Source organism: Ambystoma mexicanum, chromosome 9, assembly GCF_040938575.1.
Source record: "Ambystoma mexicanum isolate Mex_15411 chromosome 9, UKY_AmexF1_1, whole genome shotgun sequence".
Classification (NCBI taxonomy): domain Eukaryota; kingdom Metazoa; phylum Chordata; class Amphibia; order Caudata; family Ambystomatidae; genus Ambystoma; species Ambystoma mexicanum.
In genome coordinates, this window is record NC_090931.1 from 510,188,825 (window position 1) to 510,260,913 (window position 72,089).

Below are 72,089 nucleotides of genomic sequence, written 5' to 3' on the forward strand. Positions count from 1 at the left end.
AAGGGTCTCAGTATTGGAATGGGAAGGAGTTGGATATCACATCTCATGCTAAAGGAAGGGTCTCAGGTTTGATAGAAGCAAAGGTTTGGAATGGGAAGGAGTTTGATATCACACCTCATGTTATAGGAAGGATCTCAGGTTTGGTATTAGAAGCATTGAGATATCACATCTCATGCTATATGAAGGGTCTCAGGATTGGAATGGGAAGGAGTTTGATATCACATCTCATGCTATAGGAAGGGTCTCAGGTTTGGTATAAGCATTGAGATATCCCATCTCATGCTATAGGAAGGGTCTCAGGATTGGAATCGGAAGGAGTTGGATATCACATCTCATGCTATAGGAAGGGTCTCAGGTTTGGTATAAGCATTGAGATATCCCATCCCATGCCATAGGAAGGGTCACAGGTTTGGTATAAGCATTGAGATATCACATCTCTGCTATAGGAAGGGGAAGGATTTGGATATCACATCTCATGTTATAGGACCGGTCTCAGGTTTGGTATTAGAAGCATTGAAATATCAAGTCTCATGGTATAGGACGGGTCTCAGAATTGGAATGGGAAGGAGTTGGATATCACATCTCAAGCTATAGAAAGGGTCTCAGGATTGGAATGGGAAGGAGTTTGATATCACATCTCATGCCATGGTATGGGTCTCAGGTTTTGTAGAGACATTGGGATATCACATCTCATGCTATCGGAAGGGTATCAGGATTGGATTTGGAAGGAGTTGGATATCCCATCTCATGCTATAGGAAGGGTCTAAGGTTGGAATGAGAAGGAGTTGGATATCACATCTCATGTTATAGGAAGGATCTCAGGTTTGGTATTAGAAGCATTGAGATATCACATCTCATGCTATCGGAAGGGTCTCAGGTTTGGTATAAGCATTGAGATATCACATCTCTGCTATCGGAAGGGTCTCAGGATTGGAATGGGAAGGACTTGGATATTACAATTCATGTTATAGGAAAGGTCTCAGGTTTGGTATTAGAAGCATTGAGATATCACATCTCATGCTATAGGAAGGGTTTCAGGATTGGAATGGGAAGGACTTGGATATCACATCTCATGTTATTGGAAGGGTCTCAGGTTTGGTATTAGAAGCATTGAGATATCACATCTCATGCTATAGGAAGGGTCTCAGGAATGGCATGGGAAGGACTTGGATATCACATCTCATGATAAAGGAAGGGTCTAAGGTTTGGAAGGGGAAGGAATTGGATATCACATCTCATGTTATTGGACCGGTCTCAGGTTTGGTATTAGAAGCATTGAGATATCAAGTCTCATGGTATAGGACGGGAGTTTGATATCACATCTCATGCCATGGTATGGGTCTCAGGTTTTGTAGAAGCATTGGGATATCACATCTCATGGAAGGGTATCAGGATTGGATTTGGAAGGAGTTGGATATCCCATCTCATGCTATAGGAAGGGTCTCAGGTTGGAATGGGAAGGAGTTGGATATCACATCTCATGTTATAGGAAGGATCTCAGGATTGGAATAGGAAGGACTTGGATATCACATCTCATGCTGTAGGAAGGCTCTCAGGTTTGGTATTAGAAGCATTGAGATGTGACATCTCATGCTATAGGAAGGGTCTCAGGATTGGAATGGGAAGGAGTTGGATATCACCTCTGATGCTAAAGGAAGGGTCTCAGTTTTGGTAGAAGCATTGATATATCACATCTCATGCTATAGGAAGGGTCTCAGGATTGGAATGGGAAGGACTTGGATATCACATCTCATGCTGTAGGAAGGCTCTCAGGTTTGGTATTAGAAGCATTGAGATGTGCCATCTCATGCTATAGGAAGGATCTCAGGATTGGAATAGGAAGGACTTGGATATCACATCTCATGCTGTAGGAAGGCTCTCAGGTTTGGTATTAGAAGCATTGAGATGTGACATCTCATGCTATAGGAAGGGTCTCAGGATTGGAATGGGAAGGAGTTGGATATCACCTCTGATGCTAAAGGAAGGGTCTCAGTTTTAGTAGAAGCATTGATATATCACATCTCATGCTATAGGAAGGGTCTCAGGATTGGAATGGGAAGGAGTTGGATATCACATCTCATGTTATAGGAAGGATCTCAGGTTTGGTTTTAGAAGCATTGAGATATCACATCTCATGCTATAGGAAGGGTCTCAGGATTGGAATGGGAAGGAGTTGGACATCGCATCTCATGTTATAGGAAGGATCTCAGGTTTGGTATTAGAAGCATTGAGATATCACATGTCATGCTAAAGGAAGGGTCTCAGGATTGGAATGGGAAGGAGTTGGATATCACATCTGATGCTAAAGGAAGGGTCTCAGTTTTGGTAGAAGCATTGAGATATCACATCTCATGCTATAGGAAGGGTCTCAGGATTGGAATGGGAAGGAGTTGGATATCACATCTCATGCTATAGGAAGGGTCTCAGGTTTGGTATAATCATTGAGATATCACATCTCTGCTATCGGAAGGGTCTCAGGATTGGAAAGGGAAGGACTTAGATATCACATCTCATGCTATAGGGAGGGTCTCAGTTTTGATATTAGAAGCATTGAGATATCACATCTCATGCTATCGGAGGGGTCTCAGGATTGGAATGGGAGGAGCTGGATATCACATCTCATGCTAAAGGAAGGGTCTCAGGTTTGGAAGGGGAAGGATTTGGATAGCACATCTCATGTTATAGGACTGGTCTCAGGTTTGGTATTAGAAGCATTGAGATATCACATCTCATGCTATAGGAAGTGTCTCAGGATTGGAATGGGAAGGAGTTGGATATCACATCTCATGCTACAGGAAGGGTTTCAGGTTTGGTAGAAGCATTGAGATATCACATCTCATGCTATAGGAAGAGTCTCAGGATTGGAATGGGAAGGAGTTGGATATCACATCTCATGCTAAAGGGAGGGTCTCAGGTTTGATAGAAGCAAAGGTTTGGAATGGGAAGGAGTTGGATATCACGTCTCATGTTATAGGAAGGGTCTCAGTATTGGAATGGGAAGGAGTTGGATATCACATCTCATGCTAAAGGAAGGGTCTCAGGTTTGATAGAAGCAAAGGTTTGGAATGGGAAGGAGTTGGATATCACACCTCATGTTATAGGAAGGATCTCAGGTTTGGTATTAGAAGCATTGAGATATCACATCTCATGCTATATGAAGGGTCTCAGGATTGGAATGGGAAGGAGTTGGATATCACATCTCATGCTATAGGAAGGGTCTCAGGTTTGGTATAAGCATTGAAATATCCCATCTCATGCTATAGGAAGGGTCTCAGGATTGGAATCGGAAGGAGTTGTATATGACATCTCATGCCATAGGAAGGGTCACAGGTTTGGTATAAGCATTGAGATATCACATCTCTGCTATAGGAAGGGTCTCAGGTTTGGAAGGGGAAGGATTTGGATATCACATCTCATGTTATAGGACCGGTCTCAGGTTTGGTATTAGAAGCATTGAAATATCAAGTCTCATGGTATAGGACGGGTCTCAGAATTGGAATGGGAAGGAGTTTGATATCACATCTCATGCCATGGTATGGGTCTCAGGTTTGTAGAGGCATTGGGATATCACATCTCAAGCTATAGGAAGGGTCTCAGGATTGGAATGGGAAGGAGTTTGATATCACATCTCATGCCATGGTATGGGTCTCAGGTTTTGTAGAGGCATTGGGATATCACATCTCATGCTATCGGAAGGGTATCAGGATTGGATTTGGAAGGAGTTGGATATCCCATCTCATGCTATAGGAAGGGTCTAAGGTTGGAATGGGAAGGAGTTGGATATCACATCTCATGTTATAGGAAGGGTCTCAGGATTGGAATGGGAAGGACTTGGATATAACATCTCATTCTATAGGAAGGCTCTCAGGGTTGGAAGGGGAAGGAGTTGGATATCACATTTCATGTTAGAGGTAGGATCTCAGGTTTGGTATTAGAGGCATTGAGATGTCACATCTCATGCTATCAGAAGGGTCTCAGGATTGGAATGGGAAGGAGTTGGATATCACATCTCATGCTAAAGGGAGGGTCTAAGGTTTGGAAGGGGAAGGATTTGGATATCACATCTCATGTTATAGGAAGGATCTCAGGTTTGGTATTAGAAGCATTGAGATATCACATCTCATGCTATCGGAAGGGTCTCAGGTTTGGTATAAGCATTGAGATATCACATCTCTGCTATCGGAGGGGTCTCAGGATTGGAATGGGAAGGACTTGGATATTACAATTCATGTTATAGGAAAGGTCTCAGGTTTGGTATTAGAAGCATTGAGATATCACATCTCATGCTATAGGAAGGGTTTCAGGATTGGAATTGGAAGGACTTGGATATCACATCTCATGTTATTGGAAGGGTCTCAGGTTTGGTATTAGAAGCATTGAGATATCACATCTCATGCTATAGGAAGGGTCTCAGGAATGGCATGGGAAGGACTTGGATATCACATCTCATGATAAAGGAAGAGTCTAAGGTTTGGAAGGGGAAGGATTTGGATATCACATCTCATGTTATTGGACCGGTCTCAGGTTTGGTATTAGAAGCATTGAGATATCAAGTCTCATGGTATAGGACGGGAGTTTGATATCACATCTCATGCCATGGTATGGGTCTCAGGTTTTGTAGAATCATTGGGATATCACATCTCATGGAAGGGTATCAGGATTGGATTTGGAAGGAGTTGGATATCCCATCTCATGCTATAGGAAGGGTCTCAGGATTGGAATGGGAAGGAGTTGGATATCACATCTGATGCTAAAGGAAGGGTCTCAGTTTTGGTAGAAGCATTGATATATCACATCTCATGCTATAGGAAGGGTCTCAGGATTGGAATGGGAAGGAGTTGGATATCACATCTCATGCTAAAGGGAGGGTCTCAGGTTTGGAAGGGGAAGGATTTGGATATCACATCTCATGTTATAGGAAGGATCTCAGGTTTGGTTTTAGAAGCATTGAGATATCACATCTCATGGTATAGGAAGGGTCTCAGGATTGGAATGGGAAGGAGTTGGACATCGCATCTCATGTTATAGGAAGGATCTCAGGTTTGGTATTAGAAGCATTGAGATATCACATCTCATGCTATAGGAAGGGTCTCAGGATTGGAATGGGAAGGAGTTGGATATCACATCTGATGCTAAAGGAAGGGTCTCAGTTTTGGTAGAAGCATTGAGATATCACATCTCATGCTATAGGAAGGGTCTCAGGATTGGAATGGGAAGGAGTTGGATATCACATCTCATGCTATAGGAAGGGTCTCAGGTTTGGTATAAGCATTGAGATATCACATCTCTGCTATCGGAAGGGTCTCAGGATTGGAAAGGGAAGGACTTAGATATCACATCTCATGCTATAGGGAGGGTCTCAGTTTTGATATTAGAAGCATTGAGATATCACATCTCATGCTATCGGAAGGGTCTCAGGATTGGAATGGGAGGAGCTGGATATCACATCTCATGCTAAAGGAAGGGTCTCAGGTTTGGAAGGGGAAGGATTTGGATAGCACATCTCTTGCTAAAGGAAGGGTCTCAGGTTTGATATTAGAAGCATTGAGATATCACATCTCATGCTATCGGAAGGGTCTCAGGATTGGAATGGGAAGGAGTTGGATATCACATCTCATGCTAAAGGAAGGGTCTCAGGTTTGATAGAAGCAAAGGTTTGGAATGGGAAGGAGTTGGATATCACACCTCATGTTATAGGAAGGATCTCAGGTTTGGTATTAGAAGCATTGAGATATCACATCTCATGCTATATGAAGGGTCTCAGGATTGGAATGGGAAGGAGTTGGATATCACATCTCATGCTATAGGAAGGGTCTCAGGTTTGGTATAAGCATTGAAATATCCCATCTCATGCTATAGGAAGGGTCTCAGGATTGGAATCGGAAGGAGTTGTATATGACATCTCATGCCATAGGAAGGGTCACAGGTTTGGTATAAGCATTGAGATATCACATCTCTGCTATAGGAAGGGTCTCAGGTTTGGAAGGGGAAGGATTTGGATATCACATCTCATGTTATAGGACCGGTCTCAGGTTTGGTATTAGAAGCATTGAAATATCAAGTCTCATGGTATAGGACGGGTCTCAAAATTGGAATGGGAAGGAGTTGGATATCACATCTCAAGCTATAGGAAGGGTCTCAGGATTGGAATGGGAAGGAGTTTGATATCACATCTCATGCCATGGTATGGGTCTCAGGTTTTGTAGAGGCATTGGGATATCACATCTCATGCTATCGGAAGGGTATCAGGATTGGATTTGGAAGGAGTTGGATATCCCATCTCATGCTATAGGAAGGGTCTAAGGTTGGAATGGGAAGGAGTTGGATATCACATCTTATGTTAAAGGAAGGGTCTCAGGATTGGAATGGGAAGGACTTGGATATAACATCTCATTCTATAGGAAGGCTCTCAGGGTTGGAAGGGGAAGGAGTTGGATATCACATTTCATGTTAGAGGTAGGATCTCAGGTTTGGTATTAGAGGCATTGAGATGTCACATCTCATGCTATCAGAAGGGTCTCAGGATTGGAATGGGAAGGAGTTGGATATCACATCTCATGCTAAAGGGAGGGTCTAAGGTTTGGAAGAGGAAGGATTTGGATATCACATCTCATGTTACAGGAAGGATCTCAGGTTTGGTATTAGAAGCATTGAGATATCACATCTCATGCTATCGGAAGGGTCTCAGGTTTGGTATAAGCATTGAGATATCACATCTCTGCTATCGGAGGGGTCTCAGGATTGGAATGGGAAGGACTTGGATATTACAATTCATGTTATAGGAAAGGTCTCAGGTTTGGTATTAGAAGCATTGAGATATCACATCTCATGCTATAGGAAGGGTTTCAGGATTGGAATGGGAAGGAGTTTGATATCACATCTCATGGCATGGTATGGGTCTCAGGTTTTGTAGAGGCATTGGGATATCACATCTCATGCTATCGGAAGGGTATCAGGATTGGATTTGGAAGGAGTTGGATATCCCATCTCATGCTATAGGAAGGGTCTAAGGTTGGAATGGGAAGGAGTTGGATATCACATCTTATGTTATAGGAAGGGTCTCAGGATTGGAATGGGAAGGACTTGGATATAACATCTCATTCTATAGGAAGGCTCTCAGGGTTGGAAGGGGAAGGAGTTGGATATCACATTTCATGTTAGAGGTAGGATCTCAGGTTTGGTATTAGAGGCATTGAGATGTCACATCTCATGCTATCAGAAGGGTCTCAGGATTGGAATGGGAAGGAGTTGGATATCACATCTCATGCTAAAGGGAGGGTCTAAGGTTTGGAAGAGGAAGGATTTGGATATCACATCTCATGTTACAGGAAGGATCTCAGGTTTGGTATTAGAAGCATTGAGATATCACATCTCATGCTATCGGAAGGGTCTCAGGTTTGGTATAAGCATTGAGATATCACATCTCTGCTATCGGAGGGGTCTCAGGATTGGAATGGGAAGGACTTGGATATTACAATTCATGTTATAGGAAAGGTCTCAGGTTTGGTATTAGAAGCATTGAGATATCACATCTCATGCTATAGGAAGGGTTTCAGGATTGGAATTGGAAGGACTTGGATATCACATCTCATGTTATTGGAAGGGTCTCAGGTTTGGTATTAGAAGCATTGAGATATCACATCTCATGCTATAGGAAGGGTCTCAAGAATGGCATGGGAAGGACTTGGATATCACAACTCATGATAAAGGAAGGGTCTAAGGTTTGGAAGGGGAAGGATTTGGATATCACATCTCATGTTATTGGACCGGTCTCAGGTTTGGTATTAGAAGCATTGAGATATCAAGTCTCATGGTATAGGACGGGAGTTTGATATCACATCTCATGCCATGGTATGGGTCTCAGGTTTTGTAGAAGCATTGGGATATCACATCTCATGGAAGGGTATCAGGATTGGATTTGGAAGGAGTTGGATATCCCATCTCATGCTATAGGAAGGGTCTCAGGTTGGAATGGGAAGGAGTTGGATATCACATCTCATGTTATAGGAAGGATCTCAGGGTTGGAATAGGAAGGACTTGGATATCACATCTCATGCTGTAGGAAGGCTCTCAGGTTTGGTATTAGAAGCATTGAGATGTGACATCTCATGCTATAGGAAGGGTCTCAGGATTGGAATGGGAAGGAGTTGGATATCACCTCTGATGCTAAAGGAAGGGTCTCAGTTTTGGTAGAAGCATTGATATATCACATCTCATGCTATAGGAAGGGTCTCAGGATTGGAATGGGAAGGACTTGGATATCACATCTCATGCTGTAGGAAGGCTCTCAGGTTTGGTATTAGAAGCATTGAGATGTGCCATCTCATGCTATAGGAAGGATCTCAGGATTGGAATAGGAAGGACTTGGATATCACATCTCATGCTGTAGGAAGGCTCTCAGGTTTGGTATTAGAAGCATTGAGATGTGACATCTCATGCTATAGGAAGGGTCTCAGGATTGGAATGGGAAGGAGTTGGATATCACCTCTGATGCTAAAGGAAGGGTCTCAGTTTTAGTAGAAGCATTGATATATCACATCTCATGCTATAGGAAGGGTCTCAGGATTGGAATGGGAAGGAGTTGGATATCACATCTCATGTTATAGGAAGGATCTCAGGTTTGGTTTTAGAAGCATTGAGATATCACATCTCATGCTATAGGAAGGGTCTCAGGATTGGAATGGGAAGGAGTTGGACATCGCATCTCATGTTATAGGAAGGATCTCAGGTTTGGTATTAGAAGCATTGAGATATCACATGTCATGCTAAAGGAAGGGTCTCAGGATTGGAATGGGAAGGAGTTGGATATCACATCTGATGCTAAAGGAAGGGTCTCAGTTTTGGTAGAAGCATTGAGATATCACATCTCATGCTATAGGAAGGGTCTCAGGATTGGAATGGGAAGGAGTTGGATATCACATCTCATGCTATAGGAAGGGTCTCAGGTTTGGTATAATCATTGAGATATCACATCTCTGCTATCGGAAGGGTCTCAGGATTGGAAAGGGAAGGACTTAGATATCACATCTCATGCTATAGGGAGGGTCTCAGTTTTGATATTAGAAGCATTGAGATATCACATCTCATGCTATCGGAGGGGTCTCAGGATTGGAATGGGAGGAGCTGGATATCACATCTCATGCTAAAGGAAGGGTCTCAGGTTTGGAAGGGGAAGGATTTGGATAGCACATCTCATGTTATAGGACTGGTCTCAGGTTTGGTATTAGAAGCATTGAGATATCACATCTCATGCTATAGGAAGTGTCTCAGGATTGGAATGGGAAGGAGTTGGATATCACATCTCATGCTACAGGAAGGGTTTCAGGTTTGGTAGAAGCATTGAGATATCACATCTCATGCTATAGGAAGAGTCTCAGGATTGGAATGGGAAGGAGTTGGATATCACATCTCATGCTAAAGGGAGGGTCTCAGGTTTGATAGAAGCAAAGGTTTGGAATGGGAAGGAGTTGGATATCACGTCTCATGTTATAGGAAGGGTCTCAGTATTGGAATGGGAAGGAGTTGGATATCACATCTCATGCTAAAGGAAGGGTCTCAGGTTTGATAGAAGCAAAGGTTTGGAATGGGAAGGAGTTGGATATCACACCTCATGTTATAGGAAGGATCTCAGGTTTGGTATTAGAAGCATTGAGATATCACATCTCATGCTATATGAAGGGTCTCAGGATTGGAATGGGAAGGAGTTGGATATCACATCTCATGCTATAGGAAGGGTCTCAGGTTTGGTATAAGCATTGAAATATCCCATCTCATGCTATAGGAAGGGTCTCAGGATTGGAATCGGAAGGAGTTGTATATGACATCTCATGCCATAGGAAGGGTCACAGGTTTGGTATAAGCATTGAGATATCACATCTCTGCTATAGGAAGGGTCTCAGGTTTGGAAGGGGAAGGATTTGGATATCACATCTCATGTTATAGGACCGGTCTCAGGTTTGGTATTAGAAGCATTGAAATATCAAGTCTCATGGTATAGGACGGGTCTCAGAATTGGAATGGGAAGGAGTTTGATATCACATCTCATGCCATGGTATGGGTCTCAGGTTTGTAGAGGCATTGGGATATCACATCTCAAGCTATAGGAAGGGTCTCAGGATTGGAATGGGAAGGAGTTTGATATCACATCTCATGCCATGGTATGGGTCTCAGGTTTTGTAGAGGCATTGGGATATCACATCTCATGCTATCGGAAGGGTATCAGGATTGGATTTGGAAGGAGTTGGATATCCCATCTCATGCTATAGGAAGGGTCTAAGGTTGGAATGGGAAGGAGTTGGATATCACATCTCATGTTATAGGAAGGGTCTCAGGATTGGAATGGGAAGGACTTGGATATAACATCTCATTCTATAGGAAGGCTCTCAGGGTTGGAAGGGGAAGGAGTTGGATATCACATTTCATGTTAGAGGTAGGATCTCAGGTTTGGTATTAGAGGCATTGAGATGTCACATCTCATGCTATCAGAAGGGTCTCAGGATTGGAATGGGAAGGAGTTGGATATCACATCTCATGCTAAAGGGAGGGTCTAAGGTTTGGAAGGGGAAGGATTTGGATATCACATCTCATGTTATAGGAAGGATCTCAGGTTTGGTATTAGAAGCATTGAGATATCACATCTCATGCTATCGGAAGGGTCTCAGGTTTGGTATAAGCATTGAGATATCACATCTCTGCTATCGGAGGGGTCTCAGGATTGGAATGGGAAGGACTTGGATATTACAATTCATGTTATAGGAAAGGTCTCAGGTTTGGTATTAGAAGCATTGAGATATCACATCTCATGCTATAGGAAGGGTTTCAGGATTGGAATTGGAAGGACTTGGATATCACATCTCATGTTATTGGAAGGGTCTCAGGTTTGGTATTAGAAGCATTGAGATATCACATCTCATGCTATAGGAAGGGTCTCAGGAATGGCATGGGAAGGACTTGGATATCACATCTCATGATAAAGGAAGAGTCTAAGGTTTGGAAGGGGAAGGATTTGGATATCACATCTCATGTTATTGGACCGGTCTCAGGTTTGGTATTAGAAGCATTGAGATATCAAGTCTCATGGTATAGGACGGGAGTTTGATATCACATCTCATGCCATGGTATGGGTCTCAGGTTTTGTAGAATCATTGGGATATCACATCTCATGGAAGGGTATCAGGATTGGATTTGGAAGGAGTTGGATATCCCATCTCATGCTATAGGAAGGGTCTCAGGATTGGAATGGGAAGGAGTTGGATATCACATCTGATGCTAAAGGAAGGGTCTCAGTTTTGGTAGAAGCATTGATATATCACATCTCATGCTATAGGAAGGGTCTCAGGATTGGAATGGGAAGGAGTTGGATATCACATCTCATGCTAAAGGGAGGGTCTCAGGTTTGGAAGGGGAAGGATTTGGATATCACATCTCATGTTATAGGAAGGATCTCAGGTTTGGTTTTAGAAGCATTGAGATATCACATCTCATGGTATAGGAAGGTTCTCAGGATTGGAATGGGAAGGAGTTGGACATCGCATCTCATGTTATAGGAAGGATCTCAGGTTTGGTATTAGAAGCATTGAGATATCACATCTCATGCTATAGGAAGGGTCTCAGGATTGGAATGGGAAGGAGTTGGATATCACATCTGATGCTAAAGGAAGGGTCTCAGTTTTGGTAGAAGCATTGAGATATCACATCTCATGCTATAGGAAGGGTCTCAGGATTGGAATGGGAAGGAGTTGGATATCACATCTCATGCTATAGGAAGGGTCTCAGGTTTGGTATAAGCATTGAGATATCACATCTCTGCTATCGGAAGGGTCTCAGGATTGGAAAGGGAAGGACTTAGATATCACATCTCATGCTATAGGGAGGGTCTCAGTTTTGATATTAGAAGCATTGAGATATCACATCTCATGCTATCGGAAGGGTCTCAGGATTGGAATGGGAGGAGCTGGATATCACATCTCATGCTAAAGGAAGGGTCTCAGGTTTGGAAGGGGAAGGATTTGGATAGCACATCTCTTGCTAAAGGAAGGGTCTCAGGTTTGATATTAGAAGCATTGAGATATCACATCTCATGCTATCGGAAGGGTCTCAGGATTGGAATGGGAAGGAGTTGGATATCACATCTCATGCTAAAGGAAGGGTCTCAGGTTTGATAGAAGCAAAGGTTTGGAATGGGAAGGAGTTGGATATCACACCTCATGTTATAGGAAGGATCTCAGGTTTGGTATTAGAAGCATTGAGATATCACATCTCATGCTATATGAAGGGTCTCAGGATTGGAATGGGAAGGAGTTGGATATCACATCTCATGCTATAGGAAGGGTCTCAGGTTTGGTATAAGCATTGAAATATCCCATCTCATGCTATAGGAAGGGTCTCAGGATTGGAATCGGAAGGAGTTGTATATGACATCTCATGCCATAGGAAGGGTCACAGGTTTGGTATAAGCATTGAGATATCACATCTCTGCTATAGGAAGGGTCTCAGGTTTGGAAGGGGAAGGATTTGGATATCACATCTCATGTTATAGGACCGGTCTCAGGTTTGGTATTAGAAGCATTGAAATATCAAGTCTCATGGTATAGGACGGGTCTCAAAATTGGAATGGGAAGGAGTTGGATATCACATCTCAAGCTATAGGAAGGGTCTCAGGATTGGAATGGGAAGGAGTTTGATATCACATCTCATGCCATGGTATGGGTCTCAGGTTTTGTAGAGGCATTGGGATATCACATCTCATGCTATCGGAAGGGTATCAGGATTGGATTTGGAAGGAGTTGGATATCCCATCTCATGCTATAGGAAGGGTCTAAGGTTGGAATGGGAAGGAGTTGGATATCACATCTTATGTTATAGGAAGGGTCTCAGGATTGGAATGGGAAGGACTTGGATATAACATCTCATTCTATAGGAAGGCTCTCAGGGTTGGAAGGGGAAGGAGTTGGATATCACATTTCATGTTAGAGGTAGGATCTCAGGTTTGGTATTAGAGGCATTGAGATGTCACATCTCATGCTATCAGAAGGGTCTCAGGATTGGAATGGGAAGGAGTTGGATATCACATCTCATGCTAAAGGGAGGGTCTAAGGTTTGGAAGAGGAAGGATTTGGATATCACATCTCATGTTACAGGAAGGATCTCAGGTTTGGTATTAGAAGCATTGAGATATCACATCTCATGCTATCGGAAGGGTCTCAGGTTTGGTATAAGCATTGAGATATCACATCTCTGCTATCGGAGGGGTCTCAGGATTGGAATGGGAAGGACTTGGATATTACAATTCATGTTATAGGAAAGGTCTCAGGTTTGGTATTAGAAGCATTGAGATATCACATCTCATGCTATAGGAAGGGTTTCAGGATTGGAATGGGAAGGAGTTTGATATCACATCTCATGGCATGGTATGGGTCTCAGGTTTTGTAGAGGCATTGGGATATCACATCTCATGCTATCGGAAGGGTATCAGGATTGGATTTGGAAGGAGTTGGATATCCCATCTCATGCTATAGGAAGGGTCTAAGGTTGGAATGGGAAGGAGTTGGATATCACATCTTATGTTATAGGAAGGGTCTCAGGATTGGAATGGGAAGGACTTGGATATAACATCTCATTCTATAGGAAGGCTCTCAGGGTTGGAAGGGGAAGGAGTTGGATATCACATTTCATGTTAGAGGTAGGATCTCAGGTTTGGTATTAGAGGCATTGAGATGTCACATCTCATGCTATCAGAAGGGTCTCAGGATTGGAATGGGAAGGAGTTGGATATCACATCTCATGCTAAAGGGAGGGTCTAAGGTTTGGAAGAGGAAGGATTTGGATATCACATCTCATGTTACAGGAAGGATCTCAGGTTTGGTATTAGAAGCATTGAGATATCACATCTCATGCTATCGGAAGGGTCTCAGGTTTGGTATAAGCATTGAGATATCACATCTCTGCTATCGGAGGGGTCTCAGGATTGGAATGGGAAGGACTTGGATATTACAATTCATGTTATAGGAAAGGTCTCAGGTTTGGTATTAGAAGCATTGAGATATCACATCTCATGCTATAGGAAGGGTTTCAGGATTGGAATTGGAAGGACTTGGATATCACATCTCATGTTATTGGAAGGGTCTCAGGTTTGGTATTAGAAGCATTGAGATATCACATCTCATGCTATAGGAAGGGTCTCAAGAATGGCATGGGAAGGACTTGGATATCACAACTCATGATAAAGGAAGGGTCTAAGGTTTGGAAGGGGAAGGATTTGGATATCACATCTCATGTTATTGGACCGGTCTCAGGTTTGGTATTAGAAGCATTGAGATATCAAGTCTCATGGTATAGGACGGGAGTTTGATATCACATCTCATGCCATGGTATGGGTCTCAGGTTTTGTAGAATCATTGGGATATCACATCTCATGGAAGGGTATCAGGATTGGATTTGGAAGGAGTTGGATACCCCATCTCATGCTATAGGAAGGGTCTCAGGATTGGAATGGGAAGGAGTTGGACATCACATCTGATGCTAAAGGAAGGGTCTCAGTTTTGGTAGAAGCATTGATATATCACATCTCATGCTATAGGAAGGGTCTCAGGATTGGAATGGGAAGGAGTTGGATATCACATCTCATGCTAAAGGGAGGGTCTCAGGTTTGGAAGGGGAAGGATTTGGATATCACATCTCATGTTATAGGAAGGATCTCAGGTTTGGTTTTAGATGCATTGAGATATCACATCTCATGCTATAGGAAGGGTCTCAGGATTGGAATGGGAAGGAGTTGGACATTGCATCTCATGTTATAGGAAGGATCTCAGGTTTGGTATTAGAAGCATTGAGATATCACATCTCATGCTATAGGAAGGGTCTCAGGATTGGAATGGGAAGGAGTTGGATATCACATCTGATGCTAAAGGAAGGGTCTCAGTTTTGGTAGAAGCATTGAGATATCACATCTCATGCTATAGGAAGGGTCTCAGGATTGGAATGGGAAGGAGTTGGATATCACATCTCATGCTATAGGAAGGGTCTCTGGTTTGGTATAAGCATTGAGATATCACATCTCTGCTATCGGAAGGGTCTCAGGTTCGGAAAGGGAAGGACTTAGATATCACATCTCATGCTATAGGGAGGGTCTCAGTTTCGATATTAGAAGCATTGAGATATCACATCTCATGCTATCGGAAGGGTCTCAGGATTGGAATGGGAGGAGCTGGATTTCACATCTCATGCTAAAGGAAGGGTCTCAGGTTTGGAAGGGGAAGGATTTGGATAGCACATCTCATGTTATAGGACTGGTCTCAGGTTTGGTATTAGAAGCATTGAGATATCACATCTCATGCTATAGGAAGTGTCTCAGGATTGGAATGGGAAGGAGTTGGATATCACATCTCATGCTACAGGAAGGGTTTCAGGTTTGGTAGAAGCATTGAGATATCACATCTCATGCTATAGGAAGAGTCTCAGGATTGGAATGGGAAGGAGTTGGATATCACATCTCATGCTAAAGGAAGGGTCTCAGGTTTGATAGAAGCAAAGGTTTGGAATGGGAAGGAGTTGGATATCACGTCTCATGTTATAGGAAAGATCTCAGTATTGGAATGGGAAGGAGTTGGATATCACATCTCATGCTAAAGGAAGGGTCTCAGGTTTGATAGAAGCAAAGGTTTGGAATGGGAAGGAGTTGGATATCACACCTCATGTTATAGGAAGGATCTCAGGTTTGGTATTAGAAGCATTGAGATATCACATCTCATGCTATATGAAGGGTCTCAGGATTAGAATGGGAAGGAGTTGGATATCACATCTTATGCTATAGGAAGGGTCTCAGGTTTGGTATAAGCATTGAAATATCCCATCTCATGCTATAGGAAGGGTCTCAGGATTGGAATCGGAAGGAGTTGTATATGATATCTCATGCCATAGGCAGGGTCACAGGTTTGGTATAAGCATTGAGATATCACATCTCTGCTATAGGAAGGGTCTCAGGTTTGGAAGGGGAAGGATCTGGATATCACATCTCATGTTATAGGACCGGTCTCAGGTTTGGTATTAGAAGCAATGAAATATCAAGTCTCATGGTATAGGACGGGTCTCAGAATTGGAATGGGAAGGAGTTGGATATCACATCTCAAGCTATAGGAAGGGTCTCAGGATTGGAATGGGAAGGAGTTTGATATCACATCTCATGCCATGGTATGGGTCTCAGGTTTTGTAGAGGCATTGGGATATCACATCTCATGCTATCGGAAGGGTATCAGGATTGGATTTGGAAGGAGTTGGATATCCCATCTCATGCTATATGAAGGGTCTAAGGTTGGAATGGGAAGGAGTTGGATATCACATCTCATGTTATAGGAAGGGTCTCAGGATTGGAATGGGAAGGACTTGGATATAACATCTCATTCTATAGGAAGGCTCTCAGGGTTGGAAGGGGAAGGAGTTGGATATCACATTTCATGTTAGAGGTAGGATCTCAGGTTTGGTATTAGAGGCATTGAGATGTCACATCTCATGCTATCAGAAGGGTCTCAGGATTGGAATGGGAAGGAGTTGGATATCACATCTCATGCTAAAGGGAGGGTCTAAGGTTTGGAAGGGGAAGGATTTGGATATCACATCTCATGTTATAGGAAGGATCTCAGGTTTGGTATTAGAAGCATTGAGATATCACATCTCATGCTATCGGAAGGGTCTCAGGTTTGGTATAAGCATTGAGATATCACATCTCTGCTATCGGAAGGGTCTCAGGATTGGAATGGGAAGGAATTGGATATTACAATTCATGTTATAGGAAAGGTCTCAGGTTTGGTATTAGAAGCATTGAGATATCACATCTCATGCTATAGGAAGGGTTTCAGGATTGGAATGGGAAGGACTTGGATATCACATCTCATGTTATTGGAAGGGTCTCAGGTTTTGTATTAGAAGCATTGAGATATCAAGTCTCATGGTATAGGACGGGAGTTTGATATCACATCTCATGCCATGGTATGGGTCTCAGGTTTTGTAGAATCATTGGGATATCACATCTCATGGAAGGGTATCAGGATTGGATTTGGAAGGAGTTGGATATCCCATCTCATGCTATAGGAAGGGTCTCAGGTTGGAATGGGAAGGAGTTGGATATCACATCTCATGTTATAGGAAGGATCTCAGGATTGGAATGGGAAAGACTTGGATATCACATCTCATGCTGTAGGAAGGCTCTCAGGTTTGGTATTAGAAGCATTGAGATGTCACATCTCATGCTATAGGAAGGGTCTCAGGATTGGAATGGGAAGGAGTTGGATATCACATCTGATGCTAAAGGAAGGGTCTCAGTTTTGGTAGAAGCATTGAGATATCACATCTCATGCTATAGGAAGGGTCTCAGGATTGGAATGGGAAGGAGTTGGATATCACATCTCATGCTATAGGAAGGGTCTCAGGTTTGGTATAAGGATTGAGATATCACATCTCTGCTATCGGAAGGGTCTCAGGATTGGAAAGGGAAGGACTTAGATATCACATCTCATGCTAGAGGGAGGGTCTCAGTTTTGATATTAGAAGCACTGAGATATCACATCTCATGCTATCGGAAGGGTCCCAGGATTGGAATGGGAGGAGCTGGATATCACATCTCATGCTAAAGGAAGGGTCTCAGGTTTGGAAGGGGAAGGATTTGGATAGCACATCTCATGTTATAGGACGGGTCTCAGGTTTGGTATTAGAAGCATTGAGATATCACATCTCATGCTATAGGAAGTGTCTCAGGATTGGAATGGGAAGGAGTTGGATATCACATCTCATGCTACAGGAAGGGTTTCATTTTTGGTAGAAGCATTGAGATATCACATCTCATGCTATAGGAAGAGTCTCAGGTTTGGGAAGGGAAGGATTTGGATTTCACATCTCATGTTATAGGATGGTTCTCATGTTTGGTTTTTGAAGCATTGAGATATCACATCTCATGCTATAGGAAGGGTCTCAGGATTTGAATGGGAAGGAGTTGGATATCACATCTGATGCTAAAGGAAGGGTCTCAGTTTTGGTAGAAGCATTGAGATATCACATATCATGCTATAGGAAGGGTCTCAGGATTTGAATAGGAAGGAGTTGGATATCACATCTCATGCTAAAGGGAGGGTCTCAGGTTTGGAAGGGGAAGGATTTGGATATCACATCTCATGTTATAGGAAGGATCTCAGGTTTGGTATTAGAAGCATTGAGATATCACATCTCATGCTATAGGAAGGGTCTCAGGATTGGAATGGGAAGGAGTTGGATATCGCATCTCATGTTATAGGAAGGATCTCAGGTTTGGTATTAGAAGCATTGAGATATCACATCACATGCTATAGGAAGGGTCTCAGGATTGGAATGGGAAGGAGTTGGATATCACATCTGATGCTAAAGGAAGGGTCTCAGTTTTGGTAGAAGCATTGAGATATCACATCTCATGCTATAGGAAGGGTCTCAGGATTGGAATGGGAAGGAGTTGGATATCACAACTCATGCTATAGGAAGGGTCTCAGGTTTGGTAGAAGCATTGAGATATCAAGTCTCATGGTATAGGACGGGTCTCAGAATTGGAATGGGAAGGAGTTGGATATCACATCTCAAGCTATAGGAAGGGTCTCAGGATTGGAATGGGAAGGAGTTTGATATCACATCTCATGCCATGGTATGGGTCTCAGGTTTTGTAGAGGCATTGGGATATCACATCTCATGCTATCGGAAGGGTATCAGGATTGGATTTGGAAGGAGTTGGATATCCCATCTCATGCTATAGGAAGGGTCTAAGGTTGTATTGGGAAGGAGTTGGATATCACATCTCATGTTATAGGAAGGGTCTCAGGATTGGAATGGGAAGGACTTGGATATAACATCTCATTCTATAGGAAGGCTCTCAGGGTTGGAAGGGGAAGGAGTTGGATATCACATTTCATGTTAGAGGTAGGATCTCAGGTTTGGTATTAGAGGCATTGAGATATCACATCTCATGCTATCAGAAGGGTCTCAGGATTGGAATGGGAAGGAGTTGGATATCACATCTCATGCTAAAGGTAGGGTCTAAGGTTTGGAAGGGGAAGGATTTGGATATCACATCTCATGTTATAGGAAGGATCTCAGGTTTGGTATTAGAAGCATTGAGATATCACATCTCATGCTATCGGAAGGGTCTCAGGTTTGGTATAAGCATTGAGATATCACATCTCTGCTATCGGAAGGGTCTCAGGATTGGAATGGGAAGGACTTGGATATTACAATTCATGTTATAGGAAAGGTCTCAGGTTTGGTATTAGAAGCATTGAGATATCACATCTCATGCTATAGGAAAGCTTTCAGGATTGGAATGGGAAGGACTTGGATATCACATTTCATGTTATAGGAAGGGTCTCAGGTTTGGTATTAGAAGCATTGAGATATCACATCTCATGCTATAGGAAGGGTCTCAGGAATGGCATGGGAAGGACTTGGATATCACATCTCATGATAAAGGAAGGGTCTAAGGTTTGGAAGGGGAAGGATTTGGATATCACATCTCATGTTATTGGAGCGGTCTCAGGTTCGGTATTAGAAGCATTGAGATATCAAGTCTCATGGTATAGGACGGGAGTTTGCTATCACATCTCATGCCATGGTATGGGTCTCAGGTTTTGTAGAAGCATTGGGATATCACATCTCATGGAAGGGTATCAGGATTGGATTTGGAAGGAGTTGGATATCCCATCTCATGCTATAGGAAGGGTCTCAGGTTGGAATGGGAAGGAGTTGGATATCACATCTCATGTTATAGGAAGGATCTCAGGATTGGAATGGGAAGGACTTGGATATCACATCTCATGCTGTAGGAAGGCTCTCAGGTTTGGTATTAGAAGCATTGAGATATCACATCTCATGCTATAGGAAGGGTCTCAGGATTGGAATGGGAAGGAGTTGGATATCGCATCTCATGTTATAGGAAGGATCTCAGGTTTGGTATTAGAAGCATTGAGATGTCACATCTCATGCTATAGGAAGGGTCTCAGGATTTGAATGGGAAGGAGTTGGATATCACATCTGATGCTAAAGGAAGGGTCTCAGTTTTGGTAGAAGCATTGAGATATCACATCTCATGCTATAGGAACGGTCTCAGGATTGGAATGGGAAGGAGTTGGATATCACATCTCATGCTAAAGGGAGGGTCTCAGGTTTGGAAGGGGAAGGATTTGGATATCACATCTCATGTTATAGAAAGGATCTCAGGTTTGGTATTAGAAGCATTGAGATATCACATCTCATGCTATAGGAAGGGTCTCAGGATTGGAATGGGAAAGAGTTGGATATCGCATCTCATGTTATAGGAAGGATCTCAGGTTTGGTATTAGAAGCATTGAGATATCACATCTCATGCTATAGGAAGGGTCTCAGGATTGGAATGGGAAGGAGTTGGATATCACATCTGATGCTAAAGGAAGGGTCTTAGTTTTGGTAGAAGCATGAGATATCACATCTCATGCTATAGGAAGGGTCTCAGGATTGGAATGGGAAGGAGTTGGATATCACATCTCATGCTATAGGAAGGGTCTCAGGTTTGGTAGAAGCATTGAGATATCACACCTCTGCTATCGGAAGGGTCTCAGGATTGGAATGGGAAGGACTTAGATATCACATCTCATGCTATAGGGAGGGTCTCAGTTTTGATATTAGAAGCATTGAGATATCACATCTCATGCTATCGAAAGGGTCTCAGGATTGAAATGGGAGGAGCTGGATATCACATCTCTTGCTATAGGAAGGGTCTCAGGTTTTTTATTAGAAGCATTGAGATATTACATCTCATGGTATAGGAAGGGTCTCAGGATTGGAATGGGAAGGAGTTGGATATCCCTTCTCATGCTATAGGAAGGGTCTCAGGTTGGAATGGGAAGGAGTTGGATATCACATCTCGTTATAGGAAGGGTCTCAGGATTGGAATGGGAAGGATTTGGATATCACATCTCTTGCTATAGGAAGGGTCTCAGGTTTTTTATTAGAAACATTGAGATATCACATCTCATGCTATAGGAAGGGTTTCAGGATTGGAATGGGAAGGATTTGGATATCACATCTCATGCTAAAGGAAGGGTCTCAGGTTTGGAAGGGGAAGGATTTGGATATAATATCTCATATTATAGGACTGGTCCCAGGTTTGGTATTAGAAGCATTGAGATATCACATCTCATGCTATAGGAAGAGTCTCAGGATTGGAATGGGAAGGAGTTGGATATCACGTTTCATGTTATAGGAAGGGTCTCAGGATTGGAATGGGAAGGAGTTGGATATCACATCTCATGCTAAAGGAAGGGTCTCAGGTTTGATAGAAACATTGAGATATCACACCTCATGCTATAAGAAGGGACTCAGGATTGGAATGGGAAGGAGTTGGATATCACATCTCATGCCATAGGAAGGGTCATCAGGTTTGGTATAAGCATTGAGATATCACATCTCTGCTATCGGAAGGGTCTCAGGATAGGAATGGGAAGGACTTAGATATCACATCTCATACTATAGGGAGGGTCTTAGTTTTGATATTAGAAGCATTGAGATATCACATCTCATGCTACCGGAAGGGTCTCAGGATTGGAATGGGATGGAGTTTGATATCACATTTCATGCCATGGTATGGGTCTCAGGTTTTGTAGAAGCATTGGGATATCACATCTCATGCTATCGGAAGGGTATCAGGATTGGATTTGGAAGGAGTTGGATATCCCATCTCATGCTATAGGAAGGGTCTCAGGTTGGAATGGGAAGGAGTTGGATATCACATCTCATGTTATAGGAAGGATCTCAGGATTGGAATCGGAAGGAATTGGATATCATATCTCATGCTGTAGGAAGGCTCTCAGGTTTGGAAAGGGAAGGAGTTGGATATCACATTTCATGTTAGAGGTAGGATATCAGGTTTGGTATTAGAGGCATTGAGATATCACATCTCATGCTGTCAGAAGGGTATCAGTATTGGAATGGGAAGGAGTTGGATATCACATCTCATGCTAAAGGGAGGGTCTCAGGTTTGGAAGGGGAAGGATTTGAATATCACATCTCATGTTATATGAAGGATCTCAGGTTTGGTATTAGAAGCATTGAGATATCACATCTCATGCTATCGGAAGGATCTCAGGTTTGGTATTAGAAGCATTGAGATATCACATCTCATGCTATTGGAAGGGTCTCAGGATTGGAATTGGAAGGAGTTGGATATCGCATCTCATGTTATAGGAAGGATCTCAGGTTTGGTATTAGAAGCATTGAGATATCACATCTCATGCTATAGGAAGGGTCTCAGGATTGGAATGGGAAGGAGTTGGATATCACATCTGATGCTAAAGGAAGGGTCTCAGTTTTGGTAGAAGCATTGAGATGTCACATCTCATGCTATAGGAAGGGTCTCAGGATTGGAATGGGAAGGAGTTGGATATCACATCTCATGCTATAGGAAGGGTCTCAGGTTTGGTAGAAGCATTGAGATATCACATCTCTGCTATCGGAAGGGTCTCAGGATTGGAATGGGAAGTACTTAGATATCACATCTCATGCTATAGGGAGGGTCTCAGTTTTGATATTAGAAGCATTGAGATATCACATCTCATGCTATCGAAAGGGTCTCAGGATTGGAATGGGAGGAGCTGGATATCACATCTCTTGCTATAGGAAGGGTCTCAGGTTTTTTATTAGAAGCATTGAGATATTACATCTCATGGTATAGGAAGGGTCTCAGGATTGGAATGGGAAGGAGTTGGATATCCCTTCTCATGCTATAGGAAGGGTCTCAGGTTGGAATGGGAAGGAGTTGGATATCACATCTCGTTATAGGAAGGGTCTCAGGATTGGAATGGGAAGGATTTGGATATCACATCTCTTGCTATAGGAAGGGTCTCAGGTTTTTTATTAGAAACATTGAGATATCACATCTCATGCTATAGGAAGGGTTTCAGGATTGGAATGGGAAGGATTTGGATATCACATCTCATGCTAAAGGAAGGGTCTCAGGTTTGGAAGGGGAAGGATTTGGATATAATATCTCATATTATAGGACTGGTCCCAGGTTTGGTATTAGAAGCATTGAGATATCACATCTCATGCTATAGGAAGAGTCTCAGGATTGGAATGGGAAGGAGTTGGATATCACGTTTCATGTTATAGGAAGGGTCTCAGGATTGGAATGGGAAGGAGTTGGATATCACATCTCATGCTAAAGGAAGGGTCTCAGGTTTGATAGAAGCATTGAGATATCACATCTCATGCTATAGGAAGGAACTCAGGATTGGAATGGGAAGGAGTTGGATATCACATCTCATGCCATAGGAAGGGTCATCAGGTTTGGTATAAGCATTGAGATATCACATCTCTGCTATCGGAAGGGTCTCAGGATAGGAATGGGAAGGACTTAGATATCACATCTCATACTATAGGGAGGGTCTCAGTTTTGATATTAGAAGCATTGAGATATCACATCTCATGCTACCGGAAGGGTCTCAGGATTGGAATGGGATGGAGTTTGATATCACAGCTCATGCCATGGTATGGGTCTCAGGTTTTGTAGAAGCATTGGGATATCACATCTCATGCTATCGGAAGGGTATCAGGATTGGATTTGGAAGGAGTTGGATATCCCATCTCATGCTATAGGAAGGGTCTCAGGTTGGAATGGGAAGGAGTTGGATATCACATCTCATGTTATAGGAAGGATCTCAGGATTGGAATGGGAAGGACTTGGATATCATATCTCATGCTGTAGAAAGGCTCTCAGGTTTGTAAAGGGAAGGATTGGATATCACATTTCATGTTAGAGGTAGGATCTCAGGTTTGGTATTAGAGGCATTGAGATATCACATCTCATGCTATCAGAAGGGTATCAGGATTGGAATGGGAAGGAGTTGGATAGCACATCTCATGCTAAAGGGAGGGTCTCAGGTTTGGAAGGGGAAGGATTTGAATATCACATCTCATGTTATAGGAAGGATCTCAGGTTTGGTATTAGAAGCATTGAGATATCACATCTCATGCTATCGGAAAGATCTCAGGTTTGGAATGGGAAGGAGTTGGATATCGCATCTCATGTTATAGGAAGGATCTCAGGTTTGGTATTAGAAGCATTGAGATATCACATCTCATGCTATAGGAAGGGTCTCAGGATTGGAATGGGAAGGAGTTGGATATCACATCTCATGCTATAGGAAGGGTCTCAGATTTGGTATACGCATTGAGATATCACATCTCATGCAATAGGAAGGGTCTCAGGATTGGAATGGGAAGGAGTTGGATATCACATCTCATGCTATAGGAAGGGTCTCAGGTTTGGTATAAGCATTGAGATATCACATCTCTGCTATCGGAAGGGTCACAGGTTTGGAAGGGGAAGGATTTGGATATCATATCTCATGTTATAGGACTGGTCCCAGGTTTGGTATTAGAAGCTGTTAAGACGGATTTCTGAACTCTGTCCTGGTGGCGCAGAAGTTCAGAAGGCCAACCTAATTACTTGGAACAGGGTAACCTCTGGACGTGCCAGACCAATCAAGGTAGCGATCGTGGCGGTCAAGACTAGGTCTCAAGAGGGGTGAGGGTGACTGAAAGCCCGCAATGAGCACACAAAGCGAGAACACTTACAAACTACTCTAAACAGTTGTTATATTAAAAATATATACACATTTATTTCAAGGCCTTTAAAACAATGACTGTAGTGAGAAAATCACAATATAACGATAGTAAACCAACACATACCATATCAACACAATATATATACAAATAGGACAGTCTCAAGCGTTAGATGCACAAAATGGGTAGTCCACCTAAAAGGGAAGGAAGACAGGCAGTGCGAAATAATGCTTAGACCCAGTTCGCCTTCAGAGGCACCTAACTAGATGGAAGTCCGAGCCCTGCGAAGAGTGGAGCCTTGTGCTCAAAAGTACCTGCACGTGCTGGTGCCAACGGGCAAAAGGAGAAGCTCTTCGAGGGAAATCAGGCAGTTCAGTTTAGTGCACAAAAGAAGAAGAACAAGTTCTGCGACTCAAGCGCAGCCTCTACAGTGGGCAGAAGCAGAGCGTGAGTACGGAAAAGGGTGCTGTTTGACACAGCGGGAAAAGCAATGGGCTCCTGCAGGAGGGCGACCAGATCCTAGCTATGCTACTCACCGGTCCCCGATGCAAGCAGACCCAGGCTTCTCCGCGTCAGTTTCAGCAGCTGGCAGGTTCAGAAGAGCAGGGAACGCCTCGTCGTCGTGTTGAGTAAAAAGACGTCCCAATCGAAGAAACCCACACAGTTTGTTACCACAGCCGGGCAACGGAGCGGCCGTGTGTATCTGAGCCAAATGTACACTACTCACTTCAGACTTGGGAACGCCAAGTGTACGAAGCGTGTGAGAGTGACAAGGACTCGAAATACTACACAACCTGGCGGCGGTTAAAGAGCAAGACTCCCGTGTAAGCTGATCAGTCAGCTGGATGGCCCAGAGACGCTTCCGAAGGCTTACTGGCAGGAGATGGTGAAGATGCCGAGAATAGCTGTTCCCGCTATTCCAAGGGTCGAAGTACCAGTACAGGCCTTCTGGTTCGATCAAAGGTGAAAAGGGTTTCACAAGACGACAGCAGTGCAGAGGAGAAGTCCTTCAGCGGGTCACCAGCGATTCCTCGGTCCAGCCTCTTGGTTGCAGGATACCTGGTTCCTGCATTCCTTCGTTCGTGAGAACTCAGGAGATCGACATGGTAGTGGTGTTTCCAGCCCCCTCTTATCCACGGTTCCCTTCGCGCCAAAACGGAGGGGACCCAATGGGAGATCCGCTCATCAACACTCACACTATTCGTGGACCAATCACGGACCACGGTGGTCCCAGGCATTCACACCACCCTAGACTCTCTGGCACCCAGGATGTGTATTGGGACCAGACATCCCAGCCCACATCCTGGAGGCACACACAAGACATGTAGAAGCTCGCGAAAGCATCCGTGTTTCGCGGGAAAGTACATGCCCAAATAAGGAAGGCCCCGGGTCAGCTCGACCTGGGGAAGGTGAAGGGGGCAAGACGGTCAGCGGACAGGACAAAGGAGCCTCGTGGTCTGGCCATTTTGGGAGCCAGGCCACCATTTTGGGTTAAGCGCGAGAAACGCGCTTAGAACGCCAAAAGGAGCTCAAAACACAAGAAACGATCGCTGCCACCATTCCCGTCCCTGAATCACTTGCACCGATCAGATACAATCCTAAACGAGTATCTAGGGCCTGTAGAAGGCTAGAGACCCAAGAGAGCTGTAACTTAGCTTACAGTGCCCTCTTGTGTCATGTTGCACGAAAGCCGCAACATGATAAAAGAAACTACGGGAAACAGCGTTCCCCGGTACTGACTGTCTTAAGGGCATGTCAGTTTCCCCGTAAGAAAGGAGCGAAAGCCCAGAGGAGTGCGGCAGAAGGCTGCACTTCTCTGGCAAAGTCAAGAACAAGGTGAAAAACAACAGCAAAAAGTTTAGGGGTTGCCACATGGAAGGAAAATTACCTACAATTACGAAATCTTTCCTAACACTCGCCCCTCCCAGACTATGGACAGTGGGAACTAATCCACCCCTGGATGAGTCTCTTGTTCAGGTCGGTTAAACATTCTGGACAACCCATCAGCATTGCTATGTTGGACACCTGGCCAATGCTCAATAGTGAAGTTGAAGCCTTGTAGACTTATGGACCACCTAAGCAACTTTGGATTCTCCCCCTTCATGTTCATTAGCCACTTTAAGGGCTTATGGTCAGTTTGCACAGTGAAGTGGGTCCCATAGAGGTAGGGCATCAGCTTCCTATCGCCCACACAACAGAGAAACATTCTTTCTCTACCGTGGACCATCTGAGCTCTCTGTCCTTAAGCTGGCGGCTAATAAAACCAATAGGGTGTTCCTTACCCTTCTCATCTACTTGTCATAGTACAGCTCCTATCCCAGTGTCATAGGCGTCCGTCTGCACGATAAAAGGTCTTTGATAATCAGGGGCCCTGTGGGCAGGGGCCTGGCACAAGGAGTCTTTTAAGCCATTGAAGGCCTTCTCACACTCGTCGGTCCAAGTTACCTTCTTGGGTTTCTTCGGAGTTGTGAGGGCAGTCAGAGGGGCAGCTATGGTGCCATAGTCTGCCACAAAATTGCGGTAATACCCCGTGAGTCCTAAGAAGGCTCTCACTTGGGTTTGCGTAGTGGGGGTAGGCCAGTCTTGTACTGCTTGTACTTTACTGGGAAGAGGCTGTATCCTCCCTCCACCTACTTCATGTCCAAGGTAAACCACTGAGCCTTGTCCAATCTGGCATTTACTAGCCTTTATGGTCAGGTTTGCTTTCTGAAGAGCCTGGAGCACAATCCCGAGGTGTTTCACATGGTCTTCCCAGGTGGCACTGAAAAGTGCTATATCGTCCAGATATGCAAGACAGAATTCGTCCAACCCATTCAACACATGATTCACAAGCCTCTGGAAAGTGGCAGGTGCATTCTTCAACCCGAACTGCATTACCCGGAATTGGTAAAGGCCGTCTGGAGTAGAACATGCTGTCTTCTCCTTGGCATGTTCTTCTAAAGCTATTTGCCAATAGCCAGCAGTGAGGTCAAACGTGCTGAGGTACTTGGAGGCACCCAAAGTATCCACCAGCTCATCTGTTCGAGGCAAGGGGTGTGCATCTGTCTTGGTGACAGCATTCAGAGCCCTGTAATCCACGCAGAACCTCAATTCAGAAGTGCCTGCCTTTGGAACCAAAAACACAGGGCTGGACCAAGGACTACTAGAGGGTTCAATCACCCCAAGGTCTAACATCTTGTTGACCTCGGTCTTAATATAAGACCATACTTTGTCTGACATCCTGTATCCCCTACTTTTGGTAGGTACACTGTCTCCTGTGTCAATGTTATGTTTGCACCAAGGTGTCAAACCAGGCGACTGTGAAAACAGGGGAGAAAACTGCCTAAGTAAACTTTTCACCTCAGCCTGCTGATCAGAAGTCAGGTGAGGGGCCACTCGGACACCCTCAAAGGAGCTATCTGAAGGACCGCTTTGGAACAGGTCGGGGAGAGGTTCCGACTCCTCTTCCTCAACATCTGAAGCCAGTAGCAGTGCTGCAATTTTGACTCTTGGGACGAAAGCCTTCAGCCTATTCACGTGAAACACTTTTGGAGCCTGTCCAGGCCTTCCAAGGTCCACTAAATAGTTAACCTCACCCAGGGGCTCCACCACTGTGTAAGGGCCTGACCATTTGTCCTGTAAAGCTCAAGGCCTTATGGGATTCATGATCAGGACTTGCTGACCAGGTGTAAAGTTGATGAGGGAAGCTTTCTGGTCGTACCAATGGTTCACCAGCGCTTGTCCTGCCTTCAATTTATCACTAGCCAAGCCCATCAGAGGTACCATCCGTTTTCTGAGCCCTAGCACATAATCAACTACGTTGGTAGTAACGGGGAGTGGGCATCTCCCATCCCTCTTTGACGATGGCTAGGGGTCCCCGTACGGGATGACCGAACAGAAGTTCGAAGGGGCTGAAGCCAACACCCTCCTGTGGTACCTCTCGGTAGGCAAACAGTAAGCATGGTAAAAGAAGATCCCATTTTCTTCTCTGAGGTTCCTCCAGAGCCCCAATCATGCTCTTTAACGTTCTGTTGAAACGTTCCACAAGACCATTGGTCTGGGGGTGGTATGCAGAAGAGAACTTGTAGGTGACCCCACATTCTTTCCACATAGCCTGCATATACTTCGACATAAAGTTGCTGCCACGATCCGACACAACTTCTTTAGGGAAGCCAACCCTAGTAAATATGCCAAGTAAAGCTTTTGCAACTGACTTGGCAGTTACAGTTTTCAATGGGATGGCCTCAGGATATCTGGTTGCATGGTCGACCAGCACCAGGATAAACCTATTGCCCGAGGATGTTTGCGGGTCAAGGGGACCAACGATGTCGATCCCTACCCTTTCAAACGGTACCCCCACAACTGGGAGCGGTACCAACGGAGCTTGGATTGTCGCGCCAACCTTACCAGACAACTGGCAGGAGGCACAACTCCTGCAGTGACTTTCTACTTGCACCCCCATCTAGGGCCAGTAGAAGTGCATGGATAACCTTTGCTTGGTCCTCTTCATACCAAGGTGACCAGCAAGGGGAACTTCATGCGCCAAATGCAGGAGGAAAGGCCTAACAGCAAGGGGAACCACCAACCTCCTATGGTCTCCTTCTGTAGACTCTGTGGGCTCACTATACAGGAGTCCACCTTCCCAATAAATCCTATGCGTCCCAGGAGGTTCACCCTCAAGCTGGGAGCAGGCCTGTCTCCTTAGGCCTTCCAGAGATGGGCACTCACGTTGGCCTTTACTGAATTCGTCCCTATCAGGACCTCCTTCAACTAACAAGTCTTTTAGTTCAGGATGATCGTTGGGGTCAAATACTTCAGGCATCGCCACCTCCTCGTCAGGCCCGGGCGATTGACCAACTTCCTCCACCGCAGTGGTAGGCGAGCTCGGGGGAATATTCTCTTTCCCTCGTCTTGACTTGTCGACTCCTTTCGCCTTGGGTTTCCCCTTCGGCTGGGGCGGCGTATTGGTCTTGGCCAATGCTGCCCGTGCTTGAGACCGTGTGTAGGGTCTTTCGGCAGTGTCTCCTACGATCCCTAACGCTCTGAGATCATTACCTAACAAGATCTTTCCCGGGACGTTTCTCTGAATGCTCACTGGAATCCTGACTGCTGTACCATTTAAAGTAAGATTTACAGGTATTACTGGGAACATACGGAGTGGGCCGTCAGCCAACTTGTGGGCATCAGAGTAGCTCTGGCAACTTCCTCTGAGTCTACCAAGGTAGAATCCACTACAGTGCGACTGCACCCACTATCCCTAAGAGCTGGAGTATCTACTCCATTGATCAGCACACTGTCTTTAAAGTAGTGCTTGGTATTATCCGGAATCCTAGCATAAGCCTCTGCGACTTTAGGCTCCCAGGAACCCAGGGAAACTAAAACTACCCCAGCCTCTATCCCGCTGGGAAATGAGTCTGAGGGGAAGGATGCTCCTGTAATCTCTTCTTCCTCGTAGGAGGAGAAGGCCAGATTAGCGGAGTGGACCCCCAAAGGTCTAACCTTACACCGGGGATCCCCCTTCACGTGGTCAGTTGCTCCACAAGCAAAACAAGATCCATTGGGTCTGTTTACATAGGGAGGCTTATTGTAACCAGAGTTCTGTTTCGGAGGCTGACCTCCACTACCCTGTGAGTTCTCTTGTGTCTTACTCTTATTTTTCTTTTAGTGGCCCTTAGGAGAAGAAGATGTATCAGATTCTCCACCCTCCTTATCTTTGGACTTGTTCCCTTCTTCCTGCTTACCAGGATGAATTTTGTCCTTATGGGACACTCGATGTGACACCCATAAATCGGCTGCAATGGCCAGCTTCTTAGGATCTATCTCCTTCGAATCGGCCAAATGCTGCTTAAGCTCCGGGGAAGAAGATGCAAAAATGTGTTCCAGCATGACAAGATTTATCATGCCTTCGAAGGTAGAAACCTTATAACCTTCGACCCAGCCAGTTAAGTTTTTCAAGGACTCAGTGACATAAGATACCCAAGTACCACCTTCCTTTTTCTTATACTCTCTGAAACGTTTCAAATATTGGGCCGGAGTCTTCCCAAACTTTAAAATGAGAGTTTGCTTTAACATTGCGAAATCAGCTCGCTCAGCCTTCGACATTTCCATAATGGCACTACAGCCAGAATGGGGCAGTCTGCTGAGTAACCAGGCAATCTTATCAGCATTGTCAACTTGTTGAACTTCGCATGCATACTCAAACGCATTCAGCCAGTTCATAATGTCATTCCTTTCATCATATACACTGAGCAGATCTTTCAGAAACCGTGGATGAGAGGAGGCCCCAGACCCATGTCCAGGACCCTTGGACCCATTTGCAAACTGAAGCTTGGCCAGTTCCAACTGGTGATCCCTGTCTTTTTGTTTTTCTGCCTGTTCGATTTTTAGTTTGGCTATGCTGAATTCAAGGTCCTGCTGCCTAAACCGCAGCTCTTGCTTCTTGAATTCAAGCATAGCCTCCCCATCAGCACTGGCAGAGGAAACATTAGACATCTCATCCTCCCTGTCCTCGTGGTCGCGGTGGATCAGTGCAGCGGCAGAACCGTCGGTTCTACCAGTGAGAGCAGCCCCACCTCCTTCCGCACTGTCCTCAGAAGTTATAGCGTCAAGCTGCGCTTCTTGCCACGCCACGATTCTTTGGATCATTTCCAATTTCGTGCCTTGAGAGGAAACACCTCTCTCAGCACACATCTTTTTCAATGTTTCTGATTTGGAAGCATTTAAAGTTAACAAGGTATTTGTTTCCATACTGTTAGATAGGACTATGGCCTTTTTTAAAGTTATACTACAACAATTCACTACGTGTCCTGGTTTGAATAACCTGAAATGCCTTAGTTTGTGCGCAACACTGGATACCTTCAGTCGTATCCCACCGCTCTACACCAATTTGTTAAGACGGATTTCTGAACTCTGTCCTGGTGGCGCAGAAGTTCAGAAGGCCAACCTAATTACTTGGAACAGGGTAACCTCTGGACGAGCCAGACCAATCAAGGTAGCGATCACGGCGGTCAAGACTAGGTCTCAAAAGGGGTGAGGGTGACTGAAAGCCCGCAATGAGCACACAAAGCGAGAACACTTACAAACTACTCCAAACAGTTGTTATATTAAAAATATATACACATTTATTTCAAGGCCTTTAAAACAATGACCGTAGCGAGAAAATCACAAAATAACGATAGTAAACCAACACATACCATATCAACACAATATATATACAAATACGACAGTCTCAAGTGTTAGATGCACAAAATGGGTAGTCCACCTAAAAGGGAAGGAAGACAGGCAGTGCGAAATAATGCTTAGACCCAGTTCGCCTTCAGAGGCACCTAACTAGATGGAAGTCCGAGCCCTGCGAAGAGTGGAGCCTTGTGCTGAAAAGTACCTGCACGTGCTGGTGCCAACGGGCAAAAGGAGAAGCTCTTCGAGGGAAATCAGGCAGTTCAGTTTAGTGCACAAAAGAAGAAGAACAAGTTCCGTGACTCAAGCGCAGCCTCCACAGTAGGCAGAAGCAGAGTGCGAGTACGGAAAAGGGTGCTGTTTGACACAGCGGGGAAAAGCAATGGGCTCCTGCAGGAGGGCGACCAGATCCTAGCTATGCTACTCACCGGTCCCCGATGCAAGCAGACCCAGGCTTCTCCGCGTCAGTTTCAGCAGCTGGCAGGTTCAGAAGAGCAGGGAACGCCTCGTCGTCGTGTTGAGTAAAAAGACGTCCCAATCGAAGAAACCCGCACAGTTTGTTACCACAGCAGGGCAATGGAGCGGCCGTGTGTATCTGAGCCAAATGTACACTACTCACTTCAGACCTGGGAACGCCAAGTGTACGAAGCGTGTGAGAGTGACAAGGACTCGAAATACAACACAACCTGGCGGCGGTTACAGAGCAAGACTCCCGTGTAAGCTGGTCAGTCTACTGGATGGCCCAGAGACGCTTCCGAAGGCTTACTGGCTGGAGATGGTGAAGATGCCGAGAATAGCTGTTCCAGCTTTTCCAAGGGTCGAAGTACCAGTACAGGCCTTCTGGTTCGATCAAAGGTGAAAAGGGTTTCACAAGGCGACAGCAGTGCAGAGGAGCAGTCCTTCAGCGGGTCACCAGCGATTCCTCGGTTCAGCCTCTTGGTTGCAGGATACTTGGCTCCTGTATTCCTTTGTTCGTGAGAACTCAGGAGATCGACATGGTAGTGGTATTTCCAGCCCCCTCTTATCCATGGTTCCCTTCGCGCCAAAACGGAGGGGACCCAATGGGAGATCCGCTCATCAACACTCACACCATTCGTGGACCAATCACGGACCATGGTGGTCCCAGGCATTCACACCACCCTAGACTCTCTGGCACCCAGGATGTGTACTGGGACCAGACATCCCAGCCCACATCCTGGAGGCACACACAAGACATGTAGAAGCCCGCGAAAGCATCCGTGTTTCGCGGGAAAGTACATGCCCAAATAAGGAAGGCCCCGGGTCGGCTCGACCTGGGGAAGGTGAAGGGAGCAAGACGGTCAGTGGACAGGACAAAGGAGCCTCGTGGTCTGGCCATTTTGGGAGCCAGGCCACCATTTTGGGTTAAGCGCGAGAAACGTGGTTAGAACGCCAAAAGGAGCTCAAAACACAAGAAACGATCGCTGCCACCATTCCCGTCCCTGAATCACTTGCACCGATCAGATACAATCCTAAACGCGTATCTGTGGCCTGTAGAAGGCTAGAGACCCAAGAGAGCTGTAATTAGCTTACAGTGCCCTCTTGTGTCATGTTGCACGAAAGCCGCAACATGATAAAAGAAACTACAGGAAACAGCGTTCCCCGGTACTGACTGTCTTAAGGGCATGTCAGTTTCCCCGTAAGAAAGGAGCGAAAGCCCAGAGGAGTGCGGCAGAAGGCTGCACTTCTCTGGCAAAGTCAAGATCAAGGTGAAAAACAACAGCAAAAAGTTTAGGGGTTGCCACATGGAAGGAAAATTACCTACAATTACGAAATCTTTCCTAACAGAAGCATTGAGATATCACATCTCATGCTATAGGAAGAGTCTCAGGATTGGAATGGGAAGGAGTTGGATATCACGTCTCATGTTATAGGAAGGGTCTCAGGATTGGAATGGGAAGGAGTTGGATATCACATCTCATGCTAAAGGAAGGGTCTCAGGTTTGATAGAAGCATTGAGATATCACATCTCATTCTATAGGAAGGAACTCAGGATTGGAATGGGAAGGAGTTGGATATCACATCTCATGCCATAGGAAGGGTCATCAGGTTTGGTATAAGCATTGAGATATCACATCTCTGCTATTGGAAGGGTCTCAGGATAGGAATGGGAAGGAATTGGATATCACATCTCATACTATAGGGAGGGTCTCAGTTTTGATATTAGAAGCATTGAGATATCACATCTCATGCTATCGGAAGGGTCTCAGGATTGGAATGGGATGGAGTTGGATATCACATCTCAAGCTATCTCAGGATTGGAATGGGAAGGAGTTTGATATCACATCTCAAGCTATAGGAAGGGTCTCAGGTTTTTTATTAGAAACATTGAGATATCACATCTCATGCTATAGGAAGGGTTTCAGGATTGGAATGGGAAGGATTTGGATATCACATCTCATGCTAAAGGAAGGGTCTCAGGTTTGGAAGGGGAAGGATTTGGATATAATATCTCATATTATAGGACTGGTCCCAGGTTTGGTATTAGAAGCATTGAGATATCACATCTCATGCTATAGGAAGAGTCTCAGGATTGGAATGGGAAGGAGTTGGATATCACGTTTCATGTTATAGGAAGGGTCTCAGGATTGGAATGGGAAGGAGTTGGATATCACATCTCATGCTAAAGGAAGGGCCTCAGGTTTGATAGAAGCATTGAGATATCACATCTCATGCTTTAGGAAGGAACTCAGGATTGGAATGGGAAGGAGTTGGATATCACATCTCATGCCATAGGAAGGGTCATCAGGTTTGGTATAAGCATTGAGATATCACATCTCTGCTATCGGAAGGGTCTCAGGATAGGAATGGGAAGGACTTAGATATCACATCTCATACTATAGCGAGGGTCTTAGTTTTGATATTAGAAGCATTGAGATATAACATCTCATGCTACCGGAAGGGTCTCAGGATTGGAATGGGATGGAGTTTGATATCACATCTCATGCCATGGTATGGGTCTCAGGTTTTGTAGAAGCATTGGGATATCACATCTCATGCTATCGGAAGGGTATCAGGATTGGATTTGGAAGGAGTTGGATATCCCATCTCATGCTATAGGAAGGGTCTCAGGTTGGAATGGGAAGGAGTTGGATATCACATCTCATGTTATAGGAAGGATCTCAGGATTGGAATGGGAAGGACTTGGATATCATATCTCATGCTGTAGGAAGGCTCTCAGGTTTGGAAAGGGAAGGATTGGATATCACATTTCATGTTAGAGGTAGGATCTCAGGTTTGGTATTAGAGGCATTGAGATATCACATCTCATGCTATCAGAAGGGTATCAGGATTGAAATGGGAAGGAGTTGGATAGCACATCTCATGCTAAAGGGAGGGTCTCAGGTTTGGAAGGGGAAGGATTTGAATATCACATCTCATATTATAGGAAGGATCTCAGGTTTGGTATTAGAAGCATTGAGATATCACATCTCATGCTATCGGAAGGATCTCAGGTTTGGAATGGGAAGGAGTTGGATATCGCATCTCATGTTATAGGAAGGATCTCAGGTTTGGTATTAGAAGCATTGAGATATCACATCTCATGCTATAGGAAGGGTCTCAGGATTGGAATGGGAAGGAGTTGGATATCACATCTGATGCTAAAGGAAGGGTCTCAGTTTTGGTAGAAGCATTGAGATATCACATCTCATGCTATAGGAAGGGTCTCAGGATTGGAATGGGAAGGAGTTGGATATCACATCTCATGCTATAGGAAGGGTCTCAGGTTTGGTATAAGCATTGAGATATCACATCTCTGCTATCGCGCCTTGAAACACTTGTGTATAGGCGCGTTACAAATACCTTATCATATCATATCATATCATATCGGAAGGGTCTCAGGTTTGGAAGGGGAAGGATTTGGATATCATATCTCATGTTATAGGACTGGTCCCAGGTTTGGTATTAGAAGCTGTTAAGACGGATTTCTGAACTCTGTCCTGGTGGCGCAGAAGTTCAGAAGGCCAACCTAATTACTTGGAACAGGGAAACCTCTGGACGTGCCAGACCAATCAAGGTAGCGATCGCGGCGGTCAAGACTAGGTCTCAAGAGGGGTGAGGGTGACTGAAAGCCCGCAATGAGCACACAAAGCGAGAACACTTACAAACTACTCTAAACAGTTGTTATATTAAAAATATATACACATTTATTTCAAGGCCTTTAAAACAATGACTGTAGCGAGAAAATCACAATATAACGATAGTAAACCAACACATACCATATCAACACAATTTATATACAAATACGACAGTCTCAAGCGTTAGATGCACGAAATGGGTAGTCCACCTAAAAGGGAAGGAAGACAGGCAGTGCGAAATAATGCTTAGACCCAGTTCGCCATCAGAGGCACCTAACTAGATGGAAGTCCGAGCCCTGCGAAGAGTGGAGCCTTGTGCTCAAAAGTACCTGCACGTGCTGGTGCCAACGGGCAAAAGGAGAAGCTCTTCGAGGGAAATCAGGCAGTTCAGTTTAGTGCACAAAAGAAGAAGAACAAGTTCTGCGACTCAAGCGCAGCCTCCACAGTGGGCAGAAGCAGAGCGTGAGTACGGAAAAGGGTGCTGTTTGACACAGCGGGAAAAGCAATGGGCTCCTGCAGGAGGGCGACCAGATCCTAGCTATGCTACTCACCGGTCCCCGATGCAAGCAGACCCAGGCTTCTCCGCGTCAGTTTCAGCAGCTGGCAGGTTCAGAAGAGCAGGGAACGCCTCGTCGTCGTGTTGAGTAAAAAGACGTCCCAATCGAAGAAACCCACACAGTTTGTTACCACAGCTGGGCAACGGAGCGGCCGTGTGTATCTGAGCCAAATGTACACTACTCACTTCAGACCTGGGAACGCCAAGTGTACGAAGCGTGTGAGAGTGACAAGGACTCGAAATACTACACAACCTGGCGGCAGTTAAAGAGCAAGACTCCCGTGTAAGCTGATCAGTCAGCTGGATGGCCCAGAGACGCTTCCGAAGGCTTACTGGCAGGAGATGGTGAAGATGCCGAGAATAGCTGTTCCCGCTATTCCAAGGGTCGAAGTACCAGTACAGGCCTTCTGGTTCGATCAAAGGTGAAAAGGGTTTCACAAGACGACAGCAGTGCAGAGGAGAAGTCCTTCAGCGGGTCACCAGCCATTCCTCGGTCCAGCCTCTTGGTTGCAGGATACCTGGTTCCTGTATTCCTTCGTTCGTGAGAACTCAGGAGATCGACATGGTAGTGGTGTTTCCAGCCCCCTCTTATCCACGGTTCCCTTCGCGCCAAAACGGAGGGGACCCAATGGGAGATCCGCTCATCAACACTCACACTATTCGTGGACCAATCACGGACCACGGTGGTCCCAGGCATTCACACCACCCTAGACTCTCTGGCACCCAGGATGTGTATTGGGACCAGACATCCCAGCCCACATCCTGGAGGCACACACAAGACATGTAGAAGCTCGCGAAAGCATCCGTGTTTCGCGGGAAAGTACATGCCCAAATAAGGAAGGCCCCGGGTCAGCTCGACCTGGGGAAGGTGAAGGGGGCAAGACGGTCAGCGGACAGGACAAAGGAGCCTCGTGGTCTGGCCATTTTGGGAGCCAGGCCACCATTTTGAGTTAAGCGCAAGAAACGCGCTTAGAACGCCAAAAGGAGCTCAAAACACAAGAAACGATCGCTGCCACCATTCCCGTCCCTGAATCACTTGCACCGATCAGATACAATCCTAAACGAGTATCTAGGGCCTGTAGAAGGCTAGAGACCCAAGAGAGCTGTAACTTAGCTTACAGTGCCCTCTTGTGTCATGTTGCACGAAAGCCGCAACATGATAAAAGAAACTACGGGAAACAGCGTTCCCCGGTACTGACTGTCTTAAGGGCATGTCAGTTTCCCCGTAAGAAAGGAGCGAAAGCCCAGAGGAGTGCGGCAGAAGGCTGCACTTCTCTGGCAAAGTCAAGAACAAGGTGAAAAACAACAGCAAAAAGTTTAGGGGTTGCCACATGGAAGGAAAGTTACCTACAATTACGAAATCTTTCCTAACACTCGCCCCTCCCAGACTATGGACAGGGGGAACTAATCCACCCCTGGATGAGTCTCTTGTTCAGGTCGGTTAAACATTCTGGACAACCCATCAGCATTGCTATGTTGGACACCTGGCCAATGCTCAATAGTGAAGTTGAAGCCTTGTAGACTTATGGACCACCTAAGCAACTTTGGATTCTCCCCCTTCATGTTCATTAGCCACTTTAAGGGCTTATGGTCAGTTTGCACAGTGAAGTGGGTCCCATAGAGGTAGGGCATCAGCTTCCTATCGCCCACACAACAGAGAAACATTCTTTCTCTACCGTGGACCATCTGAGCTCTCTGTCCTTAAGCTGGCGGCTAATAAAACCAATAGGGTGTTCCTTACCCTTCTCATCTACTTGTGATAGTACAGCTCCTATCCCAGTGTCATAGGCGTCCGTCTGCACGATAAAAGGTCTTTGATAATCAGGGGCCCTGTGGGCAGGGGCCTGGCACAAGGAGTCTTTTAAGCCATTGAAGGCCTTCTCACACTCGTCGGTCCAAGTTACCTTCTTGGGTTTCTTCGGAGTTGTGAGGGCAGTCAGAGGGGCAGCTATGATGCCATAGTCTGCCACAAAATTGCGGTAATACCCCGTGAGTCCTAAGAAGGCTCTCACTTGGGTTTGCGTAGTGGGGGTAGGCCAGTCTTGTACTGCTTGTACTTTACTGGGAAGAGGCTGTATCCTCCCTCCACCTACTTCATGTCCAAGGTAAACCACTGAGCCTTGTCCAATCTGGCATTTACTAGCCTTTATGGTCAGGTTTGCTTTCTGAAGAGCCTGGAGCACAATCCCGAGGTGTTTCACATGGTCTTCCCAGGTGGCACTGAAAAGTGCTATATCGTCCAGATATGCAAGACAGAATTCGTCCAACCCATTCAACACATGATTCACAAGCCTCTGGAAAGTGGCAGGTGCATTCTTCAACCCGAACTGCATTACCCGGAATTGGTAAAGGCCGTCTGGAGAAGAACATGCTGTCTTCTCCTTGGCATGTTCTTCTAAAGCTATTTGCCAATAGCCAGCAGTGAGGTCAAACGTGCTGAGGTACTTGGAGGCACCCAAAGTATCCACCAGCTCATCTGTTCGAGGCAAGGGGTGTGCATCTGTCTTGGTGACAGCATTCAGAGCCCTGTAATCCACGCAGAACCTCAATTCAGAAGTGCCTGCCTTTGGAACCAAAAACACAGGGCTGGACCAAGGACTACTAGAGGGTTCAATCACCCCAAGGTCTAACATCTTGTTGACCTCGGTCTTAATATAAGACCATACTTTGTCTGACATCCTGTATCCCCTACTTTTGGTAGGTACACTGTCTCCTGTGTCAATGTTATGTTTGCACCAAGGTGTCAAACCAGGCGACTGTGAAAACAGGGGAGAAAACTGCCTAAGTAAACTTTTCACCTCAGCCTGCTGATCAGAAGTCAGGTGAGGGGCCACTCGGACACCCTCAAAGGAGCTATCTGAAGGACCGCTTTGGAACAGGTCGGGGAGAGGTTCCGACTCCTCTTCCTCAACATCTGAAGCCAGTAGCAGTGCTGCAATTTTGACTCTTGGGACGAAAGCCTTCAGCCTATTCACGTGAAACACTTTTGGAGCCTGTCCAGGCCTTCCAAGGTCCACTAAATAGTTAACCTCACCCAGGGGCTCCACCACTGTGTAAGGGCCTGACCATTTGTCCTGTAAAGCTCAAGGCCTTATGGGATTCATGATCAGGACTTGCTGACCAGGTGTAAAGTTGATGAGGGAAGCTTTCTGGTCGTACCAATGGTTCACCAGCGCTTGTCCTGCCTTCAATTTATCACTAGCCAAGCCCATCAGAGGTACCATCCGTTTTCTGAGCCCTAGCACATAATCAACTACGTTGGTAGTAACGGGGAGTGGGCATCTCCCATCCCTCTTTGACGATGGCTAGGGGTCCCCGTACGGGATGACCGAACAGAAGTTCGAAGGGGCTGAAGCCAACACCCTCCTGTGGTACCTCTCGGTAGGCAAACAGTAAGCATGGTAAAAGAAGATCCCATTTTCTTCTCTGAGGTTCCTCCAGAGCCCCAATCATGCTCTTTAACGTTCTGTTGAAACGTTCCACAAGACCATTGGTCTGGGGGTGGTATGCAGAAGAGAACTTGTAGGTGACCCCACATTCTTTCCACATAGCCTGCATATACTTCGACATAAAGTTGCTGCCACGATCCGACACAACTTCTTTAGGGAAGCCAACCCTAGTAAATATGCCAAGTAAAGCTTTTGCAACTGACTTGGCAGTTACAGTTTTCAATGGGATGGCCTCAGGATATCTGGTTGCATGGTCGACCAGCACCAGGATAAACCTATTGCCCGAGGATGTTTGCGGGTCAAGGGGACCAACGATGTCGATCCCTACCCTTTCAAACGGTACCCCCACAACTGGGAGCGGTACCAACGGAGCTTGGATTGTCGCGCCAACCTTACCAGACAACTGGCAGGAGGCACAACTCCTGCAGTGACTTTCTACTTGCACCCCCATCTAGGGCCAGTAGAAGTGCATGGATAACCTTTGCTTGGTCCTCTTCATACCAAGGTGACCAGCAAGGGGAACTTCATGCGCCAAATGCAGGAGGAAAGGCCTAACAGCAAGGGGAACCACCAACCTCCTATGGTCTCCTTCTGTAGACTCTGTGGGCTCACTATACAGGAGTCCACCTTCCCAATAAATCCTATGCGTCCCAGGAGGTTCACCCTCAAGCTGGGAGCAGGCCTGTCTCCTTAGGCCTTCCAGAGATGGGCACTCACGTTGGCCTTTACTGAATTCGTCCCTATCAGGACCTCCTTCAACTAACAAGTCTTTTAGTTCAGGATGATCATTGGGGTCAAATACTTCAGGCATCGCCACCTCCTCGTCAGGCCCGGGCGATTGACCAACTTCCTCCACCGCAGTGGTAGGCGAGCTCGGGGGAATATTCTCTTTCCCTCGTCTTGACTTGTCGACTCCTTTCGCCTTGGGTTTCCCCTTCGGCTGGGGCGGCGTATTGGTCTTGGCCAATGCTGCCCGTGCTTGAGACCGTGTGTAGGGTCTTTCGGCAGTGTCTCCTACGATCCCTAACGCTCTGAGATCATTACCTAACAAGATCTTTCCCGGGACGTTTCTCTGAATGCTCACTGGAATCCTGACTGCTGTACCATTTAAAGTAAGATTTACAGGTATTACTGGGAACATACGGAGTGGGCCGTCAGCCAACTTGTGGGCATCAGAGTAGCTCTGGCAACTTCCTCTGAGTCTACCAAGGTAGAATCCACTACAGTGCGACTGCACCCACTATCCCTAAGAGCTGGAGTATCTACTCCATTGATCAGCACACTGTCTTTAAAGTAGTGCTTGGTATTATCCGGAATCCTAGCATAAGCCTCTGCGACTTTAGGCTCCCAGGAACCCAGGGAAACTAAAACTACCCCAGCCTCTATCCCGCTGGGAAATGAGTCTGAGGGGAAGGATGCTCCTGTAATCTCTTCTTCCTCGTAGGAGGAGAAGGCCAGATTAGCGGAGTGGACCCCCAAAGGTCTAACCTTACACCGGGGATCCCCCTTCACGTGGTCAGTTGCTCCACAAGCAAAACAAGATCCATTGGGTCTGTTTACATAGGGAGGGTTATTGTAACCAGAGTTCTGTTTCGGAGGCTGACCTCCACTACCCTGTGAGTTCTCTTGTGTCTTACTCTTATTTTTCTTTTAGTGGCCCTTAGGAGAAGAAGATGTATCAGATTCTCCACCCTCCTTATCTTTGGACTTGTTCCCTTCCTCCTGCTTACCAGGATGAATTTTGTCCTTATGGGACACTCGATGTGACACCCATAAGTCGGCTGCAATGGCCAGCTTCTTAGGATCTATCTCCTTCGAATCGGCCAAATGCTGCTTAAGCTCCGGGGAAGAAGATGCAAAAATGTGTTCCAGCATGACAAGATTTATCATGCCTTCGAAGGTAGAAACCTTATAACCTTCGACCCAGCCAGTTAAGTTTTTCAAGGACTCAGTGACATAAGATACCCAAGTACCACCTTCCTTTTTCTTATACTCTCTGAAACGTTTCAAATATTGGGCCGGAGTCTTCCCAAACTTTAAAATGAGAGTTTGCTTTAACATTGCGAAATCAGCTCGCTCAGCCTTCGACATTTCCATAATGGCACTACAGCCAGAATGGGGCAGTCTGCTGAGTAACCAGGCAATCTTATCAGCATTGTCAACTTGTTGAACTTCGCATGCATACTCAAACGCATTCAGCCAGTTCATAATGTCATTCCTTTCATCATATACACTGAGCAGATCTTTCAGAAACCGTGGATGAGAGGAGGCCCCAGACCCATGTCCAGGACCCTTGGACCCATTTGCAAACTGAAGCTTGGCCAGTTCCAACTGGCGATCCCTGTCTTTTTCTTTTTCTGCCTGTTCGATTTTTAGTTTGGCTATGCTGAATTCAAGGTCCTGCTGCCTAAACCGCAGCTCTTGCTTCTTGAATTCAAGCATAGCCTCCCCATCAGCACTGGCAGAGGAAACATTAGACATCTCATCCTCCCTGTCCTCGTGGTCGCGGTGGATCAGTGCAGCGGCAGAACCGTCGGTTCTACCAGTGAGAGCAGCCACACCTCCTTCCGCACTCTCCTCAGAAGTTATAGCGTCAAGATGCGCTTCTTGCCACGCCACGATTCTTTGGATCATTTCCAATTTCGTGCCTTGAGAGGAAACACCTCTCTCAGCACACATCTTTTTCAATGTTTCTGATTTGGAAGCATTTAAAGTTAACAAGGTATTTGTTTCCATACTGTTAGATAGGACTATGGCCTTTTTTAAAGTTATACTACAACAATCCACTACGTGTCCTGGTTTGAATAACCTGAAATGCCTTAGTTTGTGCGCAACACTGGATACCTTCAGTCGTATCCCACCGCTCTACACCAATTTGTTAAGACGGATTTCTGAACTCTGTCCTGGTGGCGCAGAAGTTCAGAAGGCCAACCTAATTACTTGGAACAGGGTAACCTCTGGACGAGCCAGACCAATCAAGGTAGCGATCACGGCGGTCAAGACTAGGTCTCAAAAGGGGTGAGGGTGACTGAAAGCCCGCAATGAGCACACAAAGCGAGAACACTTACAAACTACTCCAAACAGTTGTTATATTAAAAATATATACACATTTATTTCAAGGCCTTTAAAACAATGACCGTAGCGAGAAAATCACAATATAACGATAGTAAACCAACACATACCATATCAACACAATATATATACAAATACGACAGTCTCAAGTGTTAGATGCACAAAATGGGTAGTCCACCTAAAAGGGAAGGAAGACAGGCAGTGCGAAATAATGCTTAGACCCAGTTCGCCTTCAGAGGCACCTAACTAGATGGAAGTCCGAGCCCTGCGAAGAGTGGAGCCTTGTGCTCAAAAGTACCTGCACGTGCTGGTGCCAACGGGCAAAAGGAGAAGCTCTTCGAGGGAAATCAGGCAGTTCAGTTTAGTGCACAAAAGAAGAAGAACAAGTTCCGTGACTCAAGCGCAGCCTCCACAGTAGGCAGAAGCAGAGTGCGAGTATGGAAAAGGGTGCTGTTTGACACAGCGGGGAAAAGCAATGGGCTCCTGCAGGAGGGCGACCAGATCCTAGCTATGCTACTCACCGGTCCCCGATGCAAGCAGACCCAGGCTTCTCCGCGTCAGTTTCAGCAGCTGGCAGGTTCAGAAGAGCAGGGAACGCCTCGTCGTCGTGTTGAGTAAAAAGACGTCCCAATCGAAGAAACCCGCACAGTTTGTTACCACAGCAGGGCAATGGAGCGGCCGTGTGTATCTGAGCCAAATGTACACTACTCACTTCAGACCTGGGAACGCCAAGTGTACGAAGCGTGTGAGAGTGACAAGGACTCGAAATACAACACAACCTGGCGGCGGTTACAGAGCAAGACTCCCGTGTAAGCTGGTCAGTCTACTGGATGGCCCAGAGACGCTTCCGAAGGCTTACTGGCTGGAGATGGTGAAGATGCCGAGAATAGCTGTTCCAGCTTTTCCAAGGGTCGAAGTACCAGTACAGGCCTTCTGGTTCGATCAAAGGTGAAAAGGGTTTCACAAGGCGACAGCAGTGCAGAAGAGCAGTCCTTCAGCGGGTCACCAGCGATTCCTCGGTTCAGCCTCTTGGTTGCAGGATACTTGGCTCCTGTATTCCTTTGATCGTGAGAACTCAGGAGATCGACATGGTAGTGGTGTTTCCAGCCCCCTCTTATCCACGGTTCCCTTCGCGCCAAAACGGAGGGGACCCAATGGGAGATCCGCTCATCAACACTCACACCATTCGTGGACCAATCACGGACCATGGTGGTCCCAGGCATTCACACCACCCTAGACTCTCTGGCACCCAGGATGTGTATTGGGACCAGACATCCCAGCCCACATCCTGGAGGCACACACAAGACATGTAGAAGCCCGCGAAAGCATCCGTGTTTCGCGGGAAAGTACATGCCCAAATAAGGAAGGCCCCGGGTCGGCTCGACCTGGGGAAGGTGAAGGGAGCAAGACGGTCAGTGGACAGGACAAAGGAGCCTCGTGGTCTGGCCATTTTGGGAGCCAGGCCACCATTTTGGGTTAAGCGCGAGAAACGTGGTTAGAACGCCAAAAGGAGCTCAAAACACAAGAAACGATCGCTGCCACCATTCCCGTCCCTGAATCACTTGCACCGATCAGATACAATCCTAAACGAGTATCTAGGGCCTGTAGAAGGCTAGAGACCCAAGAGAGCTGTAATTAGCTTACAGTGCCCTCTTGTGTCATGTTGCACGAAAGCCGCAACATGATAAAAGAAACTACGGGAAACAGCGTTCCCCGGTACTGACTGTCTTAAGGGCATGTCAGTTTCCCCGTAAGAAAGGAGCGAAAGCCCAGAGGAGTGCGGCAGAAGGCTGCACTTCTCTGGCAAAGTCAAGATCAAGGTGAAAAACAACAGCAAAAAGTTTAGGGGTTGCCACATGGAAGGAAAATTACCTACAATTACGAAATCTTTCCTAACAGAAGCATTGAGATATCACATCTCATGCTATAGGAAGAGTCTCAGGATTGGAATGGGAAGGAGTTGGATATCACGTCTCATGTTATAGGAAGGGTCTCAGGATTGGAATGGGAAGGAGTTGGATATCACATCTCATGCTAAAGGAAGGGTCTCAGGTTTGATAGAAGCATTGAGATATCACATCTCATTCTATAGGAAGGAACTCAGGATTGGAATGGGAAGGAGTTGGATATCACATCTCATGCCATAGGAAGGGTCATCAGGTTTGGTATACGCATTGAGATATCACATCTCTGCTATTGGAAGGGTCTCAGGATAGGAATGGGAAGGACTTAGATATCACATCTCATACTATAGGGAGGGTCTCAGTTTTGACATTAGAAGCATTGAGATATCACATCTCATGCTATCGGAAGGGTCTCAGGATTGGAATGGGATGGAGTTGGATATCACATCTCAAGCTATCTCAGGATTGGAATGGGAAGGAGTTTGATATCACATCTCAAGCTATAGGAAGGGTCTCAGGTTTGGAAGGGGAAGGATTTGGATCTCACATCTCATGTTTTATGACGGGTCTCAGGTTTGGTATTAGAAGCATTGAGATATCACATCTCATGGTATAGGAAGGGTCTCAGGATTGGAATGGGAAGAAGTTGGATATCACATCTCAAGCTATCTCAGGATTGGAATGGGAAGGAGTTTGATATCACATCTCAAGCTATAGGAAGGGTCTCAGGTTTGGAAAGGGAAGGATTTGGATTTCACATCTCATGTTATAGGATGGTTCTCATGGTTTCAGAAACATTGAGATATCACATCTCATGCTATCGGAAGGGTCTCAGGATTGGAAAGGGAAGGATTTCGATTTCACATGTTATAGGATGGTTCTCAGGTTTGGTTTTAGAAGCTTTGAGATATCACATCTCATGGTATTGGAAGGGTCTCAGGATTGGAATGGGAAGGAGTTGGATATCACATTGAATGGGAAGGAGTTTGATATCACATCTCAAGCTATAGGAAGGGTCTCAGGTTTGGAAAGGGAATGATTTGGAATTCACATCTCATGTTATAGGATGGTTCTCATGTTTGGTTTTAGAAGCACTGAGATATCACATCTCATGCTATAGGAAGAGTCTCAGGATTGGAATGGGAAGGAGTTGGATATCACGTCTCATGTTATAGGAAGGGTCTCAGGATTGGAATGGGAAGGAGTTGGATATCACATCACATGCTAAAGGAAGGGTCTCAGGTTTGATAGAAGCAAAGGTTTGGAATGGGAAGGAGTTTGATATCACATCTCATGTTATAGGAAGGATGTCAGGTTTGGTATTAGAAGCATTGAGATATCACATCTCATGCTATAGGAAGGGTCTCAGGATTGGAATGGGAAGGAGTTGGATATCACATCTCATGCTATAGGAAGGGTCTCAGGTTTGGTATAAGCATTGAGATATCCCATCTCATGCTATAGGAAGGGTCTCAGGATTGGAATTGGAAGGAGTTGTATATGACATCTCATGCCATAGGAAGGGTCACATGTTTGGTATAAGCATTGAGATATCACATCTCTGCTATCGGAAGGGTCTCAGGATTGGAATGGGAAGGAGTTGGATATCCCATCTCATGCTATAGGAAGGGTCTCAGGATTGGAATCGGAAGGAGTTGGATATCACATCTCAAGCTATAGGAAGGGTCTCAGGATTGGAATGGGAAGGAGTTTGATAACACATCTCATGCCATGGTATGGGTCTCAGGTTTTGTTGAGGCATTGGGATATCACATCTCATGCTATAGGAAGGGTCTAAGGTTTGGAAATGGAAGGATTTGGATATCACATCTCATGTTATAGGACCGGTCTCAGGTTTGGTATTAGAAGCATTGAGATATCAAGTCTCATGGTATAGGATGGGTCTCAGAATTGGAATGGGAAGGAGTTGGATATCACATCTCAAGCTATAGGAAGGGTCTCAGGATAGGAATGGGAAGGAGTTTGATAACACATCTCATGCCATGGTATGGGTCTCAGGTTTTGTTGAGGCATTGGGATATCACATCTCATGCTATAGGAAGGGTCTAAGGTTTGGAAATGGAAGGATTTGGATATCACATCTCATGTTATAGGACCGGTCTCAGGTTTGGTATTAGAAGCATTGAGATATGAAGTCTCATGGTATAGGATGGGTCTCAGAATTGGAATGGGAAGGAGTTGGATATCACATCTCAAGCTATAGGAAGGGTCTCAGGATAGGAATGGGAAGGAGTTTGATAACACATCTCATGCCATGGTATGGGTCTCAGGTTTTGTTGAGGCATTGGGATATCACATCTCATGCTATAGGAAGGGTCTAAGGTTTGGAAATGGAAGGATTTGGATATCACATCTCATGTTATAGGACCGGTCTCAGGTTTGGTATTAGAAGCATTGAGATATCAAGTCTCATGGTATAGGATGGGTCTCAGAATTGGAATGGGAAGGAGTTGGATATCACATCTCAAGCTATAGGAAGGGTCTCAGGATAGGAATGGGAAGGAGTTTGATAACACATCTCATGCCATGGTATGGGTCTCATGTTTTGTTGAGGCATTGGGATATCACATCTCATGCTATCGGAAGGGTATCAGGATTGGATTTGGAAGGAGTTGGATATCCCATCTCATGCTATAGGAAGGGTCTAAGGTTGGAATGGGAAGGAGTTGGATATCACATCTCATGTTAAAGGAAGGGTCTCAGGATTGGAATGGGAAGGACAAGGATATCACATCTCATTCTATAGGAAGGCTCTCAGGGTTGGAAGGGGAAGCAGTTGGATATCACATTTCATGTTAGAGGTAGGGTCTCAGGTTTGGTATTAGAGGCATTGAGATATCACATCTCATGCTATCAGAAGGGTCTCAGGATTGGAATGGGAAGGAGTTGGATATCACATCTCATGCTAAAGGGAGGGTCTAAGGTTTGGAAGGGGAAGGATTTGGATATCACATCTCATGTTATAGGAAGGATCTCAGGTTTGGTATTAGCAGCATTGAGATATCACATCTCATGCTATCGGAAGGGTCTCAGATTTGGTATAAGCATTGAGATATCACATCTCTGCTATCGGAAGGGTCTCAGGATTGGAATGGGAAGGACTTGGATATCACAATTCATGTTATAGGAAGGGTCTCAGGTTTGGTATTAGAAGCATTGAGATATCACATCTCATGCTATACGAAGGGTCTAAGGTTTGGAAGGGGAAGGATTTGGATATCACATCTCATGTTATTGGACCGGTCTCAGGTTTGGTATTAGAAGCATTGAGATATCATGTCTCATGGTATAGGACGGGAGTTTGATATCACATCTCATGCCATGGTATGGGCCTCATGTTTTGTAGAAGCATTGGGATATCACATCTCATGCTATCGGAAGGGTATTAGGATTGGATTTGGAAGTTGTTGGATATCCCATCTCATGCTATAGGAAGGGTCTCAGGTTGGAATGGGAAGGAGTTGGATATCACATCTCATGTTATAGGAAGGGTCTCAGGATTGGAATGGGAAGGACTTGGATATCACATCTCATGCTGTAGAAAGGCTCTCAGGTTTGGAAAGGGAAGGAGTTGGATATCACATTTCATGTTAGAGGTAGGATCTCAGGTTTGGTATTAGAGGCATTGAGATATCACATCTCATGCTAACAGAAGGGTATCAGGATTGGAATGGGAAGGAGTTGGATATCACATCTCATGCTAAAGGGAGGGTCTCAGGTTTGGAAGGGGAAGGATTTGGATATCACATCTCATGTTATAGGAAGGATCTCAGGTTTGGTATTAGAAGCATTGAGATATCACATCTCTTGCTATCGGAAGGATCTCAGGTTTGGTATTAGAAGCATTGAGATATCACATCTCATGCTATAGGAAGGGTCTCAGGATTGGAATGGGAAGGAGTTGGATATCGCATCTCATGTTATAGGAAGGATCTCAGGTTTGGTATTAGAAGCATTGAGATATCACATCTCATGCTATAGGAAGGGTCTCAGGATTGGAATGGCAAGAAGTTGGATATCACATCTCATGCTAAAGGAAGGGTCTCAGTTTTGGTAGAACCATTGAGATATCACATCTCATGCCATAGGAAGGGTCTCAGGATTGGAATGGGAAGGAGTTGGCTATCACATCTCATACTATAGGAAGGGTCTCAGGTTTGGTATAAGCATTGAGATATCACATCTCTGCTATCGGAAGGGTCTTAGGATTGGAATGGGAAGGACTTAGATATCACATCTCATGCTATAGGGAGGGTCTCAGTTTTGATATTAGAAGCATTGAGATATCACATCTCATGCTATAGGAAGGGTCTCAGGATTGGAATGGGAGGAGCTGGATATCACATCTCATGCTAACGGAAGGGTCTCAGGTTTGGAAGGGGAAGGATTTGGATATCACATCTCATGTTATAGGAAGGATCTCAGGTTTGGTATTAGAAGCATTGAGATATCACATCTCATGCTATCGGAAGGATCTCAGGTTTGGTATTAGAATCATTGAGATATCACATCTCATGCTATAGGAAGGGTCTCAGGATTGGAATGGGAAGGAGTTGGATATCACATCTCATGCTAAAGGAAGGGTCTCAGTTTTGGTAGAAGCATTGAGATATCACATCTCATGCTATAGGGAGGGTCTCAGGATTGGAATGGGAAGGAGTTGGATATCACATCTCATGCTCTAGGATGGGTCTCAGTTTGGGTATAAGCATTGAGATATCACATCTCTGCTATCGGAAGGGTCTCAGGATTGGAATGGGAAGGATTTGGATATCACATCTCTTGCTATAGGAAGGTCTCAGGTTTTTTATTAGAAACATTGAGATATCACATCTCATGCTATAGGAAGGGTTTCAGGATTGGAATGGGAAGGATTTGGATATCACATCTCATGCTAAAGGAAGGGTCTCAGGTTTGGAAGGGGAAGGATTTGGATATCACATCTCATGCTATAGGAAGAGTCTCAGGATTGGAATAAGAAGGAGTTGGATATCACGTCTCATGTTATAGGAAGGGTCTCAGGATTGGAATGGGAAGGAGTTGGATATCACATCTCATGCTAAAGGAAGGGTCTTAGGTTTGATAGAAGCATTGAGATATAACATCTCATGTTATAGGAAGGAACTCAGGATTGAAATGGGAAGGAGTTGGATATCACATCTCATGCCATAGGAAGGGTCATCAGGTTTGGTATAAGCATTGAGATATCACATCTCTGCGATCAGAAGGGTCTCAGGATAGGAATGGGAAGGACTTAGATATCACATCTCATACTATAGGGAGGGTATCAGTTTTGATATTAGAAGCATTGAGATATCATATCTCAGGCTATCGGAAGGGTCTCAGGATTGGAATGGGAAGGAGTTTGATATCACATCTCAAGCTATAGGAAAGGTCTCAGGTTTGGAAGGGGAAGGATTAGGATCTCACATCTCATGTTTTAGGACGGGTCTCAGGTTTGGTATTAGAAGCATTGAGATATCACATCTCATGGTATAGGAAGGGTCTCAGGATTGGAATGGGAAGGAGTTGGATATCACATCTCAAGCTATCTCAGGATTGTAATGGGAAGGAGTTTGATATCACATCTCAAGCTATAGGAAGGGTCTCAGGTTTGGAAAGGGAAGGATCTGGATTTCACATCTCATGTTATAGGATGGTTCTCATGTTTGGTTTTCGAAGCATTGAGATATCACATCTCATGCTATCGGAAGGGTCTCAGGTTTAGAAAGGGAAGGATTTGGATTTCACATGTTATAGGATGGTTCTCAGGTTTGGTTTTAGAAGCATTAAGATATAACATCTCATTCTATAGGAAGGGCCTCAGGTTTGGAATGGGAAGGAGTTGGATATCACATCTCATGCTAAAGGAAAGGTCTCAGGTTTGGAAGGGGAAGGATTTGGATCTCACATCTCATGTTTTAGGACGGGTCTCAGGTTTGGTATTAGAAGCATTGAGATATCACATCTCATGGTATAGGAAGGGTCTCAGGATTGGAATGGGAAGGCGTTGCATATCACATTGAATGGGAAGGTGTTTGATATCACATCTGAAGCTATAGGAAGGGTCTCAGGTTTGGAAAGGGAATGATTTGGAATTCACATCTCATGTTATAGGATGGTTCTCATGTTTGGTTTTAGAAGCATTGAGATATCACATCTCATGCTATAGGAAGAGTCTCAGGATTGGAATGGGAAGGAGTTGGATATCACATCTCATGCTAAAGGAAGGGTCTCAGGTTTGATAGAAGCAAAGGTTTGGAATGGGAAGGAGTTGGATATCACGTCTCATGTTATAGGAAGGGTCTCAGTATTGGAATGGGAAGGAGTTGGATATCACATCTCATGCTAAAGGAAGGGTCTCAGGTTTGATAGAAGCAAAGGTTTGGAATGGGAAGGAGTTTGATATCACACCTCATGTTATAGGAAGGATCTCAGGTTTGGTATTAGAAGCATTGAGATATCACATCTCATGCTATATGAAGGGTCTCAGGATTGGAATGGGAAGGAGTTGGATATCACATCTCATGCTATAGGAAGGGTCTCAGGTTTGGTATAAGCATTGAGATATCCCATCTCAAGCTATAGGAAGGGTCTCAGGATTGGAATCGGAAGGAGTTGTATATGACATCTCATGCCATAGGAAGGGTCACAGGTTTGGTATAAGCTATGAGATATCACATCTCTGCTATAGGAAGGGTCTCAGGTTTGGAAGGGGAAGGATTTGGATATCACATCTCATGTTATAGGACCGGTCTCAGGTTTGGTATTAGAAGCATTGAAATATCAAGTCTCATTGTATAGGACGGGTCTCAGAATTGGAATGGGAAGGAGTTGGATATCACATCTCAAGCTATAGAAAGGGTCTCAGGATTGGAATGGGAAGGAGTTTGATATCACATCTCATGCCATGGTATGGGTCTCAGGTTTTGTAGAAGCATTGGGATATCACATCTCATGGAAGGGTATCAGGATTGGATTTGGAAGGAGTTGGATATCCCATCTCATGCTATAGGAAGGGTCTCAGGTTGGAATGGGAAGGAGTTGGATATCACATCTCATGTTATAGGAAGGATCTCAGGATTGGAATAGGAAGGACTTGGATATCACATCTCATGCTGTAGGAAGGCTCTCAGGTTTGGTATTAGAAGCATTGAGATGTCACATCTCATGCTATAGGAAGGGTCTCAGGATTGGAATGGGAAGGAGTTCGATATCACATCTGATGCTAAAGGAAGGGTCTCAGTTTTGGTAGAAGCATTGAGATATCACATCTCATGCTATAGGAAGGGTCTCAGGATTGGGATGGGAAGGATTTGGATATCACATCTCATGTTATAGGAAGGATCTCAGGTTTGGTTTTAGAAGCATTGAGATATCACATCTCATGCTATAGGAAGGGTCTCAGGATTGGAATGGGAAGGAGTTGGACATCGCATCTCATGTTATAGGAAGGATCTCAGGTTTGGTATTAGAAGCATTGAGATATCACATCTCATGCTATAGGAAGGGTCTCAGGATTGGAATGGGAAGGAGTTGGATATCACATCTGATGCTAAAGGAAGGGTCTCAGTTTTGGTAGAAGCATTGAGATATCACATCTCATGCTATAGGAAGGGTCTCAGGATTGGAATGGGAAGGAGTTGGATATCACATCTCATGCTATAGGAAGAGTCTCAGGTTTTGGTATAAGCATTGAGATATCACATCTCTGCTATCGGAAGGGTCTCAGGATTGGAAATGGAAGGACTTAGATATCACATCTCATGCTATAGGGAGGGTCTCAGTTTTGATATTAGAAGCATTGAGATATCACATCTCATGCTATCGGAAGGGTCTCAGGATTGGAATGGGAGGAGCTGGATATCACATCTCATGCTAAAGGAAGGGTCTCAGGTTTGGAAGGGGAAGGATTTGGATATCACATCTCATGCTAAAGGAAGGATCTCAGGTTTGATAGAAGCAAAGGTTTGGAATGGGAAGGAGTTGAATATCACATCTCATGTTATAGGAAGGGTCTCAGTATTGGAATGGGAAGGAGTTGGATATCACATCTCATGCTAAAGGAAGGGTCTCAGGTTTGATAGAAGCAAAGGTTTGGAATGGGAAGGAGTTTGATATCACACCTCATGTTATAGGAAGGATCTCAGGTTTGGTATTAGAAGCATTGAGATATCACATCTCATGCTATATGAAGGGTCTCAGGATTGGAATGGGAAGGAGTTGGATATCACATCTCATGCTATAGGAAGGGTCTCAGGTTTGGTATAAGCATTGAGATCTCCCATCTCATGCTATAGGAAGGGTCTCAGGATTGGAATCGGAAGGAGTTGTATATGACATCTCATGCCATAGGAAGGGTCACAGGTTTGGTATAAGCATTGAGATATCACATCTCTGCTATAGGAAGGGTCTCAGGTTTGGAAGGGAAAGGATTTGGATATCACATCTCATGTTATAGGACCGGTCTCAGGTTTGGTATTAGAAGCATTGAAATATCAAGTCTCATGGTATAGGAGGGGTCTCAGAATTGGAATGGGAAGGAGTTGGATATCACATCTCAAGCTATAGAAAGGGTCTCAGGATTGGAATGGGAAGGAGTTTGATATCACATCTCATGCCATGGTATGGGTCTCAGGTTTTGTAGAGACATTGGGATATCACATCTCATGCTATCGGAAGGGTATCAGGATTTGATTTGGAAGGAGTTGGATATCCCATCTCATGCTATAGGAAGGGTCTAAGGTTGGAATGGGAAGGAGTTGGATATCACATCTCATGTTATAGGAAGGGTGTCAGGATTGGAATGGGAAGGACTTGGAGATAACATCTCATTCTATAGGAAGGCTCTCAGGGTTGGAAGGGGAAGGAGTTGGATATCACATTTCATGTTAGAGGTAGGATCTCAGGTTTGGTATTAGAGGAATTGAGATGTCACATCTCATGCTATCAGAAGGGTCTCAGGATTGGAATGGGAAGGAGTTGGATATCACATCTCATGCTAAAGGGAGGGTCTAAGGTTTGGAAGGGGAAGGATTTGGATATCACATCTCATGTTATAGGAAGGATCTCAGGTTTGGTATTAGAAGCATTGAGATATCACATCTCATGCTATCGGAAGGGTCTCAGGTTTGGTATAAGCATTGAGATATCACATCTCTGCTATCGGAAGGGTCTCAGGATTGGAATGGGAAGGACTTGGATATTACAATTCATGTTATAGGAAAGGTCTCAGGTTTGGTATTAGAAGCATTGAGATATCACATCTCATGCTATAGGAAGGGTTTCAGGATTGGAATGGGAAGGACTTGGATATCACATCTCATGTTATTGGAAGGGTCTCAGGTTTGGTATTAGAAGCATTGAGATATCACATCTTATGCTATAGGAAGGGTCTCAGGAATGGCATGGGAAGGACTTGGATATCACATCTCATGATAAAGGAAGGGTCTACGGTTTGGAAGGGGAAGGAATTGGATATCACATCTCATGTTATTGGACCGGTCTCAGGTTTGGTATTAGAAGCATTGAGATATCAAGTCTCATGGTATAGGACGGGAGTTTGATATCACATCTCATGCCATGGTATGGGTCTCAGTTTTTGTAGAAGCATTGGGATATCACATCTCATGGAAGGGTATCAGGATTGGATTTGGAAGGAGTTGGATATCCCATCTCATGCTATAGGAAGGGTCTCAGGTTGGAATGGGAAGGAGTTGGATATCACATCTCATGTTATAGGAAGGATCTCAGGATTGGAATAGCAAGGACTTGGATATCACATCTCATGCTGTAGGAAGGCTCTCAGGTTTGGTATTAGAAGCATTGAGATGTCACATCTCATGCTATAGGAAGGGTCTCAGGATTGGAATGGGAAGGAGTTGGATATCACATCTGATGCTAAAGGAAGGGTCTCAGTTTTGGTAGAAGCATTGAGATATCACATCTCATGCTATAGGAAGGGTCTCAGGATTGGAATGGGAAGGAGTTGGATATCACATCTCATGCTAAAGGGAGGGTCTCAGGTTTGGAAGGGGAAGGATTTGGATATCACATCTCATGTTATAGGAAGGATCTCAGGTTTGGTTTTAGAAGCATTGAGATATCACATCTCATGCTATAGGAAGGGTCTCAGGATTGGAATGGGAAGGAGTTGGACATCGCATCTCATGTTATAGGAAGGATCTCAGGTTTTGTATTAGAAGCATTGAGATATCACATCTCATGCTGTAGGAAGGGTCTCGGGATTGGAATGGGAAGGAGTTGGATATCACATCTGATGCTAAAGGAAGGGTCTCAGTTTTGGTAGAAGCATTGAGATATCACATCTCATGCTATAGGAAGGGTCTCAGGATTGGAATGGGAAGGAATTGGATATCACATCTCATGCTATAGGAAGGGTCTCAGGTTTGGTATAAGCATTGAGATATCACATCTCTGCTATCGGAAGGGTCTCAGGATTGGTATTAGAAGTATTGAGATATCACATCTCATGCTATAGGAAGGGTCTCAGGAATGGCATGGGAAGGACTTGGATATCACATCTCATGATAAAGGAAGGGTCTAAGGTTTGGAAGGGGAAGGAATTGGATATCACATCTCATGTTATTGGACCGGTCTCAGGTTTGGTATTAGAAGCATTGAGATATCAAGTCTCATGGTATAGGACAGGAGTTTGATATCACATCTCATGCCATGGTATGGTTCTCAGGTTTTGTAGAAGCATTGGAATATCACATCTCATGGAAGGGTATCAGGATTGGATTTGGAAGGAGTTGGATATCCCATCTCATGCTATAGGAAGGGTCTCAGGTTGGAATGGGAAGGAGTTGGATATCACATCTCATGTTATAGGAAGGATCTCAGGATTGGAATAGGAAGGACTTGGATATCACATCTCATGCTGTAGGAAGGCTCTCAGGTTTGGTATTAGAAGCATTGAGATGTCACATCTCATGCTATAGGAAGGGTCTCAGGATTGGAATGGGAAGGAGTTGGATATCACATCTGATGCTAAAGGAAGGGTCTCAGTTTTGGTAGAAGCATTGAGATATCACATCTCATGCTATAGGAAGGGTCTCAGGATTGGAATGGGAAGGAGTTGGATATCACATCTCATGCTAAAGGGAGGGTCTCAGGTTTGGAAGGGGAAGGATTTGGATATCACATCTCATGTTATAGGAAGGATCTCAGGTTTGGTTTTAGAAGCATTGAGGTATCACATCTCATGCTATAGGAAGGGTCTCAGGATTGGAATGGGAAGGAGTTGGACATCACATCTCATGTTATAGGAAGGATCTCAGGTTTGGTATTAGAAGCATTGAGATATCACATCTCATGCTATAGGAAGGGTCTCAGGATTGGAATGGGAAGGAGTTGGATATCACATCTGATGCTAAAGGAAGGGTCTCAGTTTTGGTAGAAGCATTGAGATATCACATCTCATGCTATAGGAAGGGTCTCAGGATTGGAATGGGAAGGAGTTGGATATCACATCTCATGCTATAGGAAGGGTCTCAGGTTTGGTATAAGCATTGAGATATCACATCTCTGCTATCGGAAGGGTCTCAGGATTGGAAAGGGAAGGACTTAGATATCACATCTCATGCTATAGGGAGGGTCTGAGTTTTGATATTAGAAGCATTGAGATATCACATCTCATGCTATCGGAAGGGTCTCAGGATTGGAATGGGAGGAGCTGGATATCACATCTCATGCTAAAGGAAGGGTCTCAGGTTTGGAAGGGGAAGGATTTGGATATCACATCTCATGCTAAAGGAAGGGTTTCAGGTTTGATAGAAGCAAAGGTTTGGAATGGGAAGGAGTTGGATATCACGTCTCATGTTATAGGAAGGGTCTCAGTATTGGAATGGGAAGGAGTTGGATATCACATCTCATGCTAAAGGAAGGGTCTCAGGTTTGATAGAAGCAAAGGTTTGGAATAGGAAGGAGTTTGATATCACACCTCATGTTATAGGAAGGATCTCAGGTTTGGTATTAGAAGCATTGAGATATCACATCTCATGCTATATGAAGGGTCTCAGGATTGGAATGGGAAGGAGTTGGACATCACATCTCATGCTATAGGAAGGGTCTCAGGTTTGGTATAAGCATTGAGATATCCCATCTCATGCTATAGGAAGGGTCTCAGGATTGGAATCGGAAGGAGTTGTATATGACATCTCATGCCATAGGAAGGGTCACAGGTTTGGTATAAGCATTGAGATATCACATCTCTGCTATAGGAAGGGTCTCAGGTTTGGAAGGGGAAGGATTTAGATATCACATCTCATGTTATAGGACCGGTCTCAGGTTTGGTATTAGAAGCATTGAAATATCAAGTCTCATGGTATAGGACGGGTCTCAGAATTGGAATGGGAAGGAGTTGGATATCACATCTCAAGCTATAGAAAGGGTCTCAGGATTGGAATGGGAAGGAGTTTGATATCACATCTCATGCCATGGTATGGGTCTCAGGTTTTGTAGAGACATTGGGATATCACATCTCATGCTATCGGAAGGGTATCAGGATTGGATTTGGAAGGAGTTGGATATCCCATCTCATGCTATAGGAAGGGTCTAAGGTTGGAATGGGAAGGAGTTGGATATCACATCTCATGTTATAGGAAGGGTCTCAGGATTGGAATGGGAAGGACTTGGAGATAACATCTCATTCTATAGGAAGGCTCTCAGGGTTGGAAGGGGAAGGAGTTGGATATCACATTTCATGTTAGAGGTAGGATCTCAGGTTTGGTATTAGAGGCATTGAGATGTCACATCTCATGCTATCAGAAGGGTCTCAGGATTGGAATGGGAAGGAGTTGGATATCACATCTCATGCTAAAGGGAGGGTCTAAGGTTTGGAAGGGGAAGGATTTGGATATCACATCTCATGTTATAGGAAGGATCTCAGGTTTGGTATTAGAAGCATTGAGATATCACATCTCATGCTATCGGAAGGGTCTCAGGTTTGGTATAAGCATTGAGATATCACATCTCTGCTATCGGAAGGGTCTCAGGATTGGAATGGGAAGGACTTGGATATTACAATTCATGTTATAGGAAAGGTCTCAGGTTTGGTATTAGAAGCATTGAGATATCACATCTCATGCTATAGGAAGGGTTTCAGGATTGGAATGGGAAGGACTTGGATATCACATCTCATGTTATTGGAAGGGTCTCAGGTTTGGTATTAGAAGCATTGAGATATCACATCTCATGCTATAGGAAGGGTCTCAGGAATGGCATGGGAAGGACTTGGATATCACATCTCATGATAAAGGAAGGGTCTAAGGTTTGGAAGGGGAAGGATTTGGATATCACATCTCATGTTATTGGACCGGTCTCAGGTTTGGTATTAGAAGCATTGAGATATCAAGTCTCATGGTATAGGACGGGAGTTTGATATCACATCTCATGCCATGGTATGGGTCTCAGGTTTTGTAGAAGCATTGGGATATCACATCTCATGGAAGGGTATCAGGATTGGATTTGGAAGGAGTTGGATATCCCATCTCATGCTATAGGAAGGGTCTCAGGTTGGAATGGGAAGGAGTTGGATATCACATCTCATGTTATAGGAAGGATCTCAGGATTGGAATAGGAAGGACTTGGATATCACATCTCATGCTGTAGGAAGGCTCTCAGGTTTGGTATTAGAAGCATTGAGATATCACATCTCATGCTATAGGAAGGGTCTCAGGATTGGAATGGGAAGGAGTTGGATATCACATCTCATGCTAAAGGGAGGGTCTCAGGTTTGGAAGGGGAAGGATTTGGATATCACATCTCATGTTATAGGAAGGATCTCAGGTTTGGTTTTAGAAGCATTGAGATATCACATCTCATGCTATAGGAAGGGTCTCAGGATTGGAATGGGAAGGAGTTGGACATCGCATCTCATGTTATAGGAAGCATCTCAGGTTTGGTATTAGAAGCATTGAGATATCACATCTCATGCTATAGGAAGGGTCTCAGGATTGGAATGGGAAGGAGTTGGATATCACATCTGATGCTAAAGGAAGGGTCTCAGTTTTGGTAGAAGCATTGAGATATCACATCTCATGCTATAGGAAGGGTCTCAGGATTGGAATGGGAAGGAGTTGGATATCACATCTCATGCTATAGGAAGGGTCTCAGGTTTGGTATAAGCATTGAGATATCACATCTCTGCTATCGGAAGGGTCTCAGGATTGGAAAGGGAAGGACTTAGATATCACATCTCATGCTATAGGGAGGGTCTCAGTTTTGATATTAGAAGCATTGAGATATCACATCTCATGCTATCGGAAGGGTCTCAGAATTGGAATGGGAGGAGCTGGATATCACATCTCATGCTAAAGGAAGGGTCTCAGGTTTGGAAGGGGAAGGATTTGGATAGCACATCTCATGTTATAGGACTGGTCTCAGGTTTGGTATTAGAAGCATTGAGATATCACATCTCATGCTATAGGAAGTGTCTCAGGATTGGAATGGGAAGGAGTTGGATATCACATCTCATGCTACAGGAAGGGTTTCAGGTTTGGTAGAAGCATTGAGATATCACATCTCATGCTATAGGAAGAGTCTCAGGATTGGAATGGGAAGGAGTTGGATATCACATCTCATGCTAAAGGAAGGGTCTCAGGTTTGATAGAAGCAAAGGTTTGGAATGGGAAGGAGTTGGATATCACATCTCATGTTATAGGAAGGGTCTCAGGTTTGATAGAAGCAAAGGTTTGGAATGGGAAGGAGTTGGATATCACGTCTCATGTTATAGGAAGGGTCTCAGTATTGGAATGGGAAGGAGTTTGATATCACACCTCATGTTATAGGAAGGATCTCAGGTTTGGTATTAGAAGCATTGAGATATCACATCTCATGCTATATGAAGGGTCTCAGGATTGGAATGGGAAGGAGTTGGATATCACATCTCATGCTATAGGAAGGGTCTCAGGTTTGGTATAAGCATTGAAATATCCCATCTCATGCTATAGGAAGGGTCTCAGGATTGGAATCGGAAGGAGTTGTATATGACATCTCATGCCATAGGAAGGGTCACAGGTTTGGTATAAGCATTGAGATATCACATCTCTGCTATAGGAAGGGTCTCAGGTTTGGAAGGGGAAGGATTTGGATATCACATCTCATGTTATAGGACCGGTCTCAGGTTTGGTATTAGAAGCATTGAAATATCAAGTCTCATGGTATAGGACGGGTCTCAGGTTTGGAAGGGGAAGGATTTGGATATCACATCTCATGTTATAGGACCGGTCTCAGGTTTGGTATTAGAAGCATTGAAATATCAAGTCTCATGGTATAGGACGGGTCTCAGAATTGGAATGGGAAGGAGTTTGATATCACATCTCATGCCATGGTATGGGTCTCAGGTTTTGTAGAGGCATTGGGATATCACATCTCATGCTATCGGAAGGGTATCAGGATTGGATTTGGAAGGAGTTGGATATCCCATCTCATGCTATAGGAAGGGTCTAAGGTTGGAATGGGAAGGACTTGGATATCACATCTCATGTTATAGGAAGGGTCTCAGGATTGGAAGGGGAAGGATTTGGATATCACATCTCATGCTAAAGGGAGGGTCTAAGGTTTGGAAGGGGAAGGATTTGGATATCACATCTCATGTTATAGGAAGGATCTCAGGTTTGGTATTAGAAGCATTGAGATGTCACATCTCATGCTATCAGAAGGGTCTCAGGATTGGAATGGGAAGGAGTTGGATATCACATCTCATGCTAAAGGGAGGGTCTAAGGTTTGGAAGGGGAAGGATTTGGATATCACATCTCATGTTATAGGAAGGATCTCAGGTTTGGTATTAGAAGCATTGAGATATCACATCTCATGCTATCGGAAGGGTCTCAGGTTTGGTATAAGCATTGAGATATCACATCTCTGCTACCGGAAGGGTCTCAGGATTGGAATGGGAAGGACTTGGATATTACAATTCATGTTATAGGAAAGGTCTCAGGTTTGGTATTAGAAGCATTGAGATATCACATCTCATGCTATAGGAAGGGTTTCAGGATTGGAATGGGAAGGACTTGGATATCACATCTCATGTTATTGGAAGGGTCTCAGGTTTGGTATTAGAAGCATTGAGATATCACATCTCATGCTATAGGAAGGGTCTCAGGAATGGCATGGGAAGGACTTGGATATCACATCTCATGATAAAGGAAGGGTCTAAGGTTTGGAAGGGGAAGGATTTGGATATCACATCTCATGTTATTGGACCGGTCTCAGGTTTGGTATTAGAAGCATTGAGATATCAAGTCTCATGGTATAGGACGGGAGTTTGATATCACATCTCAGGCCATGGTATGGGTCTCAGGTTTTGTAGAATCATTGGGATATCACATCTCATGGAAGGGTATCAGGATTGGATTTGGAAGGAGTTGGATATCCCATCTCATGCTAAAGGGAGGGTCTCAGGATAAGAATGGGAAGGAGTTGGATATCACATCTGATGCTAAAGGAAGGGTCTCAGTTTTGGTAGAAGCATTGAGATATCACATCTCATGCTATAGGAAGGGTCTCAGGATTGGAATGGGAAGGAGTTGGATATCACATCTCATGCTATAGGAAGGGTCTCAGGTTTGGTATAAGCATTGAGATATCACATCTCTGCTATTGGAAGGGTCTCAGGATTGGAAAGGGAAGGACTTAGATATCACATCTCATGCTAGAGGGAGGGTCTCAGTTTTGATATTAGAAGCATTGAGATATCACATCTCATGCTATCGGAAGGGTCTCAGGATTGGAATGGGAGGAGCTGGATATCACATCTCATGCTAAAGGAAGGGTCTCAGGTTTGGAAGGGGAAGGATTTGGATAGCACATCTCATGTTATAGGACGGGTCTCAGGTTTGGTATTAGAAGCATTGAGATATCACATCTCATGCTATAGGAAGTGTCTCAGGATTGGAATGGGAAGGAGTTGGATATCACATCTCATGCTACAGGAAGGGTTTCAGGTTTGGTAGAAGCATTGAGATATCACATCTCATGCTATAGGAAGAGTCTCAGGTTTGGGAAGGGAAGGATTTGGATTTCACATCTTATGTTATAGGATGGTTCTCATGTTTGGTTTTTGAAGCATTGAGATATCACATCTCATGCTATAGGAAGGGTCTCAGGATTGGAATGGGAAGGAGTTGGATATCGCATCTCATGTTATAGGAAGGATCTCAGGTTTGGTATTAGAAGCATTGAGATGTCACATCTCATGCTATAGGAAGGGTCTCAGGATTTGAATGGGAAGGAGTTGGATATCACATCTGATGCTAAAGGAAGGGTCTCAGTTTTGGTAGAAGCATTGAGATATCACATCTCATGCTATAGGAAGGGTCTCAGGATTGGAATAGGAAGGAGTTGGATATCACATCTCATGCTAAAGGGAGGGTCTCAGGTTTGGAAGGGGAAGGATTTGGATATCACATCTCATGTTATATGAAGGATCTCAGGTTTGGTATTTGAAGCATTGAGATATCACATCTCATGCTATCAGAAGGGTCTCAGGATTGGAATGGGATGGAGTTTGATATCACATTTCATGCCATGGTATGGGTCTCAGGTTTTCTATCGGAAGGGTATCAGGATTGGATTTGGAAGGAGTTGGATATCCCATCTCATGCTATAGGAAGGGTCTCAGGTTGGAATGGGAAGGAGTTGGATATCACATCTCGTGTTTTAGGAAGGATCTCAGGTTTGGAAAGGGAAGGAGTTGGATATCACATTTCATGTTAGAGGTAGGATCTCACGTTTGGTATTAGAGGCATTGAGATATCACATCTCATGCTATCAGAAGGGTATCAGGATTGGAATGGGAAGGGGTTGGATATCACATCTCATGCTAAAGGGAGGGTCTCAGGTTTGGAAGGGGAAGGATTTGAATATCACATCTCATGTTATAGGAAGGATCTCAGGTTTGGTATTAGTAGCATTGAGATATCACATCTCATGCTATCGGAAGGATCTCAGGTTTGGTATTAGAAGCATTGAGATATCACATCTCATGCTATAGGAAGGGTCTCAGGATTGGAATGGGAAGGAGTTGGATATCGCATCTCATGTTATAGGAAGGATCTCAGGTTTGGTATTAGAAGCATTGAGATATCACATCTCATGCTATAGGAAGGGTCTCAGGATTGGAATGGGAAGGAGTTGGATATCGCATCTCATGTTATAGGAAGGATCTCAGGTTTGGTATTAGAAGCATTGAGATATCACATCTCATGCTATAGGAAGGGTCTCAGGATTGGAATGGGAAGGAGTTGGATATCACATCTGATGCTAAAGGAAGGGTCTCAGTTTTGGTAGAAGCATTGAGATGTCACATCTCATGCTATAGGAAGGGTCTCAGGATCGGAATGGGAAGGAGTTGGATATCACATCTCATGCTATAGGAAGGGTCTCAGGTTTGGTAGAAGCATTGAGATATCACATCTCTGCTATCGGAAGGGTCTCAGGATTGGAATGGGAAGGACTTAGATATCACATCTCATGCTATAGGGAGGGTCTCAGTTTTGATATTAGAAGCATTGACATATCACATCTCATGCTATCGAAAGGGTCTCAGGATTGGAATGGGAGGAGCTGGATATCACATCTCTTGCTATAGGAAGGGTCTCAGGTTTTTTATTAAAGCATTGAGAAATTACATCTCATGGTATAGGAAGGGTCTCAGGATTGGAATGGGAAGGAGTTGGATATCCATTCTCATGCTATAGGAAGGGTCTCAGGTTGGAATGGGAAGGAGTTGGATATCACATCTCGTTATAGGAAGGGTCTCAGGATTGGAATGGGAAGGATTTGGATATCACATCTCTTGCTATATGAAGGGTCTCAGGTTTTTTATTAGAAACATTGAGATATCACATCTCATGCTATAGGAAGGGTTTCAGGATTGGAATGGGAAGGATTTGGATATCACATCTCATGCTAAAGGAAGGGTCTCAGGTTTGGAAGGGGAAGGATTTGGATATAAAATCTCATATTATAGGACTGGTCCCAGGTTTGGTATTAGAAGATTTGAGATATCACATCTCATGCTATAGGAAGAGTCTCAGGATTGGAATGGGAAGGAGTTGGATATCACGTTTCATGTTATAGGAAGGGTCTCAGGATTGGAATGGGAAGGAGTTGGATATCACATCTCATGCTAAAGGAAGGGTCTCAGGTTTGATAGAAGCATTGAGATATCACATCTCATGCTATAGGAAGGAACTCAGGATTGGAATGGGAAGGAGTTGGATATCACATCTCATGCCATAGGAAGGGTCATCAGGTTTGGTATAAGCATTGAGATATCACATCTCATGCTACCGGAAGGGTCTCAGGATTGGAATGGGATGGAGTTTGATATCACATCTCATGCCATGGTATGGGTCTCAGGTTTTGTAGAAGCATTGGATATCACATCTCATGCTATCGGAAGGGTATCAGGATTGGATTTTGAAGGAGTTGGATATCCCATCTCATGCTATAGGAAGGGTCTCAGGTTGGAATGGGAAGGAGTTGGATATCACATCTCATGTTATAGGAAGGATCTCAGGATTGGAATGGGAAGGACTTGGATATCATATCTCATGCTGTAGGAAGGCTCTCAGGTTTGGAAAGGGAAGGATTGGATATCACATTTCATGTTAGAGGTAGGATCTCAGGTTTTGTATTAGAGGCATTGAGATATCACATCTCATGCTATCAGAAGGGTATCAGGATTGGAATGGGAAGTTGTTGGATAGCACATCTCATGCTAAAGGGAGGGTCTCCGGTTTGGAAGGGGAAGGATTTGAATATCACATCTCATGTTATAGGAAGGGTCTCAGGTTTAGTATTAGAAGCATTGAGATATCACATCTCATGCTATCAGAAGGATCTCAGGTTTGGTATTAGAAGCATTGAGATATCACATCTCATGCTATAGGAAGGGTCTCAGGTTTGGAATGGGAAGGAGTTGGATATTGCATCTCATGTTATAGGAAGGATCTCAGGTTTGGTATTAGAAGCATTGAGATATCACATCTCATGCTATAGGAAGGGTCTCAGGATTGGAATGGGAAGGAGTTGGATATCACATCTGATGCTAAAGGAAGGGTCTCAGTTTTGGTAGAAGCATTGAGATATCACATCTCATGCTATAGGAAGGGTCTCAGGATTGGAATGGGAAGGAGTTGGATATCACATCTCATGCTATAGGAAGGGTCTCAGGTTTGGTATAAGCATTGAGATATAACATCTCTGCTATCGGAAGGGTCTCAGGTTTGGAAGGGGAAGGATTTGGATATCATATCTCATGTTATAGGACTGGTGCTAGGTTTGGTATTAGAAGCTGTTAAGACGGATTTCTGAACTCTGTCCTGGTGGCGCAGAAGTTCAGAAGGCCAACCTAATTACTTGGAACAGGGTAACCTCTGGACGTGCCAGACCAATCAAGGTAGCGATCGCGGCGGTCAAGACTAGGTCTCAAGAGGGGTGAGGGTGACTGAAAGCCCGCAATGAGCACACAAAGCGAGAACACTTACAAACTACTCCAAACAGTTGTTATATTAAAAATATATACACATTTATTTCAAGGCCTTTAAAACAATGACCGTAGCGAGAAAATCACAATATAACGATAGTAAACCAACACATACCATATCAACACAATATATATACAAATACGACAGTCTCAAGCGTTAGATGCACGAAATGGGTAGTCCACCTAAAAGGGAAGGAAGACAGACAGTGCAAAATAATGCTTAGACCCAGTTCGCCTTCAGAGGCACCTAACTAGATGGAAGTCCGAGCCCTGCGAAGAGTGGAGCCTTGTGCTCAAAAGTACCTGCACGTGCTGGTGCCAACGGGCAAAAGGAGAAGCTCTTTGAGGGAAATCAGGCAGTTCAGTTTAGTGCACAAAAGAAGAAGAACAAGTTCCGCGACTCAAGCGCAGCCTCCACAGTGGGCAGAAGCAGAGCGTGAGTACGGAAAAGGGTGCTGTTTGACACAGCGGGAAAAGCAATGGGCTCCTGCAGGAGGGCGACCAGATCCTAGCTATGCTACTCACCGGTCCCCGATGCAAGCAGACCCAGGCTTCTCCGCGTCAGTTTCAGCAGCTGGCAGGTTCAGAAGAGCAGGGAACGCCTCGTCGTCGTGTTGAGTAAAAAGACGTCCCAATCAAAGAAACCCACACAGTTTGTTACCACAGCCGGGCAACGGAGCGGCCATGTGTATCTGAGCCAAATGTACACTACTCACTTCAGACCTGGGAACGCCAAGTGTACGAAGCGTGTGAGAGTGACAAGGACTCGAAATACTACACAACCTGGCGGCGGTTAAATAGCAAGACTCCCGTGTAAGCTGATCAGTCAGCTGGATGGCCCAGAGACGCTTCCGAAGGCTTACTGGCAGGAGATGGTGAAGATGCCGAGAATAGCTGTTCCCGCTATTCCAAGGGTCGAAGTACCAGTACAGGCCTTCTGGTTTGATCAAAGGTGAAAAGGGTTTCACAAGACGACAGCAGTGCAGAGGAGAAGTCCTTCAGCGGGTCACCAGCGATTCCTCGGTCCAGCCTCTTGGTTGCAGGATACCTGGTTCCTGTATTCCTTCGTTCGTGAGAACTCAGGAGATCGACATGGTAGTGGTGTTTCCAGCCCCCTCTTATCCACGGTTCCCTTCGCGCCAAAACGGAGGGGACCCAATGGGAGATCTGCTCATCAACACTCACACTATTCGTGGACCAATCACGGACCACGGTGGTCCCAGGCATTCACACCACCCTAGACTCTCTGGCACCCAGGATGTGTATTGGGACCAGACATCCCAGCCCACATCCTGGAGGCACACACAAGACATGTAGAAGCTCGCGAAAGCATCCGTGTTTCGTGGGAAGGTACATGCCCAAATAAGGAAGGCCCCGGGTCAGCTCGACCTGGGGAAGGTGAAGGGGGCAAGACGGTCAGCAGACAGGACAAAGGAGCCTCGTGGTCTGGCCATTTTGGGAGCCAGGCCACCATTTTGGGTTAAGCGCGAGAAACGCGCTTAGAACGCCAAAAGGAGCTCAAAACACAAGAAACGATCGCTGCCACCATTCCCGTCCCTGAATCACTTGCACCGATCAGATACAATCCTAAACGAGTATCTAGGGCCTGTAGAAGGCTAGAGACCCAAGAGAGCTGTAACTTAGCTTACAGTGCCCTCTTGTGTCATGTTGCACGAAAGCCGCAACATGATAAAAGAAACTACGGGAAACAGCGTTCCCCGGTACTGACTGTCTTAAGGGCATGTCAGTTTCCCCGTAAGAAAGGAGCGAAAGCCCAGAGGAGTGCGGCGGAAGGCTGCACTTCTCTGGCAAAGTCAAGAACAAGGTGAAAAACAACAGCAAAAAGTTTAGGGGTTGCCACATGGAAGGAAAATTACCTACAATTACGAAATCTTTCCTAACACTCGCCCCTCCCAGACTATGGACAGGGGGAACTAATCCACCCCTGGATGAGTCTCTTGTTTAGGTCGGTTAAACATTCTGGACAACCCATCAGCATTGCTATGTTGGACACCTGGCCTATGCTCAATAGTGAAGTTGAAGCCTTGTAGATTTATGGACCACCTAAGCAACTTTGGATTCTCCCCCTTCATGTTCATTAGCCACTTTAAGGGCTTATGGTCAGTTTGCACAGTGAAGTGGGTCCCATAGAAGTAGGGCATCAGCTTCCTTAGGGCCCACACAACAGAGAAACATTCTTTCTCTACCGTGGACCATCTGAGCTCTCTGTCCTTAAGCTGGCGGCTAATAAAACCGATAGGGTGTTCCTTACCCTTCTCATCTACTTGTGATAGTACAGCTCCTATCCCAGTGTCAGAGGCGTCCGTCTGCACGATAAAGGTCTTTGATAATCAGGGGCCCTGAGGACAGGGGCCTGGCACAAGGAGTCTTTTAAGCCATTGAAGGCCTTCTCACACTCGTCGGTCCAAGTTACCTTCTTGGGTTTCTTCGGAGTTGTGAGGGCAGTCAGAGGGGCAGCTATGGTGCCATAGTCTGCCACAAAATTGCGGTAATACCCCGTGAGTCCTAAGAAGGCTCTCACTTGGGTTTGCGTAGTGGGGGTAGGCCAGTCTTGTACTGCTTGTACTTTACTGGGAAGAGGCTGTATCCTCCCTCCACCTACTTCATGTCCAAGGTAAACCACTGAGCCTTGTCCAATCTGGCATTTACTAGCCTTTATGGTCAGGTGTGCTTTCTGAGGAGCCTGGAGCACAATCCCGAGGTGTTTCACATGGTCTTCCCAGGTGGCACTGAAAACTGCTATATCGTCCAGATATGCAAGACAGAATTCGTCCAACCCATTCAACACATGATTCACAAGCCTCTGGAAAGTGGCAGGTGCATTCTTCAACCCGAACGGCATTACCCGGAATTGGTAAAGGCCGCCTGGAGTAGAAAATGCTGTCTTCTCCTTGGCATGTTCTTCTAAAGCTATTTGCCAATAGCCAGCAGTGAGGTCAAACGTGCTGAGGTACTTGGAGGCACCCAAAGTATCCACCAGCTCATCTGTTCGAGGCAAGGGGTGTGCATCTGTCTTGGTGACAGCATTCAGAGCCCTGTAATCCACGCAGAACCTCAATTCAGAAGTGCCTGCCTTTGGAACCAAAAACACAGGGCTGGACCAAGGACTACTAGAGGGTTCAATCACCCCAAGGTCTAACATCTTGTTGACCTCGGTCTTAATATAAGACCATACTTTGTCTGACATCCTGTATCCCCTACTTTTGGTAGGTACACTGTCTCCTGTGTCAATGTTATGTTTGCACCAAGGTGTCAAACCAGGCGACTGTGAAAACAGGTGAGAAAACTGCCTAAGCAAACTTTTCACCTCAGCCTGCTGATCAGAAGTCAGGTGAGGGGCCACTCGGACACCCTCAAAGGAGCTATCTGAAGGACCGCTTTGGAACAGGTCGGGGAGAGGTTCCGACTCCTCTTCCTCAACATCTGAAGCCAGTAGCAGTGCTGCGATTTCGACTCTTGGGACGAAAGCCTTCAGGCTATTCACGTGAAACACTTTTGGAGCCTGTCCAGGCCTTCCAAGGTCCACTAAATAGTTAACCTCACCCAGGGGCTGCACCACTGTGTAAGGGCCTGACCATTTGTCCTGTAAAGCTCAAGGCCTTATGGGATTCATGATCAGGACTTGCTGACCAGGTGTAAAGTTGATGAGGGAAGCTTTCTGGTCGTACCAATGTTTCACCAGCGCTTGTCCTGCCTTCAATTTATCACTAGCCAAGCCCATCAGAGGTACCATCCGTTTTCTGAGCCCTAGCACATAATCAACTACGTTGGTAGTAACGGGGAGTGGGCATCTCCCATCCCTCTTTGACGATGGCTAAGGGTCCCCGTACGGGATGACCGAACAGAAGTTCGAAGGGGCTGAAGCCAACACCCTCCTGTGGTACCTCTCGGTAGGCAAACAGTAAGCATGGTAAAAGAAGATCCCATTTTCTTCTCTGAGGTTCCTCCAGAGCCCCAATCATGCTCTTTAACGTTCTGTTGAAACGTTCCACAAGACCATTGGTCTGGGGGTGGTATGCAGAAGAGAACTTGTAGGTGACCCCACATTCTTTCCACATAGCCTGCATATACTTCGACATAAAGTTGCTGCCATGATCCGACACAACTTCTTTAGGGAAGCCAACCCTAGTAAATATGCCAAGTAAAGCTTTTGCAACTGACTTGGCAGTTACAGTTTTCAATGGGATGGCCTCAGGATATCTGGTTGCATGGTCGACCAGCACCAGGATAAACCTATTGCCCGAGGATGTTTGCGGGTCAAGGGGACCAACGATGTCGATCCCTACCCTTTCAAACGGTACCCCCGCAACTGGGAGCGGTACCAACGGAGCTTGGATTGTCGCGCCAACCTTACCAGACAACTGGCAGGAGGCACAACTCCTGCAGTGACTTTCTACTTGCACCCCCATCTTGGGCCAGTAGAAGTGCATGGATAACCTTTGCTTGGTCCTCTTCATACCAAGGTGACCAGCAAGGGGAACTTCATGTGCCAACTGCAGGAGGAAGGGCCTAACAGCAAGGGGAACCACCAACCTCCTATGGTCTCCTTCTGTAGACTCTGTGGGCTCACTATACAGGAGTCCACCTTCCCAATAAATCCTATGCGTCCCAGGAGGTTCACCCTCAAGCTGGGCGCAGGCCTGTCTCCTTAGGCCTTCCAGAGATGGGCACTCACGTTGGCCTTTACTGAATTCGTCCCTATCAGGACCTCCTTCAACTAACAAGTCTTTTAGTTCAGGATGATCGTTGGGGTCAAATACTTCAGGCATCGCCACCTCCTCGTCAGGCCCGGGCGATTGACCAACTTCCTCCACCGCAGTGGTAGGCGAGCTCGCGGGAATATTCTCTTTCCCTCGTCTTGACTTGTCGACTCCTTTCCCCTTGGGTTTCCCCTTCGGCTGGGGCGGCGTATTGGTCTTGGCCAATGCTGCCCGTGATTGAGACCGTGTGTAGGGTCTTTCGGCAGTGTCTCCTACGATCCCTAACGCTCTGAGATCATTACCTAACAAGACCTTACCCGGGACGTTTCTCTGAATGCTCACTGGAATCCTGACTGCTGTACCATTTAAAGTAAGATTTACAGGTATTACTGGGAACATAAGGAGTGGGCCGTCAGCCAACTTAGTGGGCATCAGAGTAGCTCTGGCAACTTCCTCTGAGTCTACCAAGGTAGAATCCACTACAGTGCGACTGCACCCACTATCCCTAAGAGCTGGAGTATCTACTCCATTGATCAGCACACTGTCTTTAAAGTAGTGCTTGGTATTATCCGGAATCCCAGCATAAGCCTCTGCGACTTTAGGCTCCCAGGAACCCAGGGAAACTAAAACTACCCCAGCCTCTATCCCGCTGGGAAATGAGTCTGAGGAGAAGGATGCTCCTGTAATCTCTTCTTCCTCGTAGGAGGAGAAGGCCAGATTAGCGGAGTGGACCCCCAAAGGTCTAACCTTACACCGGGGATCCCCCTTCACGTGGTCAGTTGCTCCACAAGCACAACAAGATCCATTGGGTCTGTTTACATAGGGAGGCTTATTGTAACCAGAGTTCTGTTTCGGAGGCTGACCTCCACTACCCTGTGAGTTCTCTTGTGTCTTACCCTTATTTTTCTTTTACTGGTCCTTAGGAGAAGAAGATGTATCAGATTCTCCACCCTCCTTATCTTTGGACTTTTTCCCTTCCTCCTGCTTACCAGGATGAGTTTTGTCCTTATGGGACACTCGATGTGACACCCATAAGTCGGCTGCAATGGCCAGCGTCTTAGGATCTATCTCCTTCGAATCGGCCAAATGCTGCTTAAGCTCCGGGGAAGAAGATGCAAAAATGTGTTCCAGCATGACAAGATTTATCATGCCTTCGAAGGTAGAAACCTTATAACCTTCGACCCAGCCAGTTAAGTTTTTCAAGGACTCAGTGACGTAAGATACCCAAGTACCACCTTCCTTTTTCTTATACTCTCTGAAACGTTTCAAATATTGGGCCGGAGTCTTCCCAAACTTTAAAATGAGAGTTTGCTTTAACATTGCGAAATCAGCTCGCTCAGCCTTCGACATTTCCATAATGGCACTACAGCCAGAATGGGGCAGTCTGCTGAGTAACCAGGCAATCTTATCAGCATTGTCAACTTGTTGAACTTCGCATGCATACTCAAACGCATTCAGCCAGTCCATAATGTCATTCCTTTCCTCATATACACTGAGCAGATCTTTCAGAAACCGTGGATGAGAGGAGGCCCCAGACCCATGTCCAGGACCCTTGGACACATTTGCAAACTGAAGCTTGGCCAGTTCCAACTGGTGATCCCTGTCTTTTTGTTTTTCTGCCTGTTCGATTTTTAGTTTGGCTATGCTGAATTCAAGGTCCTGCTGCCTAAACCGCAGCTCTTGCTTCTTGAATTCAAGCATAGCCTCCCCATCAGCACTGGCAGAGGAAACATTAGACATCTCATCCTCCCTGTCCTCGTGGTTGCGGTGGATCAGTGCAGCGGCAGAACCGTTGGTTCTACCAGTGAGGGCAGCCCCACCTCCTTCCGCACTGTCCTCAGAAGTTATAGCGTCAAGCTGCGCTTCTTGCCACGCCACGATTCTTTGGATCATTTCCAATTTCGTGCCTTGAGAGGAAACACCTCTCTCAGCACACATCTTTTTCAATGTTTCTGATTTGGAAGCATTTAAAGTTAACAAGGTATTTGTTTC